Source organism: Salmo salar, chromosome 19 (genome assembly GCF_965601325.2).
Source record: "Salmo salar chromosome 19, fSalSal1, whole genome shotgun sequence".
NCBI lineage: Eukaryota > Metazoa > Chordata > Actinopteri > Salmoniformes > Salmonidae > Salmo > Salmo salar.
Window position 1 is genome coordinate 2,473,982 of NC_138309.1, and position 72,089 is coordinate 2,546,070.

The window sequence follows — 72,089 nt, forward strand, 5'->3', positions numbered from 1 at the left end:
AATACTGAAATGCACCTTCCTATTATTTAGTCAACATAATGGACGATTGGCACAAAGCTCCGTTTTATTTCTGGATACCACTTCTCGAGTCTAATGACTCTCCATTTTTTTTGTGGTGCACCTGTTAGATAACAGCACCACACTCATCACTCTGACAGTGATGTTTTGAGTTTGAGTTGCATAGACATCCTTCATCCTTCATTTACTGGAGTGCTCTCCAAAGTTAGATAACTCAAGAGGTTGCTGAGCAGCTGAACTAAGTTTGATTTGGTACAACATTATATTAAGAATGATATGGACAAAATTATTTGTAAGGAGTGTTGTTGATATGGAATCCTACACCCACTGCGCACAGATGTGAATTCAACATCTATTCCACATTGGTTCAATGTCATTTCATTGAAATGACGTGGAACAACGTTGACTCAACCATTGTGTGCCCAGTGGGAAGCTACCGAAACTCAACTTGAAATTCGAATTGGACAATGATGCTTTGGACTGGAAGTAACAAAAGTAGTCATAATTGAGAGAGGTAAAAAGTGTCTTGAACGTAAATAATCTAGGTTCAACTTCAAGCACAATACCAAGCAAAACATTTCTAAATGGGGGCGGCAGGTAACCTAATGGTTAGAGTGTTGGGTCGGTAATCAAAAGGTTGCAGGATCGAATCCCTGAGCTGACAAGGAAAGATTCTGTCTTTCTGCCCCTGAGCAAGGCAGTTAACCCACTGGTGCCGTGGATGTCAATTAAGGAAGCCCCCTGCACCTCACTGATTCAGAGGGTTAAATGTGGAATACACATTTAAGTTGTACAACTGACTAGGTCTCCCCACTTCCCTTAAAACCAAATAAATGTATTCTTTTAGTATGTACAGATTTGTTTTTGTCTTCGTTATACTAGATTGAGTAGTTTTATCAGTATCTAAGTAAAGCAAGAAAACTAAGGTGCATGACAGACACATTGGAATATTTGGCATGAATCGTAGAATTTGAAATGTAATTTATGCCTACACATAATGCGCTGCTCTACCAAATAGCACACCATTTATTATGCTGTGTCATGGAGTTAATGTCCCCTAAGATACTACTTTTCTCTATTTCCATTGACACCATAATCACTGCCCTTCAATGCAAGAAAACAACTATGAGATGGTCATTCAGCTGGCTACAATGACTGATATTTTCCTAGTGGTCCTGTTATCCCTTGGGTATACTTTGCTCTAAATAATCCTACATAATGTGTTGCTTTTTTGCTTTTTTAAGAAAAGAGAGATTTTTTGAGAGATGAATGAAACCTTTTCGTCCCAATCCTAGACGTTATGCTCATTGCCTTCTGGGAAGGCTCTGGTATCCCATGTGTGACACCTTTGTACCTACTTACAATGTTTCAGTGCTATCCATGATAAAGCATAATCAGCTTCTATGCTGCATCATCGGAATGCAAAGTTCCATTATGCCTTTTTATTTAATTTTTTTATTTTTCCGGAAGGATTTTATTCAGTTTTAATGTTACCCAATCTGACCCCATTAAAACAGAGAAGGCACTAGCAATACACATGTATCAAAGGTGCACAAAGTCAACAAAGTATATTAGGTAACAGCTAAACATACACAGAAATCAACACATCTATTTTTATATTAAGTTGTTTTTAATATGACAGTATTTCCTTGAGATACAGTGTAACAAAATCATCCATATTTATCAATTTTGTACCAGAAAAAAGTCAGAAGATTAGATTGTTTTTCATTTCAGCTTTTGATTAAACAGGTATTTCTCTTAAAGGGATGATTGGAAAACCTTTGACCTCTGTAGAAGTCTTTCTATGGCCCAGGTGAAGAAATGTGTCCTGGGCTTTTTATTTTAATGGATAATGCAAAGCCAATTAAATTATTCAATTAAAACCTAATTGTAAAAGAAAACTGGATGGAGTGCATTTTTTTTCAATGTACCTATCATTGTAAAACACTGAGAACATTAGTATAATACTGAACAAAAATATAAATGCAACATGAAACAATTTCAATGATTTCACAAGTAACGTCCTCTCACTGTCAACTGCGTTTATTTTCAGCAAACTTAACGTGTGTAAATATTTGTATGAACATAACAAGATTCAACAACTGAGACATAAACTGAACAAGTTCCACAGACATGTGACTAACAGAAATTGAATAATGTGTCCCTGAACAAAGGGGGGGTCAAAATCAAAAGTAACAGTCAGTATCTGGTGTGGCCACCAGCTGCATTAAGTACTGCAGTGCATTTCCTCCTCATGGACTGCACCAGCTTTGCCTGTTCTTGCTGTGAGATGTTACCCCACTCTTCCACCAAGGCACCTGCAAGTTCCTGGACATTTCTGGGAGGAATGACCCTAGCCCTCACCCTCTGATCCAACAGGTCCCAGACGTGCTCAATGGGATTGAGATTCGGGCTCTTTGCTATCCATGGCAGAACACTGACATTCCTGTCTTGCAGAAAATCATGCACAGAACGAGCAGTATGGCTGGTGGGTCATGTCAGGATGAGCCTGCAGGAAGGGTACCACATGAGGGAGGAGGATGTCTTCCCTGTAACGCACAGCATTGAGATTGCCTGCAATGACAACAAGCTCAGTCCGATGATGCTGTGACACAACGCCCCAGACCATGACGGACCCTCCACCTCCAAATTGATCCCGCACCAGAGTACAGGCCTCGGTGCAACGTTCATTCCTTCGACGATAAACGCGAATCCGACCGTCACCCCTGGTAAGACAAAACCGTGACTTGTCAGTGAAGAGCACTTTTTGCAGTCCTGTCTGGTCCAGCGACGGTGGGTTTGTGCCCATAGGCGAAGTTGTTGCCGGTGATGTCTGGTGAGGACCTGCCTTACAACAGGCCTACAAGCCCTCAGTCCAGCCTCTCTCAGCCTATTGCAGAGAATATGGAGGGATTGTGCGTTTCTGGTGTAACTCGGGCAGTTGTTGTTGCCATCCTGTACCTGTCCCGCAGGTGTGATGTTCGGATGTACTGATCCAGTGCAGGTGTTGTTACACGTGGTCTGCCACTGTGAGGATGATCAGCTGTCCGTCCTGTCTCCCTGTAGCGCTGTCTTAGGCGTCTCACAGTACGGACATTGCAATTTATTGCCCTGGCCACACCTGCAGTCCTCATGCCTCCTTGCAGCATGTCTAAGGCACGTTCACGCAGATGAGCAGGGACCCTGGGCATCTTCATTTTGGTGTTGTTCAGAGTCAGTAGAAAGGTCTCTTTAGTGTCCTAAATTTTCATAACTGTGACCTTAATTGCCTACTGTCTGTAAGCTGTTAGTGTCTTAACGACCGTTCCACAGGTGCATGTTCATTAATTGTGTAAGGTTCATTGAACAAGCATAGGAAACAGTGTTTACACCCTTTACAATGAAGATCTGTGAAGTTATTTGGATTTTTACGAATTATCTTTGAAAGACAAGGTCCTGAAAAAGGGATGTTTCTTTTTTTGCTGAGTTTATAAGAAAATCAATCAATTGAAGTAAATCCAGTAGGCCTTAATCTATCGATTTCGCATGACTGTGCAGAGATGCAGCCATGGATGGGCCTGGAAGGGCATAGGCCCACCCACTTTGATGCTGCCATCACCATGCTTCACCGTAGGAATGGTGCCTGGTTTCCTCCAGACGTGACGCTTGGCATTCAGGCCAAAGTGCTCAATCTTGGTTTCATCAGACCAGACAATCTTGTTTCTCATGGTCTGAGAGTCTTTATGTGCCTTTTGGCAAACTCCAAGTGGGCTGTCATGTTCCTTTTACTGAGGAGTGGCTACTGTCTGGCCGCTCTACCATAAAGGCCTTATTGGTGGAGTGCTGCAGAGATGGTTGTCCTTCTGGAAGTTTCTCCCATCTCCACAGAGGAATTCTAGATCTCTGTCATAGGCCCTTCTCCCCCGATTTCTCAGTTTGAGAAAGGCCAACTCTAGGAAGAATCTTGGTGGTTCCAAACTTCTTCCATTTAAGAATAATGGAGGCCACTGTGTTCTTGGGGACCTTCAATGCTACAGAAATTGTTTTGGTATCCTTCCCCAGATCTGTGACTCGTCACAATCCTGTCTCAGTGCTCTATGGACAATTGGCGCCGGAGGAGATGGCTGCCATTTTACGGCCTCCAAACCAATTGTGCTATTGTGTGTGTTTTTTCATGTTATTTGTAACTTATTTTTTGCATATTATTTCTGCCACCGTCTCTTATGACCAAAAAGACCTTCTGAATATCAGGACATCAATTACTCACCTCGTACTGGATGAAGACTTTTTCTTTAACGAGTCGGACGCAAAGAATTTACTTCAGACACCCGACAAGGCCCAAATCCCAGTCATTCAAATGAGAAAGAGACTGAGATATCGGGGATGTACATCGAGGTGCCTTGTAAGGATTCGATGGTAAGTGGGCAATCTGCCTCTACCATCAGCCCTATTAGCCAACGTACAATCATTGGATAACAAAATAGACGATCTACAATCACGAATATCCTACCAACGGGATATTAAAAACTGAGTTTCACCGAGTCGTGGCTGAACGACGACATGGATAACATACAGCTGGCGTTTTTACGCTTCATCGGTAAGATAGAACAGCTGCCTCCGGTAAGACAAGGGGTGGCGGTCTAGTATATTTGTAAACAAAAGCTGGTGCTGAATATTAAGGAAGTCTCAAGGTCTTGCTCGCCTGAGGTAGAGTATCTCATGATAAGCTGTAGACCACACTATTTACCAAGAGAGTTTTTATCTATAAATCACAAACCAATACTGGCACTAAGACAGGACTCAATGAGCTGTATAAGGCCATAAGCAAACAAGAAAAGGCTCACCCAGAGGCGGCACTACTAGTGGTCGGGGACTTTAATGCAGGGAAACTTAAATCCGTTTACCTCATTTCTACCAGCATGTTAAATGTGCAACCAGAGGGAAAGAAACTCTAGATCACCTTTACTCCACACACAGAGACACGTACAAAGCTCTCCCTCACCCTCCATTTGGCAAATCTGACCATAATTCTATCCTCCTGATTCCTGCTTACAAGCAAAAACTAAAGCAGGAAGTACCAGTGACTCGCTCAATAAACAAGTGGTCAGATGATGCAGATGCTAAGCTACAGGACTGTTTTGCTAGCACAGACTGGAATATGTTCCGGGATTCTTACGATGGCATTGAGGAGTACACCACATCAGTCACTGGCTACATCAACAAGTGCATCGATGACGTCGTCCCCACAGTGACCTTTCTTATATAACCCAACCAGAAGCCATGGATTACAGGCAACATCTGCACTAAGCTAAAGGGTAGAGCTGCCGCTTTCAAGGAGCAGGACTCTAACCCAGACGCATATAAGAAATCCTGCTATGCCCTCAGACAAACCATCAAACAGGCAAAGCGTTAATACAGGACTAAGATTGAATCGTACTACACCGGCTCTGATACTCGTTGGATGTGGCAGGGCATGCAAACAGTTGCAGACTACAAAGGGAAGCACAGCAGCAAGCTGCCCAGTGACACGAGCCTACCAGAGGAGCTAAATTACTTCTATGCTCGCTTTGAGGCAAGCAACACTGAAGAATGCATGAGAGCATCAGCTGTTCCGGACGGCTGTGTTTTCACACTCTCTTTAAACAGGTAAACATTCACAAGGCTGCAGGGCCAGACGGATTACCAGGACGTGTATTCTGAGCATGCGCTGACCATCTGTCAAGTGTCTTCACTGTATTACCAACATGTTTCAAGCAGACCACCATAGTCCCTGTGCCCAAGAACACTAAGGTAACCTGCCTAAATGACTACTGACCCATAGCACTCATGTCTGTAGCCATGAGGTGCTTTGAAAGGCTGGTCATGGCTCACATCAACACCACTATCCTAGAAACCATAGACCCACTCCAATTTGGATACCGCCCCAACAGATCCACAGATGATGCAATCTCTATTTTACTCCACACTGCCCTTTCCTACCTGGACAAAAGGAACACCTACATGAGAATGCTATTTATTGACTACAGCTCAGAGTTCAACAACATAGTGCCCACAAAGCTCATCACTAAGCTAAGGACCCTGGGACTAAACACCTCCCTCTGCAACCGGATCGTGGACTTCCTGATGGGCTACCCCAGGTGTTAAGGGTAGGTAATAACACATCTGCCACGCTGATCCTCAACACGGGGGCCGCTCATGGGTGCGTGTTCAGTCCCCTCCTGTACTCCCTGTGCACCCATGACTGCATGATCAGGCACGACATTAAGTTTGCCGACGACACAATAGTGGTAGGCCTGATCACCGACAACAATGAGACAGCCTGTAGGGAGGAGGTCAGAGACCTGGCCTTGTGGTGTCAGGATAACAACCTCTCCCTCAACGTGATCAAGACAAAGGAGATGATTGTGGACTACAGCACGCCCTCATTCTCATCAATGGGGCTGTAGTTGAGCAGGTTGAGAGCTTCAAGTTCCTTGGTGTCCACATCAACCAACAAACTATCATGGTCCAAAGACACCAAGACAGTCATGAAGAGGGCACAACAAAGCCTATTCCCCCTCTGGAGAATGACAAGATTTGGCATGGGTCCTCAGATCCTCAAGAAGTTCTACAGCTGCACCATCGAGAGCATCCTGACTGGTTGCATCACTGCCTGGTAAGGCAACTGCTCGGCCTCTGACAGCAAGGCACTACAGAGGGTAGTGCATACGTCAAGTACATCACTGAGGCCAAGCTTCCTGCCATCCAGGACCTCTATACCAGGCGGTGTAAGAGGAAGGCCCTAAAAATTGTCAAAGACTGCAGCCACCCTAGTCATAGACTGTTCTCTCTGCTACCACAGGGCAAGCGGTACCGGAGCGCCAACTCTAGGTCCAAAAGGCTTCTTAACAGCTTCTACCCCCAAGACAGAAGACTCCTGAACAGCTAATCAAAGGGTTACCCAGACCCCTCTTTTACTCTGCTGCTACTCTCTTTTTATTATCTATGCATAGTCACTTTAACTCCACCTACATGTACATATTACTTCAATTACCTCGACTAACCGGTGCACCCGCACATTGACTCTGTACCGGTACCCCCTGTATATACCCTCGCTACTGATATTTTACTGCTGCTCTTTAATTATAATTATACATTTTTTACTTATCTATTTTTTACTTAACACCTATTTTTCTTAAAACTGCATTGTTGGTTAAGGGCTAAGGGCTTGTAAGTAAGCATTTCACTGTAAGGTCTACACCTGTTGTATTCGACGCATGTGACAAATTCAATTTTATTTGATTAGATTAGAATTCCTTCGACCTCATGACTTGGTTTTTACTCTGACATGCACTATCAACTGTGGGACTGTCACAACATCCACAGAAGGGGGCGCCTCTTCTCGGTCGGGCGGCGCTCGGCGGTCGTTGTCGCCGGCCTACTAGCTGCCACCAATCTGTGTTTCAGTGTCTATTAGTTATGTCTGGTTTTTGTTTGCACCTGTTTTGTGTTTTGTCATTAGTGGGGGGGTTATTTAGTCTGTCTGTGGTTAGCTAGGATTTTGTGCGGGATTGTTCGTTGTTACGTGTGGTGTTACTTTTATTATCTAGGCATTAGGGTTGCCGGGCTGCGCCCCGTCTGCCTTTTGAACGGAGCTTCTTTTTGTCAATTTTTCTGACTGTTATGCTCCCAGTCGTATGTGAAACTTACCCGTGGATTTATTAAATTAAGATTATTCCAACGGACCTCAGTCTCCTGCGTTTGACTCACTCCTTAAACTGTTCATTCCGCTCGTGACAGGGACCTTATATAGACAGGTGTTTGCTTTTCCAAATCATGTCCAATCAATTGAATTTACCACAGGTGGACTCCAATCAAGTTGTAGAAACATCTCAAGGATGATCAATGGAAACAGGATGCACCTGAGCTCAATTTTGAGTCTCATAGCAAAGGATCTGAATACTTACGTAAATATGCTTTGAAATGTGCCCCCAAACTGGCAAGTTCAAACAAACATATACAGTCCCTTCGTGCTGGGAACCAAACAAAGCAAAATATTACAAGGAAAAAAGGTTGAACGTCATCTATTTGTTCTTAATATTTGGCAAAAGGTAAGTTAAAAAAATGAAACTACGGAAACAGTTCTTCAGATTCCAGCATGTTCCTAGCTGTACACCCTGTAGCTGAAAAGGCTTGAATTCAATAATGGTCTATTAGCAGCAGTCTGAGCCCCTCGGCTGAGTGTCACCACTGCTCCGGCCTGCTCCCTTAACACCCATGCCACGGTCCTGGCAAATCAGACCTGTTAACTACCATACGGAGGCTGCTCCCTGCCACGTGACACGCCGGCCCCAAAGAAATAGCCCGCAGCTGGAGAACCAAACACAACCCAAACACTGAGGCCCACTCACCAATTTGTGCCTTCCTGGCCCTACCCTTTATACATGTTTCCACTGCTTTTTGAGGCAACCAGAAAATGTATTGTCAAATAACTACATATTTTTACTTTTTCAATAGTTGTCATATCATCAGGTTTTGACCATTAATGCACTTTTTAGAGTGAGGAAGACACCCATGACACCCAAGGGAATGGCTGCCCCTTCTGTAGTCCAAGTTAGCATGTCCACACACGCCCCGGCCAGCTGTGGGCTTTGTTTCAAATGCTATGAAATAAGGAACAACCCAACAACACAAAAATTCCTTTGAAAAGCGGAGACTGACTGACTGAATGAATGACTATGGGTGCCAGAGTGTGTGGTACAGTACTGTATAGCCAGCCATGCTCTCTGTGTCACGTCCTGACCAGTAAAAGGGGTTATTTGTTATTGTAGTTCGGTCAGGGCGTGGCAGGGGGTGTTTTTCTGTGTGTTTTGGGCATTCTATGTCCTTTTTTCTATGTGTTTGTATTTCTTTGTTTTGGCCTGGTATGGCTCTCAATCAGGGACAGCTGTACATCGTTGTCGCTGATTGGGAGCCATACTTAGGTAGCCTGTTTTCCTTTGGGTTTTGTGGGTGGTTGTTTTCTGTCTTGTGTGTGTTCACCTGGCAGAACTGTTGGCTTTCGTTTTCTTGTTTGTTTTAAAGTGTTTCATTAAATATAATTATGACCACTTACCACGCTGCATCTTGGTCCCCTCTTCCAGACGATCGTTACACTCTGTGAGCCTGCGTATATTGCTAAGTTAATTAGCCGCACATCACACTCCCCAGTGGCTGTGGCTCTGGCACAGTGATGACAGTAAACCAATTGGCAGTCGTGTTGAAGGGACTGCCGTCAAGCTGTGTGGCTCTCCGGTCACTTTCACCTCTCAAAAGTTCTTACTATTAGTTATTGAGATTATATCACTCAGTGATAGACTTTTAGCTTGGAGGTCTTTAGCTATTGAATCAGCATACCTCCGCTTTGAAAGTAATACACTAATAAAAAATGATTCAACTGCAAATCCTCCACCTTGTGAGGAGTATTTGATGCCACAAGGCAAACTGGATTATTATAATTATGTAAATAATTTGTTGAGTCAAATTTTTATTACATTTAACCTTGATACAGGAAACATTACTAAGTGGTAAACATACAGCAGCCTTGAATCCAGGGGCTTTGCACCAAGGTAGCAAAACATTAGTAATTTCTTCCAACATGAGAAGCATTAGCCAACTTCATCACAATGAAATCCAGTATCAATGGCTTCTTGAGTAACCTTAGTTAGCTCTATTAGAGCCTAGAATAGTGCCCTGTGTGGTGAAGTCATGAGAAAAGACCAGCAGGTTTTTGGTCTGTCTGGTGAGTGGACTGGCCTCCATCATCACCTGCTCTAATAGCCCTTTTACTGGGAGAAAGCAAGGATGGGATTCTCATCTCTCTATCCCTCCCTCCACCCTCCTGTCTCTCCATCCATGCCAGCAAGAGTACTGTCTCTTTATAACCATCCTCTGCAGGGTCTGAAACAACCGGATGCATCCGTTTTTCAGGGGAAATGGAACGAGAGCCTGTGGCACGACTTCCGCTTTTGGATGTTAACAAGGTGACACTATATCTTAACTCCTCCTCCACATTTACTGGATTAGTTCAACAGTGCAGAAGAGAACCTCCCCGGACAATTTTCTTATTTCGTCAAGACCAGAAAGGAAGAAAAAGCTGCTCTGGCGTTTCTTTTACAGCTGATACCTTAGGTTACTCTATCACTGTGTTCCCAGTGGACACAGGCCCTGCTCCGGCGCAGACAGAGTCTCCTGTGTCAGGCAGAATGGGAGCCATTGTGGAGGGGGGCTCTGGGGAACAGAACGTCCACACAAAGACAGGCTGGGTTGGAGGCATGGGGTGTTAGGGGGAGACAGCATCTCGCCCAACCTGACATTGTCTATGGCTATGCCACTTTAAGCCAGGCACAACAATAACCGAAGAGTCCTGCATTTGACCAGGGAGTTCTGCATTTAATGCAATGCACTACACTACCTCTCAACTCCAATGGTTTGTATGGTAACTACGGGCCCTTAGGGATGGGCCACTGACAGAACTAATATGGCGTCTGAGATGGGCACACAGAGGACAGAGGACATTGCTGCTGACAGAGACAAGTGAAACTGGAGACACAGTGACAGGTCCCCACTACTACAGACAAGGACCTTACTGAGAACCCCAAAAATGAATGTCCCTATTACATAAGAATTCCATTCTTTCTCACATCATTCATTCACTCTTTGGTAATCTACTGTGGTAAATTAAATAGTTACATTATGTAAGATATCAGATAATAACACGTATGGTTTTACATATACCTAAGTATCAAAAGTAAATGTAAATGCTAAAATATACTTAAGTATTGAAAGTAAAGTAAAAGTAGAAATCATTTCAAATTCCATATACTAAACAAACCAGATGGCACCATTTATTTATTTATTATTATTTAGGGATAACCAGGGGAACACTCCAACATACAGACATCATTTACAAACAAAGCATTTGTGTTTAGTGAGTCTGCCAGATCAGAGGCAATAGGGGTGACCAGGGATGTTCTCTTGATAAGTGTGTGAATTGGACCATTTTCTTGTCGCTAGCCATTCAAAATGTAACGAGTACTTTGAGTGTCTGGGAAAATCTATGAAGTAAAAAGTACATTGTTTTGTTCATGAATGTAGTGAAGTAAAAGTAAAAGTTGTTAAAAATATAAATAGTAAAGTACAGATATCCCAAAAAACGACTTAAGTAGTACTTTAAAGTATTTTTACTTAAGTTCTTTACACCACTGGCATTATGTGGGTTGAATGCTGTAACAACACAGAATAAAAAAATGTATTCAAGTCCCATGATGGTATTGACTGCCCATTACTGCTTATCACTTATTAACCATCATTTATTCACATTACTTTACGTTAATAAAATATTTCAGTTGTTGTGTATATTACATTTGTTTTATTTGATGACTTTATTATTTCATTCCAAGTCATCTCATCTCTATAGAGCTGCTGCCTATGCTTTCTGACAAAAATCACTAATCACTAGTTCTTCAAAGTAAATAAGGTATACTTTTATGATTGTTGAATACCAACTATCAATCACTTAGATCATGTATTTTCAGGTAGAGATACCTTGTGAACAGTGGAGGCTGGTGGGAGGAGCTATAGGAGGATGGGCTTATTGTAATGGCTGGAATGGAATCAATGGAACGGAATCGAACGTGGTTTCCATATGTTTGACGTGTTTGATACCGTTCCATTTATTCCATTCCAGCCATTACAATGAGCCCATCCTCTTATAGCTCCTCCAATCAGCCTCCACTGCTCACGAAGCAACAGCTGCTCTCTACATCCCCCTCACAATACTGCATTCTTCTGTCTCTTCCGTAGCAGGCGTAAAAGAAACACAGACCGGACAAGTAGATGCTTAATGGATTATGGTCATTGTAGTTAATTACCACGTTTTAAGCATTACACTATGTACAATATTGGTCCTGTTGGAAACTACAACTCCATACTACATCGCACAGTTCAGGCTGTATCTGATTTATCTATTGAGAAACGGTGCAATGTGCACATTGAGCTCAGAAAAAAACAGTACAACATGGAATTCAAATAATTGAATCGGTCTGTCTATTAGTTGTTTAAAAAAACAGAAATATCCAACATTTCGGTTAATGGCTCAGAACTAGTAGGCCTATTGTGGCCTTTTTAGTGTGATATGTTACCATTAAATTAGTAATTGTGTATCCATATCATCTTTTTTTGTTAATCTATACCTAACCCACTGTATTCTCTGTGAGGATTTGTCATAGACATAGACAGATGACACATCTATGTATCTTTCCTATTATGGCGTCTGTGAGAACACGTGCAGCCCCATTGAGGTCATTTCCATTTTGAAGTAGTCCATTTTCTTCCTCTACTACTGCTATGAGTTGGCGAATTACTGCCACATGCAGTAATGGTTGGAATGTTTGTTCACAAGTATAATTCATTGGCTGACCTCTCCTGGTGAACTGGATGGAATTATGTGATCCTTTCTTTAACCCATAGGAAGTCCCACCCAGTTGACCACTTCAACATGTGAAATTCCTCAATGGCGCTGCCCATGCTAAAATGGGCTTTTGGCACTAGAATTGTCTAAGTCTGTGATTTGTTACTCAAAGCTCTCAGCCAAACCAAAAAATGTAATTGTTCTGTGGCAAGGAGCTCATCAAACATACAGTACCAGTCAAAAGTTTGAATACACCTACTCATTCAAGGGTTTTTCTTTATTTTTATTATTTTCTAAATTGTAGAAAAATAGTGAAGACATCTGTCACAAGTATCTTCGTCTTCTGACGATAATGCGAACGCATCGGAAAAGGTAGACCAATACGCAGCAGGTGTGCAGTTGTTCATTTTGAACATTTAATGAAATCAACACGAATACAAAAACAACAAACGCGTACCGATAAACTGACAGTTTGCAAAGCATAGGCTCAACACAGCACACCCACAATCACCCACACAAACACACCCTAATATATGGGACTCTCAATCAAAGGCAGATAGACAACACCTGCCTTCAACTGAGAGTCCCAACCCCAATTAACCAAACATAGAAACACACATACCAGACTAACCATAGAATACAAACACATAGACCATCAACCAAAAACCCGGAAATACTAAATCAAACACCCTTTACACAAACACACCACCCCGAACCACATAAAACAAATACCCTCTGCCACGTCCTGACCAAACTACAAAACAATTAACCTTATACTGGCCAGGACGTGACAACATCAAAACTATGAAATAACACATATGGAATCATGTAGTAACCAAAAAAGTGTTAAACAAATCAAAATATATTTTAGATTCTTCAAAGTAGCCACCCTTTGTCTTGATGACAGATTTCCACACTTGGCATTCTTTCATCCAGCTTCACCTGGAATGCTTTTCCAACAGTCTTGAAGGAGTTCCCACATATGCTGAGCACTTGTTGGCTGCTTTTCCTTCACTCTGCGGTCCAACTCATCCCAAACCATCTCAGTTGTGTTGAGGTCGGGTGACTGTGGAGGCCAGGTCATCTGATTCAGCACTCCATCACTCTCCTTCTTGGTCAAATAGCCCTTACGCAGCCTGGAGGTGTGTTGGGTCAATGTCCTGTTGAAAAACAAATGATAGTCCCGCTAATTGCAAACCAGATGGGATGGCGTATCGCTGCAGAATGCTGTGGTAGCCATGCTGGTTAAGTGTGCCTTGAATTCTAAATAAATCACTGACAGTGTCACCAGCAAAGCACCCCCACACCATCACACCTCCTCCTCCATGCTTCATGGTGGGAACTACACATGCGGAGATGATCTGTTCACCTACTCTGCGTCTCACAAAGACACAGCGGTTGGAACCAAAAATCTAAATTTGGACTCATTAGACCAAAGGAGAGATTTCCACAGGTCTAATGTCCATTGTTCATGTTTCTTGGCCCAAGCAGGTCTCTTCTTCTTATTGGTGTCCTTTATTAGTTGTTTCTTTGCACCAATTCGACCATGAAGGCCTGATTCACGAAATGTGTCTGTTACTTGAACTCATCTATTTGGGCTGGAATTTCTGAGGCTGGTAACTCAAATGAACTTATCCTCTGCAGCAGAGGTAACTGGGTCTTCCTTTCATGTGGCGGTCCTTATGAGAGCCAGTGTCATCATTGCGCTTGATGGTTTTTGCAACTGCACTTGAAGAAATGTTCAATGTTCTTGAAATGTTCCACATTGACTGACCTTCATGTCTTAAAGTAATGATGGACTGTCGTTTCTCTTTGCTTATTTGAGCTGTTCTTACCATAATATGGACTTGGTCTTGGCTATCTCCTGTATACCACCCCTATCTTGTCACAACACAATAGATTGGCTCAAACGCATTAGGAAAGGAAAGAAATTCCACAAATTAACTTTTAATAAGGCATTGAAATGCATTCCAGGTGACTACCTCATCATACTGGTTGAGAGAATGCCAAGAGTGTGCAATGCTGTCATCAAGGCAAAGGGTGGCTACTTTGAAGAGTCTAAAATCTAAAATCTATTTTGATTTGTTTAACAATTTTTTAATTTTTTATTTCACCTTTATTTAACCAGGTTGGCCAGTTGAGAACAAGTTCTCACAACTGCGACCTGGCCAAGATTAAGCAAAGCAGTGCGACAAAAACAACAACACAAAGTTACACATGGGATAAACAAACGTACAGTCAATAACACAATAGAAAATGTGTATACAGTGTGTGCAAATGAAGTAAGGAGGTAAGGCAATAAATAGGCCATAGCGAAGTAATTACAATTTAGCAAATAACACTTAAGTGACAGATGTGCAGATGAGGATGTGCAACTAGAAATACTGGTGTGCAAAAGAGCATGATTCCATATGTGTTATTTCATAGTTTTGATGTCTTCACTATTATTCTACATTGTAGAAAATAGTAAAATTAAGAAAAATCCTTGAATACTCGGTGTCCAAAATTTTGACTGGTACTGTAAGTGGGAATCTGGTGACATCTAGTGGCAAAAATTGGTGATGACAGGTTTGAACGAAAGAAACCAATCGGCTTGCTGTTTACTCAGAACGGTTTCTCTCGACCAATCAATGCTAACGATGTTGTTTTCATAGAAAAAAAAAAGAGAAAAAGATGGCGTTCATTGTCTTGTAAATCTGACTGAGTACCACGTTAGGCTAACGTTACATTCTCGACGTTTCACGTGAGTATTAATTTAACTGGTAGTTTATCGATCTAACGCTACGTATATCATAGTATTCATCTTGAATACGCCAGGGCTCTCGTTTAACTTCACCCTGCCTGCACAGACAGACAGACAGACAGACAGACAGACAGCTAGCTGTAGCTAGCTAGCCACTTTGCTGAGGAAGACAGATTGCTAGCTTGTCATGTTTTTGGTAGATAATTATATTTCTCAAATGTACATTGTAATACGTCAACAACTGTCTTGCAAACATAGTCTACACGGGGGAAATCAATAAACGAGCTAGAAAGTCTCATCCGGTACGGTAGAGTAGTTATGCCTGGTTCATGGGGATAGCGACGCGTTACGTGCGCCTGAGCATTCTTTAACATCTCCTTCGCAGATTTCTAAAGTACTTTTGTTACTTCTCACCAAAGCAACGATGTTGGTTGAGCGCGGACAAATTCTGTGTGGGCAGGGTGTAATTTCTCAAATACGAATAAACAACTAAGCACTTTGTTTACAACCAGACTGTTTCTGGTTCATGCATGCGTGTCGGATCTGAACCAGAGGTACATGCATAACGTCTAAGTCGTGAGCCAGCAGTGTCGACTAGGCACAACTTTGTTGCTAGTTTCACCAACAAAAACGTACATCATGGAGCTTATACATCGTATGACATTGACATATGCAAAAAAACGAACTTTTGAATTCCATGTAAGGCATGTGGTTGATAGATAATGTGTGTGGCTCTTGTCAGTATGAAGGTGGTCAATTTGAAACAAGCCATCCTCCAGGCTTGGAAGGAGCGCTGGAGCGACTATCAATGGGCCATCAACATAAAAAAGAACTTCCCAAAGGGAGCCACATGGGACTACCTCAACTTGGCAGGTCAGCTGATTTATGTTGATCATCCATGTAAATGCTTGGGAAGTGGAAGTAAACAATGAATGTGTATGATTTCATTATTGTTGTATTTCCCAATGTTCCAGAGGCTCTCATGGAGCAGGCAATGATTGGCCCTTCTCCCAACCCACTCATCTTGTCCTACCTCAAGTATGCCATCAGTTCCCAGGTAAGGTTTACATTTTGGAACCCATATTTTACCATATACATGACCTCAAAATACACACATTCCAGGCGATATGTGAAAATTATAACTTTTTGATAAAAGCATGAAACTTTGTTCACCTGTACAGTTTGAGGCCCTTAACATTTTCAGATATGGAGCCATCGCAAAAACGACTCATAGCGGCCATTTTCCGTTCCACCATAACCAAATAATGTATTTTGCGTCATATCTCCTGAACCAAACATGGAAACATAGAACGTGTAATGTCTAACCCTATGTTTTGTTGGTCAAGGATTACAATGGTGCCATGTACTACAACATAAACAGTTCAGATTATTATATAATGGTGGACTGCCATGGAAAGAAATGTACCCAATAGAATATTATTTCTGTGGCATACCGCTGTCAACTTTCCCCTGCCTGTGAATGTGGATACTGTGTGTAGGGTTCACACAAGGTGCTTAAAGTACTTGAGTTTGGCCCTCTGAAATTCAAGTACTGGAATACCTTAAATCAGACATTTTCTGAAGTTGGTACTTAAAAATTACTTGAATTAAAATGAGAGGAGAACAGAAAATGAGGAAATACGTTGATATGAAAAACATTAGAAATGCCTTGGTCTAGAGAATTTATTTCCAGGCAGACTACCGAATTTTATTTGTTCGTGTTTCGCTCTCTGGTTGCCAGGCGAGTTCGCTCATTCCACCCACACTGCCACTCAGACAGGCAGGTACAGAACTGACTGATTAGGCGCCGCCAAACGTTACATTGATAGCTAAAATGCCAGGCAAATATAGATTCAATCTTGCCTGGCGGGATATTGATGTTTATGAATGGGTTTTGCCAGACCCAACCAGGGATATAGTGGTGGGTAAATGCCGTTTACGCACCTTTTTTATTTTGTTCATTGTCGTTTACGCACTTATTGCATTCCCAGTGTTGCTCAAGGCTTCTTGATCGAAGTTCTAATCACACCTAACTCTGTGAATGATTCATGTATGCTCGTTATATTTGTCAGCTCCCCTGGTTTTGCCTTGTTAGCAGCGCATTCATTCACCACTTTGTCCAATGGGAAACTCTGCCATGTCAACAGAAATCCCCCAAACAAAAACCCTTTGACTCACGGAGAATGAGTAAATAGTCGGGGATATTTCAATCAGATGTCTAGCCAGCTAGATTGAACCTAGGAACCTAGGAAGAAACCTAGAGGTGAACCAGTCTCTGAGGTGTGGCCAGTCCTCTTCTGGCTGTGCCGGGTGGCGATTATAAGAGTACATTGCCAGATTGTTCTTCAAGATGTTCAAATGTTCATAGATGACTGACATGGTCAAATAATAATCACAGTGGTTGTAGAGGGCAACAGGTCAGTACCTCAGGTTTAAATGTCAATTGGCTTTTCATAGCCGAGCATTGAGTTAGAGACAGCAGATGCGGTAGAGCGAGGGAGTCGAAAACAGCAGGTCCGGGACGAGGTAGCACGTCTGGTGAACAGGTCAGGGTTCCCTAGCCGCAGGCAGAACAGTTGAAACTGGAGCAGCAGCACGACCAGGTGGACTGGGGACAGCAAGGTGTCATCAGGCCAGGTAGTCCTGAGCCATGATCCTAGGGCTCATGTCCTCCGAGAGGGAGAGAGACAAAATTAGAGGGAGAAAGGAGAATTACTCCAGATATAACAGACTAACCCTTGCCCCCTGGCACATAGACTATTGCAGCATAGATACTGGAGACTGAGACATGCAGTGGGTCAGGGGACACTGTGGCACTGTCCGACAATACCCCCAGACAGGGCCAACCAGGCAGGATACAACCACACCCACTTTGCCAAAGCACAGCCCCCACACCACTAGCGGGATATCAACGGACCACCAACTGACTACCCTGAGACAAGGCTGAGTATAGCCCACAAAGATCTCCTCCACCGCACAAGCCCGAGGGGGAGCAAATCCGGACAGGAAGATCACGTCTGTGACTCAACTCACTCAAGTGATACCCCCTCCTAGGGATGACATGGAAGAACACTACTAGTAAGCCAGTGACTCAGCCCCCGTAATAGGGTCAGAGGCAGAGAATCCCAGTGGAGAGGGGAGCCGGCCAGGCAGAAACAGCAAGGGCAGTTCGTCACTCCAGTGTCTTGCCGTTCACCTTCGCAACCCTGGGCCAGACTACACTCAATCATAGGATCTACTGAAGAGATGAGTCTTCAGTAAGGACTTAAATGTCGAGACCGAGTCTGCGTCTCTCACATGGATAGGCACATCATTCCATAAAAATTGAGCTCTATAGGAGAAAGCCCTGCCTCCAGCTGTTTGCTTAGAAATTCTAGAAACAATAAGGAGGCCTGCGTCTTGTGACCATAGCATACGTCTAGGTATGTACGGCAGGACCAAATCGGAGAGATGGGTCGGAGCAAGCCCATGTAACGATTTGTAGGTTAGCTGTAAAACCTTGAAATCAGTTGTAGCCTTAACAGAAACCAATGTAGAGGCTAGCACTGGAGTAATGTGATCAAATGTTTTGGTCCTAGTCAGGATTCTAGCAGCCGTGTTTAGCACTACCTGAAGTTTAGTGCTTTGTCCGGGTAGCCGGAGAGTAGAGCATTGCAGTAGCCTAATCTAGAAGTGACAAAAGCATGGATTAGCTTTTCTGCATCATTTTTGGACAAAAGGTTTCAGATTTTTGCAATTTTACAAAGATGGAAAAATGCTGTCCTTGAAATATTCTTGATATGATCATCAAAAGAGAGATCAGGGTCCAGAGTAAAGGCGAGATCCTTCAGGTTTATTTGAGACAACTGTACAACCATCAAGATGAATTGTCAGATCCAACAGCAGATCTTTGTTTCTTGGGACCTAGAACTAGCATCTCTGTTTTGTCCGAGTTTAAAAGTAAAACATTTGCTGCCATCCACTTCCTTTATGTCTGAGACACAGGCTTTCCGGGTAGGCATTTTGGGGCTTCACCATGTTTCATCGAAATGTACATCTGGGTGTAGTCCGCATAGCAGTGAATGTTGACATTGTGTTTCCGAATGACATCACCAAGAGTTAGAATATATAGTGAAAACAATAGTGGTCCAAATACAGAACCTTGAGGAATGCCGAAACTTACAATTGAGTTGTCGGAAGACAAACCATCTACAGAGACAAACCGATATCCTTCCGACAGATGAGATCTGAACTAGGCAAGAACTTGTCCGTGTAGACCAATTTGGGTTTCCAATATCTCCAAAAGAATGTGGTGATCAATAATGACAGGAAGGGAGGTCTTTATTCCAGTGATATTGTTAAGGCGAACACCGCCATGTTTTGTTTTGCTCAACCTAGATCGAGGCGCAAACATTGTCTCAATGGGGATAGCTGAGCTGGCTACACTGACTGTGTGCTAGTGGCAGACAGCCTGCCAGCTTAGTGAAGTCTCTCATTGTGGTGCTAGAGGAGTTAGACAGGGCTCTATGTTCATAGATGAGAGCACCCCTCCAGCTAGGATGGAGTCTGTCACTCCTCAGCAGGCCAGGTGTGGTCCTGTTTGTCAGTGAATCCCAGAAATAGGGCCAATTATCTACACATTTTTATCTTTTGGGAGGGGCAGAAAACATTACAGCCTCAAGTCTTGGGTATGATGCTACAAGCTTGGCACACCTGTATTTGGGGAGGTTCTCCCATTCTTCTCAGCAAATTGTCTCAAGTTCTGTCAGGTTGGATGGGGACCGTCGCTGCACAGCTATTTTCAGGTCTCTCCGGAGATGTTCGATCAGGTTCAAGTCTGGGCTTTGGCTTGGCCACTCAAGGACATTCAGAGCCTTGTTCTAAAGCAACTCCTGCATTGTCATGGTTGTGTGCTTAGGGTTGTTGTCCTTCTGGAAGGTTCTCCCATCTCCACAGAGGAGCTCTGTCAGAGTGACCATCAGGTTATTGGTCACCTCCCCGAGCAAGGTCCTTCTCCCCTGATTGCTCAGTTTGGCTGGGAGGCCAGCTCTAGGAAGTCTTGGTGGTTCCAAACTTCTTCTATTTAAAATGGAGGCCACTGTGTTCTTGGGGTCCTTCAATGCTGCAGAAATGTTTTGGTACCCTTCCCCAGATCTTTGCCCCAACACAATCCTTTCTCGGAGCTCTGCGGACAATTCCTTCGACCTCATGGCTTGGTTTTTCCAATCAAGTTGTAGAAACATCTCAAGGATGATCATTGGAAACAGGATGCATCTGAGCTCAATTTCGAGTCTCAACACAAATGGTCTGAATACTTATGTAAATAAGGTATCAGTTTTTATTTTTAATACATTTGCAAACATTTCTAAACCTGTTTTCACGTTGTCACTATGGGGTATAGTGTGTAGATTTATGGGGGGGGGGGGGGGGGGACGATTTAATCCATTTTAGAATAAGGCTGTAATGTAACAAAATGTGAAAAAAGTTGATCTGAATACTTTCTGAATGCACTGTAGTTGTGTTCTGTGGGTGTCACTGAGTAGGCTGATACACCATTTCATGGGGGCACAATCTATAGGTTAGGCCAGGGTTTCCCAAACCCGGTCCTAGGGGCCCCCCCTGGGTGCAAATCTTTTGACCTAGCACTACACAGCTGAATGAAATAATCAATGCTTGATGATGAGTTGGTTATTTGAATCAGCTGTGTGTAGTACTTGGGCAAAAAACAAAACCTACACCCAGGGTGTGCCCCAGGACCAAGTTTGGGAAACCCTGGGTTAGACTGTACAGTGCAATATGATTGTCCAATGCACACAATATACTGACTTTGAAGGTGATTTTCCACAGTCAATGTCCTGCAATAAGAGCTAAGATGCTAATATTTGTTTATACTCTTGAGAATTGTTTTCTGTGGCTGTCACTGAGTACGCTGATACTCCATTTCATAGCTAAGGCTTTATAGTGCCCTCAATGCAATTATGCAGTCTAATACTTCCACAGTTGGATTTCAACAGTTTTTTTTTTTTTTGTCCAACTAATGAATCATTGTATTTCATTTTAAATGATGTAACAACATTCCAATCTAGTCCAAATATGGCATGACTTCCCTGTGTGTATTTGTTTGCTTTGCTTTCAATGAGGGAGTTTTTTAAGGCAAACTGCAAATTCTACTTTTGTGGTTAATTGTTATTGTGGCTAGTGTTCAGCAGGAGGAAGGACACAACTTTAGCAAACGTTTAGATAGATAGATAGAAATGTATTATGTAGAACAAACATGCCTCTGATTCTAAGGAATCATGTCAGTTCTATTAATGGCATTTCTATCTGCACTGTACCAAAACGTTTTTGTACTTAACATGCCCACTGAGCTATATACGAACCCCGCTCTGCCCATCGCTTGTCTGTCTGGAAAGCTTCCTCAAATGAACACGTGTGGTGGGCAGGGTCGGACCAGGCTGACCCCACCCACAGCTCATACCGCCCGTTCCGTGGTGAGGGGTTTCTCTAGCGGTTAGAGCGTTTGGCCAGTAACTGAAAGGTTGCTAGTTCGAATCCCCGAGTCGACAAGGTGCAAAATCGGTCATTGTGCCCTTGAGCAAGGCAATTAACCTTAATTGCTCCAGAGTCACTGTTGATAATTGCAGACCCTGGCCGTTATCCCACTCTCCGAGGGTGTCTCATGGAGAGTGAGAGATGCAAAAAACGCATTGTGAGATAGGACAAATATTAGCATCTACCCAAATTAATATTATAAAATCTGTGTCCAGATATTTTCAAAGGCCTTCCTGTGTTCCTTGAATTTACACAGTATCCACTTTCACAACCAGCGGCGGCAAGACAGCTGAAATAATACTATTTTGCGTACGTTGTCAGAAAGTGATTTTATTGGAATTCTTCCCGTTGCTTACCATGGCACTTTACCATTTTATATAATAATCAGAATTGTTTCTGGTGTACATGGCACTGTTGGAATCATTGACCAACAAAACATAGTTGCAGACCTCACCCTTTCTGTGTTATCATGTTTGGTTCAGGAGATATGACACAAAATAAATGTTTTCATTATGGCGGAATGGAAAATGGCCGGCAGGAGGTGTTTCTGCGATGGCTCCTTATCTGAAAATGTTCAGGGCCCCAAACAGTACAAGTGTACTAAGTTTCATGCTTTTATGAAAAAGTGAATATCTCAAATTGGTTTCATATTGCTTGGACTAATGTAAGATCTGTCTTTGGTTGTTGTGATATTGAAGGGTTAATCTGCATATTCTTCCCATGGTAGGAAAGACAGTGTTGGAGATTTGCTGGTGAGAAGTGACAAAAGGTGCTTGATTTATGCACAATTATTATTAATAGAAACCATTGTATTTCCTCAGATGGTCTCTTATTCAAGTGTACTCTTAGCCATCAGTAAGGTGAGTTGGGTTCCTCTTTCTGTCACTCTGGCCAATAACTGTCTGACTGCTACCAGACATGCATGCTTTCATCGGATGACAACTTGTCTGACATGCACCTTTTTGTTCCGAAGTTTGATGACTTCTCCAGAGAGCTCTGCGTCAAGTCCCTGTTGGAGATAATGGACATGTTCTGCCACCGTCTCAGGTACTACACACTTGCTTTATCCCGTCCCGCTCCCATCCCGTTATATTCTTCCTTCCTTTAAATTTGACAATGGTGTTAGCCCTAGAAAATGTTTCATCCTGGCTCTGCCGAGAAAGAGGTGCGAGTTTCTTTTTTGTTATTAAATATGGTTGAAGCACTAATAGTTATGAGTCTGCTGGTTGAATGATTATCTCAGTGAGTGCATTTCTGCCGTCAAGTCATCTTTCACATTGAAAAATGATACCCCAGAATTATCCCAAACATCAATTTTACCCCTACCCACCCTCCATCCCAGCTGCCACGGGAAGGCGGAGGAGTGCATCGGGCTGTGCCGGGCCCTGCTGGGTGTGGTAGTGTGGCTCCTGACTGGCTGCGCCTGGTACTGCGAGAGGCTCAGGGAGCTGGGGCCGTCGGCCAGCACAGAAGCCAACCTGAGGGCCTGCCTGGAGAGGCTAAGGGATTTGGTGAACAGCCAGAAGAACAGGGCCCTAGTCCATATCGCTCGCCTGGAGGACCAAGGTCAGTCAGGGGATACAGAATCTTCTAAGAGGTTTTCCTATAACTAAACTCAGCAAAAAAAGAAATGTCCCTTATTCAGCACCCTTTCTTTCAAAGATAATTCATAAAAATCCAAATAACTTCACAGATCTTCATTGTAAAGGGTTTAACACTGTTTCCCATGCTTGTTCAATGAACCATGAACAATTAATGAACATGCACCTGTGGAACGGTCGTTAGACACTAACAGCTTACAGACAGTAGGCAATTAAGGTCACATTTATGAAAACGTAGGACACTAAAGAGGCCTTTCTACTGACTCTGAAAAATACCAAAAGAAAGATGCCCAGGGTCCCTGCTCATCTGCATGAATGTGCCTTAGGCATGCTGCAGGGATGCATGAGGACTGCAGATGTGGCCAGGGCAATAAATTGCAATGTCCGTACTGTGAGACGCCTGAGACAGGACGGACAGCTGATCGTCCTCGCAGTGGCAGACCACGTGTAACAACATCTGCACAGGATCGGTACATCCGAACATCACACCTGCGGGACAGGTACAGGATGGCAACAACAACTGCCCGAGTTACACCAGGAACGCACAATCCCTCCATCAGTGCTCAGACTGTCCGCAGTAGGCTGAGAGAGTCTGGACTGAGGGCTTTTAGGCCTGTTGTAAGGCAGGTCCTCACCAGACATCACCGGCAACAACGTCCCCTATGGACACAAACCCACCGTCGTTGGACCAGACAGGACTGGCAAAAAGTGCTCTTCACTGACGAGTCGCGGTTTTGTCGCACCAGGGGTGATGGTCGGATTCGCATTTATCGTTGAAGGAATGAGCGTTACACCGAGGCCTGTACTCTGGAGCGGGATCGATTTGGAGGTGGAGGGTCCATCATGGTCTGGAGCGGTGTGTCACAGCATCATCGGACTGAGCTTGTTGTCATTGCAGGCAATCTCAACGCTGTGCGTTACAGGGAAGACATCCTCCTCCCTCATGTGGTACCCTTCCTGCAGGCTCATCCTGACATGACCCTCCAGCATTACAATGCCACCAGCCATACTGCTCGTTCTGTGCGTGATTTCCTGCAAGACAGGAATGTCAGTGTTCTGGTGCAGTCTATGAGGAGGAGATGCACTGCAGTACTTAAAACAGCTGGTGGCCACACCAGATACTGACTTACTTTTGATTTTGACCCCCTTTGTTCAGGGACACACTATTCCATTTCTGTTAGTCACATGTCTGTGGAACTTGTTCAGTTTGTCTCTGTTGTTGAATCTTGTTAGGTTCATACAAATATTTACACATGTTAAGTTTGCTGAAAATAACGCAGTTGACAGTGAGAGGACTTTTCTTTTTTGCTGAGTTTACATGTAGTTAGCTGCATATTATTTTGATAAAACTGAAATAACAATATATTGTTATAGCATTTGATTTTAATGAATTTCATTGGTATGTTTGACTCCACATCAAATATGTTTCCAAAGCTTCCTGGACCAATGTGGAGCAAGCTTTGCTCAAAGTGACAGAGGGGCTCAACAGTCTGACCAATCAGACACTGAGAGGCAAGCTGGAGGAGTGCATTTCATTGGTGAAGAGGTGAGAATGTAGCACTTATTGGGTACAAGCCAATGGCCTTTGTAAACAATAATTGAAGCCATGATGGCTGTTTTTATAATCATCTGACCAATCTTCCCCCTCAGTATTCCTACGATTCTGTCTGAACAGTCAGACCCCCCGCACCACTCGTTGTTCCCCTCGGTCCACGCCTTCATCATGCTGGAAGGAACCATGAACCTGACAGGGGAGACTCAGCCACTGGTGGAGCAGCTGATGATGATCAAGAGGATGCAGGTGAGCCTTAATTGGTCTAGAGTTAACGTATGCAAAGCATATGCAACTTTCACTTTGAGTTTCACTTTTAGTTGAGGGAAATTGTAAATCCGTTTACTTCCTGAATTGACTGAATTGAAATGGAATATTGACCCCCAAGCCTGGTGCATTCCCCTGTGCAGCGTATCCCTGCGCCAGTCTTTGTGTTGGAGATCTGGAAGGCGTGTTTCACTGGCCTCATCGAGTCACCAGAGGGCACCGAGGAGCTCAAGTGGACTGCCTTCACCTTCCTTAAGGTACTTCTCACAATGAATGCCAGATAGTTACAGTATATAAATGTTTTATGGTCCTTGGAGCAAGCATTTGAATGCTTTCTTTTCATTGGAGCCCATGAGATGTCACCATCTTACTGACGATCCTCTCATCTCTAGATCCCCCAGGTTCTCCTCAGGCTAAAGAAGTATCCCCAGGGTGAGAAGGTACAGGTATAGTACTGAGTTATTCTCTTTACATCCATAACAATCAAGGGTTATAAGATCTGTTTCAAGTTTATTTACCAGTAATATACATTGGAAATATGAAAGGGATAATCAACGAGGGGCTATGCATTCTGTGGAAAATAATAGACGACAACTAACCATGCACGGAGTTGCATTGTTTTCCTGAGAACGCATAGAGCCCCGAGTTGATTATCTCTTTTATACCAAGGCTATAATTGAAATGTGTTCCAAAGCTCACTGAAGTAGCTAGCAAGTTGACGGGATAGCTACAGTAGTTGCCTTGGTAACCAAACAGACTTGGTAGCTTGGTTAACCAAGCCATCAGTCCTAGCTTGCTATTATGAAAATCGAATTAAGCAATGCCAGTAATGTTTTTAATTAGACTTTTTTGCTTTCAAAAGCAGCTCAAACATAGAACATGTAAGAATGAACTTCATAGCCATTGAATTATGCCGTCTATTGTAGGGAAATAATGCACGCTCTAGAACAGGGGAGGTACTGCAGGGAGTCTGCAGCCAGATAAATAAATGAAAACACAAATGTTATTGAATACAGGGCTGACAACTTTTGAAGATACCTTGGAGGGAGATCTCTCCTGAATGTGGGAGTATGGGCGTCCCGTCCAAGGAAAAATACAGTTTTAAAGCTAATTTCCTACAATTCATATTTTCACATGGCCCATCACCAGGGTGGATTGAAATACACTGCTCAAAAAATAAAGGGAACACTTAAACAACACAATGTAACTCCAAGTCAATCACACTTCTGTGAAATCAAACTGTCCACTTAGGAAGCAACACTGATTGACAATACATTTCACATGCTGTTGTGCAAATGGAATAGACAACAGGTGGCAATTATAGGCAATTAGCAAGACACCCCCAATAAAGGAGTGGTTCTGCAGGTGGTGACCACAGACCACTTCTCAGTTCCTATGCTTTCTGGCTGATGTTTTGGTCACTTTCGAATCCCTGTGGTGCTTTCACTCTAGTGGTAGCATGAGACGGAGTCTACAACCCACACAAGTGGCTCAGGTAGTGCAGCTCATCCAGGATGGCACATCAATGCGAGCTGTGACAAGAAGGTTTGCTGTGTCTGTCAGCGTAGTGTCCAGAGCATGGAGGCGCTACCAGGAGACAGGCCAGTACATCAGGAGACGTGGAGGAGGCCATAGGAGGGCAACAACCCAGCAGCAGGACCGCTACCTCCGCCTTTGTGCAAGGAGGAGCACTGCCAGAGCCCTGCAAAAGGACCTCCAGCAGGCCACAAATGTGCATGTGTCTGCTCAAACGGTCAGAAACAGACTCCATGAGGGTGGTATGAGGGCCCGACGTCCACAGGTGAGGGTTGTGCTTACAGCCCAACACCGTGCAGGACGTTTGGCATTTGCCAGAGAACACCAAGATTGGCAAATTCGCCACTGGCGCCCTGTGCTCTTCACAGATGCAAGCAGGTTCACACTGAGCATGTGACAGAGTCTGGAGATGCCGTGGAGAAGGTTCTGCTGCCTGCAACAACCTCCAGCATGACCGGTTTGGCGGTGGGTCAGTCATGGTGTGGGGTGGCATTTCTTTGGGGGGCCGCACAGCCCTCCATGTGCTCGCCAGAGGTAGCCTGACTGCCATTAGGTACCGAGATGAGATCCTCAGACCCCTTGTGAGACCATATGCTGGTGCGGTTGGCCCTGGGTTCCTCCTAATGCAAGACAATGCTAGACCTCATGTGGCTGGAGTGTGTCAGCAGTTCCTGCAAGAGGAAGGCATTGATGCTATGGACTGGCCCGCCCGTTCCCCAGACCTGAATCCAATTGAGCACATCTGGGACATCATGTCTCGCTCCATCCACCAACGCCACGTTGCACCACAGACTGTCCAGGAGTTGGCGGATGCTTTAGTCCAGGTCTGGGAGGAGATCCCTCAGGAGACCATCCGCCACCTCATCAGGAGCATGCCCAGGCGTTGTAGGGAGGTCATACAGGCACGTGGAGGCCACACACACTACTGAGCCTAATTTTGACTTGTTTTAAGGACATTACATCAAAGTTGGATCAGCCTGTAGTGTGGTTTTCCACTTTAATTTTGAGTGTGACTCCAAATCCAGACCTCCATGGGTTGATAAATTGGATTTCCATTGATTATTTTTGTGTGATTTTGTTGTCAGCACATTCAACTATGTAAAGAAAAAAGTATTTAATAAGATTATTTCATTCATTCAGATCTAGGATGTGTTATTTTAGTGTTCCCTTTATTTTTTTGAGCAGTGTATATTTCAATGTATTGTTGTCCCCACTAGAATCAGTTACACATTTGGGTTCACAATCTGTTAGAGCAAAATAATGTTCATCATACAGTTATACAAGTCAGGTCACTACCAGAATTCCTGCTCAATGCTGCCTTTTCCTTGTTACAGCCTAATGGACCTAGTGCTGAATTGCAAATGAGCACAAGGGGTGAATAATGTAGCCAAAACAGCACTACAAGTTGCCTTGCTGATCTTAAGATAATTTAGTTCATAAACTTGTGATTTCAAAACAATTTGGAGGTTCAGTTGAAAAGTTAACGCGCTGAATATACACTGTATATTAATCAGAAAATAAAAGCAGTAGGCCTACTTTTTCCCAATGTGTTAGAAATAAGAGATGTGGCGTGTGAAGAGGGTCCAATGCGTGGAAGTTGGCATCACTGTTGACCTTTGGCAAAAGGATCTGTGGGATAATACAACACTGTCATTATTAATCTACAATTTATGTTCTTAGTCCTGGTAAACATGGGCCTGGGAAGCTCAGTGATATTGGTATTCACAGTATTTCACTAATTATCCATTTGTGAATTCAATACTTGTATTCCCCCCTTTTTTTTGGTTTTTGTACATAAATGCACTGTAATTTAAGCTTTAAAACTGCAACGTTTTCTCTCTGCCTAATGGCAAAATGTGAAGAATTGCAGCATATTAGCTTGAAAACTGCAACATTTTCTCTTCGTTGCCAAGAGATGGGCCTTTAAAATGTTACTTCCCAGGGCTGAAACTTGGTTTTTCCGGCAATGCACTGCCAAAGTCATAGTAAAACTCATGTTTTTATCTCACTCAAGTTTTGTTCTGATTATGAAGGGGTTGCTGATGAATTAGCTAGAATGCCCTTTAAGCCAATCAGAAACGAGTATTCAACAATACCATGGTATAATGTTCAATATTAATCACCACTGAATGATATGAATGTAGGATAGTGAAGAGTGCTGGTCTAGTCTCTGTTTTGACATGCATTATGGTCAATCTGCAGCAGGACTTTATGGATGATGTGAACATTGCCTTTGAGTACCTGCTGAAGCTCACACCACTGCTGGACAAGGCGGACCAGAGATGCAAGTGAGTTATAATGGAAAACTGAACAGAGGAAGCATTATGGTATAAGCATGTTTATAACACTCTGACAGGTTATACAGTGTCTGACAAGCTTTTTACTTCATGTCTGTTTTTTACAGCTGCGACTGTCTAAGTATGCTACTGCAGGAGTGCAATAAGTTGTCTCTCCTGTCGGACTCCAACACGACAAACCTCACTTCTAAACGGTACGGGTAGCCATCCTGCCCCTTCATATGTGTAACATCACTGAAAGAGAATGATACAATATTAATACATCAAGTTTGCCACTAATATCTTTCATTCTGTCTCCTCTCACTCTTTCCTATCACTACATTACTCTTTCTCTCTTTGCTTGTCTGTCAGTGTCTTGCTCTCCTTCTTTCACTCTCCTCTGTCTCTCCCTTTCTTTCTCCCTTTCTTTCTCTATCTCTTGTGTGCAACTTTTTCTTGAGGGCTGAGAACAGGGAGTATGCGCCACGGCTAAAGACTGCAGAAAACGCCAACATCCAGCCCAACCCAGGCCTCATCCTGCGAGCCGAGCCCACTGTCACCAACATCCTCAAGGTCCTCGTTCTCCCCATGCTAACCCTACCTAGCTTTACAGTCAGGGGGGAGGTTCTATTTCAACTTGTCTAATAGAAACGCTTGTTATCGTTTTCCATTTAAAAATGTTTAGCTACAGTGTGCCCTAATGAACACCAGGCTGACTTTTATCCTTTACTATATCCCTGAATAAGTACTGATGTAAAGACAGTTAGTTCACCTCATCATAAAGCTATCCCAGAGCTCCAACTTTTGCTAAGAAACTTCCAAGTCACCCATATCACACTCTCATTACTGTGTTCTGTCTTCTCCTATTGTGTTAGACGGTGGACGCAGACCACTCCAAGTCTCCAGAGGGCCTTCTGGGGGTGCTGGGACACATGCTCTCTGGGAAGAGCCTGGACCTCCTCCTGGCTGCAGCCGCAGCCACGGGAAAACTCAAGTCCTTCGCCCGGAAGTTCATCAAGTGAGACACACATCAAGCCACTTTAGCTACAGTGTGCCCAACAGTCCATCAGGACTGTTCAATACAATTTATTGACAGACTCAAACCATATTACTGTGGAGTCTTTTTTTTTTTTTTAAAGGGCAAATGGACAAAATATACATGATGTAAGAGGGGGACAGTGTTTAAAGGAGATTATTTATTGATGCTCTGTCTTTGCTTCTCAGGCTGAATGAGTTTCCGAAGCACATCAGTGGAGAAGGATGTGAGTACATGAGTGTTGCTGAGTATGGGACTTTTTGAATAACATTTAACTTTACGAGTGTGGGAGTTTTTGAAATGGATTTGATTTTGACATTGAGTCTCTTTTTTTTCTACCTCGTTGCAGCCAAGTCGGCCTCAGTGCGAGCCCTGCTGTTTGACATATCCTTCCTCATGCTGTGTCACGTGGTGCAGACCTACGGATCAGAGGTTGGTCTCACACCTAGTACTAAAGCTATCTACGTAAGTGATCTAGGTCCTTATTCAGAAAGTGTTTCAGAGCAGGAGAGCTGAACTAGGGTCAGGCCCCCGTTCACTTCTCCTGTAGATTCTGCATCATTGTCCTGCTCTTTCAGCACAGCTCCACTAGGTGGCCAAAACACGCAATAGCATTCTGCTTGTGCTATCTGAATGGCACAGCTGTGATGTCTTTGCCACATTTCTATGATGTGTAATATGAGTCATGTTATGTAAGTTTCATGGTCAGAACCTGTCCCTCATATAGATTTATATTATATGATAGTTAAATAAAACAAAAATGTACTTAAAAAATATCCCCCGCTCCATATTATATCATATGACTCTGTTGTGACCCCTCCAGGTGATCCTGTCGGATCCCAGCCCCTCGGGGGAGACCCCGTTCTTCGAGACGTGGCTGCAGACCTGCATGCCAGAAGAGGGCAAGACCCTGAACCCAGACCACCCCTGCTTCAGGCCCGAGTCTGGCAAGGTGGAGAGCCTAGTGGCCCTCCTCAACAACTCCTCTGAGATGAAGCTAGTGTGAGTGATGGGGTGCTTACTATCTTTTCACTCTAGGGTCAGAGTCAGACTGGAATTCAGTGTTTCTCTGCTGCTGGGTTAAAAAAATAAGAGGAAGAAGTCCAGGCTATGGTTGAAATGTTGTCCGCCATGTTCAAATTTCTCTTTTTGAGGAGCACAATTTAAACCAGTGGGGGAAAAAACATTACTTAAACTGGAGTCCTTTGTGCACAATCTCTTATCCTTCCTTAAATCTATTTATTGCCATTGTTTTCTTGAAGCTGTACCAATTTATCTACCACTGTGTGTCAGTCAGATGAAGTGGCACGAGATTTGCCTCAGCACGCCGGCGGCCATCTTGGAGGTGTTGAATGCCTGGGAGAATGGCGTGCTGTCTGTGGAGGCTGTACAGGTGAGTCCTGTATTATGTGTCGTCGATTTTGTCCTACTTTGAGCTAAATACTACGTAGACAGTGAACCGTTGAATCACAGAAGTGAACTTGCTCTTGACATAGTGGAAAATGATTGGTCATAGAGTGTAGGTCTAAATGGCTCTGCTGACTAAATGGTTAGAGCTTGCTTTTATTTCATTTTTGGTCTCTTCCTCATTTAAACCATTCATAAAGTTAATTAATTTGTTGTACAAGTGGCCCGGAAGCATGCGCAGAGTTCACACACACACTCACTCATCTTCCCCTCTCATTTTTCTTTCTCCTCTTGCTCTCTGTCACCCCCCCCCCCCCCCCCCCCCCCTTGAGTGTAGAAGATAACAGATAACATCAAGGGCAAGGTATGCAGCATGGCTATCTGTGCTGTGGCATGGCTGGTAGCCCATGTGAGGATGCTGGGGCTGGATGAGAGGGAGAAGCCCCAGACCATGATCCGCCAGCTCATGACCCCGCTGTATGGGGAGAACACTCTGCAGTTCTACAATGAACGGTACACACACACTAGACTTCGGTGTCAACTACAGTGCCTTCGGAAAGTATTCAAACCCATTGACTTTCTCCACATTTTGTTACGTTACAGCCTTATTCTAAAATGGATTAAATAAATAAACATCCTCAGCAATCTACACACTACCCCATAATGACAAAGCAAACTTTGCACAAAAAAAAGCATATTTACGTAAGTATTCATACTCCTTGCTATGAGAGTCGAAATTGAGCTCAGGTGCATCCTGTTTCCATTGATCATCCTTTCTACAACTTGATTGGAGTCCACCTGTGGTAAATTCAATTGATTGGACATGATTTGGAAAGGCACACACCTGTCTATATAAGGTCCTGCAGTTGACAGTGCATGTCAGAGCAAAAACCAAGCCACGAGGTCGAAGGAATTGTCCGTAGAGCTCCGAGACAGGATTGTGTCGAGGCACAGATCTGGGGAAGGGTACCAGAACATTTCTGTAGCATTGAAGGTCCCCGAGAACACAGTGGCCTCCACCACCAAGACTCTTTCTAGAGCTGGCCTCCCAGCCAAACTGAGCAATCGGGGTAGAAGGGCTTTTGTCAGGGAGGTGACCAAGAACCCGATGGTCACTCTGATAGAGTTCCTCTGTGGAGATGGGAGAACCTTCCAGAAGGACAACCATCTCTGCAGCACTCCACCAATCAGGCCTTTATGGTAGAGTAGCCAGACAGAAGCCAATCCTCATAAAAAGGTGCATGACAGTATTATAGAATATATAAAAATCACTACAGATCACTTATCTAATCACCTGTCTTTTTACAATCAGTATTTATAGAATATATAAAATCACTACAGATCACTTATCTAATCACCTGTCTTTTTACAGTTTAACTATTTATTTATTTTTCTCTCTGGTCTGATGAAACCAAGATTGAACTCTTTGGCCTGAATGACAAGCGTCACGTCTGGAGGAAACCTAGCATCATCCCTACGGTGAATCGTGGTGGCAGCAGCATCATGCTGCGGGTATGTTTTTCAGCGGCAGGGACTGGGAGACTAGTCAGGATCGAGGGAAAGATGAACGGAGCAAAGTACAGAGATCCTTGATGAAAACCTGCTCCAGAGCACTCAGGCTGGGGTAAAGGTTCATCTTCCAACGGGACAACGACCCTAAGCACACAGCCAAGACAATGCAGGAGTGGCTTTGGGACAAGTTTCTGAATGTCCTTGAGTGGCCCAGCCAGAGCCCGAACTTGAACCCGATCTAACATCTCTGGAGAGACCTGAAAATAGCTGTGCAGCAACGCTCCCCATCCAACCTGCCAAAGCTTGAGAGGATCTGCAGAGAAGAATGGGAGAAACTCTCCAAATACAGGTGTGCCAAGCTTGTAGCGTCATAGCCAAGAAGACTCGAGGCTGTAATCACTGCCAAAGGCGCTTCAACAAAGTACTAAGGGTTTGAGTACTTCTTTCTTTTTAATAAATTAGCAAACATTTCTAAAAAAGTTGTTTTTCTTTGTCACTATGGTGAATTGTGTGTAGATTGATGAGGGGGGGAAAAACACTTTAATCCATTTCAGAATAAGGCTGTAATGTAACAAAATGTGGAAAAGTCAAGGGGTCTGAATACTTTCTGACGGCACTGTACATGTATTTGATTATTTGTTATTTAAATACTTATTTTCTGTGTTAGTATTTTCTTACGTGGCCCGAATCAACTACTTCTATTGGAAGTATTTTCAAATACTTATTTCAAATAATATTTTCAAAACCTCGGTTAAATGTATGGGAGTGTATTTGAGTATTTTCAAATGCATGCCAATACTGTCCAAGTGTATTTCCAAATGCATTCCAATATTCAACTACTTGTCTTTTCAAATATAACATCACAATACTTACTTTTGAAAAGTATGTGAAAGTAATTGATATATTTGAAATGGTATTTGAACCAAGGTCTGACACGCACACAGCCCGCTCTACACATGCACTCACTCTGGACAATGTTTTTCAACAACCAAAGCATTAGCCTGATTATTTAGCCACTGAGCAGATGTCTAATCAACCAGACAAATTCTAGTTAACACTGACGTTTTAAAAGGGGGTCAGCCGATGATGACGACAACAGATTGAATGATTTGTATCACCTTCCTTAGTGTTCAACCCATTTCACATTGTAATCAGGCAACTCCCATAATTCACCACCAGTGTATAGCAACCAGACTGAAAATCCCGTAAGCACAAGCTCATTAACCCTTCATCTCTCCCCCAGGGTGGTGATCATGAGTTCCATCCTGGAGAACATGTGTGCTGACGTGTTCCAGCAGACAGGCCTGGCCCTGCGGCCGCCCATGGAGGGCCAGGAGCCCATCCCCTATCGCAACCTGCTCTCGGCCAAGGAGCCCATCCATGAGGCCCTCCGCAAGCAATTCCGCTCGGTGCTGTGGAAGGGCTGGGTGGACAGTGGTGCACTACACCTCTTTGAGAGCCTGCTGCACACAGGAGGGGTGTTCTGGTTCACCAACAACCTGGTCAAGGTTAGTGAATGTTATGAGATGGGGAGGGGGTAAAGGGGCGGTTGACCTATATAACAGTGGAGTTACTGTACTTTGGTCTGTTGGAAACCTTGCAAGGTGACAATGGGCTACGCTTTCTTTTGATGTTTTCACGCCTACAAGATTTATCAAAGATATGGTACTAGTTATAGCACAATATGAATTAGACATCTAATGTTAACGGTAGCTAACGTTACATCAGATGAGCTAACGTTGAGTAAGCGGCTCATCTTTCTGGCTCTCGTTCTTCAGCTGGAAGAAATAGTGCTGGTCCGTGCTCATCTGGGGCATGTTGCCACTCATCAGGTTGATGATAGACAGGCAGCTCTCCCAGAAGATGTCCCTGGAGCTCTCCACCAGGAAGGGTCTGAGTGGGGAGGTCTTGTTTCCCATGTAGGAGCAGGTCAGGTAGAGGCTGGTGATCACCACGTTTCCCATGTAGGAGCAGGTCAGGTAGAGGCTGGTGATCACCACGTTTCCCATGTAGGAGCAGGTCAGGTAGAGGCTGGTGATCACCACGTTTCCCATGTAGGAGCAGGTCAGGTAGAGGCTGGTGATCACCACGTTTCCCATGTAGGAGCAGGTCAGGTAGAGGCTGGTGATCACCACGTTTCCCATGTAGGAGCAGGTCAGGTAGAGGCTGGTGATCACCACGTTTCCCATGTAGGAGCAGGTCAGGTAGAGGCTGGTGATCACCACGTTTCCCATGTAGGAGCAGGTCAGGTAGAGGCTGGTGATCACCACGTTTCCCATGTAGGAGCAGGTCAGGTAGAGGCTGGTGATCACCACGTTTCCCATGTAGGAGCAGGTCAGGTAGAGGCTGGTGATCACCACGTTTCCCATGTAGGAGCAGGTCAGGTAGAGGCTGGTGATCACCACGGCCTGCAGCTGGTGCTCGGTGGCTGCCTCGGAGAAGACCGCCTTGCGGCACAGCATGTAGACAAACACCACATTGGCTGGGGTGAGGATGCTCTGATTCCCCCAATTGTGGTGGAGCAGGAAGTGGTCCACGCTCTGCAGCCACAGCCCTAGGGCGTTAGGGACAGGACGCGCAGCAGCTCGCCGGTGAAGGCCTGGACCATCACCCTCTTGGGCGTGTCAGGGGGACCTTCTTGTCCGGCTAGGAGGCGTTGTCAGAGCTCTTGACGAGGTCTGGGGTGCTCTGGTCCTGGGTGTGGGTGTACAGGTTGGTGCGGGACTGAGACTTCCCCAGGTTCTCATTGTTGAGGTGGGTCACATTGTTCTGGTTGTTCCCGTTAGGCTGCGCCTTCTTGGAGCCGCCCTTTCGCTTTATGTTGATGAGCGGGAGCGACGCTTCAGGTTCTTCTCTCTGGCGTTCTTGCTGTTCTGAACTGTTGTGCCGTTGCCCAACATTGCGGGCCCATCTCCAGCCGCCTTCTGATAGCTGGGCGAGAGAGAATACACATTTCCCATGGTGACTGGGTAGTGATCAGGAGACCTTTCGAGTAGATTCTCTCTTGGAACTTAAATCTCATCATAAGCGTCAATAATGCCTGTGGAAAACTAAATGGTACATTTTTGCAAAATGAAATGTATAGCCAGACTACATTTTCCCACATTCAACAGCATTGTGCATTGACAATAGGTTTGTGTTTATTGATTTGATTTTAAGATGTCTTGGTTGTGATTTTGATTTTACTTACTGATTTCAAGTCCATGTAAAAAAATCCAAAGATGTTGATTTTTAAAAGACAGACGGGTTGTTTTTCTTTCTCTGTAAGCATTGAGTTTAAGGCTGTTATTGTCGTGTACATCAACTGCTGCCCAGGGTTCTGGAATCGAGCGTCCCGTCGTAATAAAGGAGCATGGGATAGCGTTGCTGTGAAAGATGAAGCCGATGTTCGCCATGATAAAAATCTTTTAACGTCATGTCGCACTGTCTGAAAGTAATACTTTTTGTACGCCATGTCTTCTTGCCTCATTTTGCTATGTTCCTGTCTCGGTTAACTAAATAAATTACTTTTGGGTGGCTGCCAGTGCTAGCAAGCCTATAGCGTTGAATTTCAGTCGACAGCGTATGAATAAAATGTTGTCCCCAGTTTATAAACCCAGTGGCGCAACTTCGCGAGACTTCTGGGAACGCATGCGAAGCAGACTCGTCCGACCAGACCTGGGTTTGGGAAGTGAAACCTTTTCCTTAGATGTTAATTTTCTCAGTCTAAATGCAAAACCTAGATTCGAGCCAATGTCTTAATTAGCTGAAATTGTCGTTTTCATTTTCATCAAAAATCGCTTTATATCGAAGGGTGCCTTGATTTAATGCCTTGCACATGCGCGGTTTTGCGCGACAGACCGTTAGACCTGATGACGTTTTTCTGCGCATGAGCTTAGCTAGCTAACGTCGCCATGACATCGCCTACATGCGTGATCGGGGATTTATATTGGTGTAGCAGTTTCTTCGTATCTTCATACTGTACTATAATTGGTTTGCTGAATTTGGATCTGTGTCAGATAATAATCGCTCTATTTGAAGTGGGGAAAATGGCAAACAGTTGTATGTCAGGCCGGAGAGGGATAAATGCGCGCTACCAAAGTACATTTGCATTTTCATGTGAAACGCAACATGAGAGAAAGGAAATAACCATCACTTTGTGCGCACTAAAACCACCAAAAAGATGCAGCCTTATTGTAAACAAAGCTGCAGTTGCTCAATCTCAAATACCTACATTTCAATGTGTTTTCATTTAAAAACAATTTGTAATGTGATGGTATATCCTTGCATGTAACAAAAGTCACATGGATATGTTTTTAAATTAAGACCAAACTTTTACATAAACAAACTGCACTTTTCCCCCCCAAAATCTGACTACTCTATAGTGATTTTTCAATATTCAAGTTGTGTGTATGTGAGCATTTACTCTAACTGTGTAGGGCAGGGGTACTCAACTACTATTTGAGAAGGTCCGGTCACAGGCCTTTCCTAGGTGGGAAAGGTCCGGATGGATAATGTAATTTATCGGCGTAATAACAAACCCACACCTCGCAACCCATGTGACCCCAAACTGTTCACCCCCTTGTTGGCGGAGAGAATTTTGCAGTTTTAAAGCTAATTTCCCACAATTCTACACATTTCGCATGGGGCAGAGATTTGTTTTTCTGTTTTTTTAAAGCTAATTTCCTGCAATTATATACATTCTTCCATGTCTTATGTGTGTTTATATGATACCAGGGGTCGAAGCCTGACCGAGTCCAGATCCAGTCCGCCAGTTGAGTATGGAGGGTATAGGGTGTTTATCAATCCATTCCTAATTTCTATGTGTGACTCAGGAGCTGCTGAAGGAGACTCGCCAGGAGTGGGCCAACCGGGTAGTGGAACTGCTCTACAGCATCTTCTGCCTGGACACCCAGCAGATCACTCTCACCCTGCTGGGCCACATCCTGCCCAACCTGCTCACAGACTCAGCCCACTGGCACAGCCTGGCAGATCCACCTGGCAAGGCCTTGGCCAAGTAAGACAGTCCTCCTAGTGTAGTCTCTCTGGTTCTCAGTGACTATGTGATGTCTGTGCCATGTGCTAGCTAGCTAGGGACTGTATATTGCTAGCTACCTGGCTTAATAGGTGACTGTAGGGGCCAGTTTCCAGAACACTGATTTAAGCCTAGTCCTGGACAAAAAAATCCCTTTCAATTGAGATTCCCCATTGAGCATGCTTTTTAGGCCTCATGAGCTGTCCTAACCACTTAAGTGTTACCACCAGGTAACTTGTTAATGATAAAGGGCAGTGATTAAGTGGTTCCTGCACCACATGCAATTTGCTTTGGAGTTGTTGAATGACTGTTTTGATATTTCTATATGATCAATCCATAAATTGGGTCTCCCGAGTGGCGCAACGGTCTAAGGCACTGCATCTCAGTGCAAGAGGCGTCACTACAGTCCCTGATTCGAATCCAGGCAGTATCACATCTGGCCGTGATTGGGAGTCCCATAGGGCGGCGCATAATTGGCCCAGCATCGTCCAGGTTTGGCCTGGGTAGGCCGTCATTGTAAATAAGAATTTGATCTTAACTGACTTGCCTAGATACAAGTGAAATAAAAATAAATCTAGACCTACATTCAGTGCTTTTGACAATACTTTCACGAGGTGCCTATATAGACTTATAACCACTAGACTAATAAATAACCTACATCTTGGTATTTCAAAAAGATGCCTAAATTGGCCATGCCATTAAATTAAGCAATTAAAGGCATCTAGGGCCTATGTTAACGTTGATTGTGTTCGATGAAAATGATAGACCTTTCAAACGTTTTATGCAACATTCGTGACTTGATGCCTACTGTGCCAAAGCGATTTAGTTGTTAAACGGGAATGACGAGTGTGTTGATATAACAGTGATATTATTAAAATTCTGCTTTTAACAACCATCAGAATTGGTTAGAAAAAGGTTATGCATGCTAGTATATTAGGCAACGGGGAAAATTCTATCAAACGTTTCACCATTGCAACATTTAATGTACAGTCACATTCACCGTGGTTGTCTGAAGCATGCTATAAGAGTTCACAGCTGGCGACGCCTCATCGCGATTGGTTATTCCCCATGTGCAACAATGTCAATGAGCGTCATCACCATCTTTCCTTTGTGGTACCTGTTGTGATTACCAGCTGAGAAACTTTTATTCATTGATTTTACTCCTGGCTCAGGTTGTCTGAGCAGTGGCTTAAAAAGGTCCAATGCATCTGTTTTTATCTCAATATCAAATCATTTCTGGGTAAAAGTTAACGTAGCAGATAATGGACCCTAACAGATATTTATGTTGTTGGTGCTGTATATTAACTAATATACAGTACATGGGTTCTAACTTGAAGTATTTGTTTGTTTATAATTGTACAATTTATGCTCCCGTATGGAAAAAAAACACTGACTGCCAGAAAGCCCTGAACGCATGATCGTAATATCTGACTCACACAGTCGAGGAACATATTGCCTGTATAGCCTACTGTAGATGGTAAACTGTAAGTGTCCCTTAACTTTATAGTATGGAAAACGTCTGTGAGGATTTTTCTACAATATTCACAACATATTGACATAATCTTTGTAGAATATAAATCAAATCAATTACATGTGGAAATAAGTATTTGAGTGAACATTAGCAAGCCAGCAGCAGATAAAACAGTCAATTCTCTCTCCCCGGTTTTAGCTTGCGGCTATCACCAACTAGCTAGCTAGATTTAGCATATTTAATAGCCCATACCAGTAACAAACTTAGCTATGTTATCGACATATGGCAGTACACAAACAAAATCAAGCTCACTTCGCCAGCTAGAAAGAAATAGCCATAAATTAATTCAGAAACGGCGGAAGAGGATAGCTAACTATAGCAAGCTAACGTTAGTAGCATCTTTAACAAGAAGCAACTATGACAACATTGATCCCAAAATAAACTTTCCTATTGAGCAAAATATACTATGTACCCCTCCAAAGAAAGCATGGCTATGGAGCTTGTGGTTCTTAATTTCTTTACTTTCAAATGAGAGACAAACTTATCACACAAGTCAGAGTTGTACTTAAACTAAATCTTTAGTCACTTATTAATAAGGCAGCAGGTCAATACAACACACACCACAAAGTGAATCGATTTAGTGCTCTACGATAATGATGGCTGGTCGACAAATCACGCTCAGGTGATTTGTTGAGAGCCCCGAGACAAAAGTACAAAGGTATTTTATTGCCAAGATACACCCCTTTCAACCTACATGACGAACAACAGATGTATAGAATGGGTCACGAGGTTAAGATTTGTATGACAGATACTTATAATTCAGTTATCTTTCATTGTACAGACCATGGTCTGGCCCTGGGGTCATCTCTCCCTGGTACCATATAGAACAGAAACATTAACTCATGCTCTGGAATGTGATATCTCTAGGTTTTATCACCCAAAAGACTTTGTAAGTCTCCTGTCAGTGTTATCTCCCAGAGGCCCATCCTCAATAGAACACACACACAATAGTTATAAGAATCCTCTATTCTGTTGCATAAAACAACCATTTGATGCAATTAAAGTATTATAACATAATCTTGCAATTTTTCACCATAAGCTTCTCTGAAATGCCACCAGATCAGTTATCGGATCAATGGCCGAAGTGTGGCATTTAAGTTTAGCCCACACTCGGTGGGCTGTATATAAAACTTCTCCTGAGCCACAGAATGGCTGAATTACAGCAAAACTTGCTTTATACCGTAATAGTAGCAAAACCAAAGCAATTCAGGCATTCTTGAAAGTCAGGAAATCCTTGTCCTGCAGAGGAACCTTTATTTTTATTTTTTATTTTTATAGTTTAATATTTTTTATTTTGCAGGCATCTAGAAATAATTGTGGAGTGGAGCTTTCTAGTTACATGGTGATATCACATGCCCCACGTTCCTTCAAAATGATTAGGCAATAATGATTTATTCGGAAAAACAGTTTCCATCATCACTTGTCGCCAATAAAGTATGACAGCAGAAAAATCCACCCTACAAATTTTGCCGATCTTTAGAACATTTCTCCTATATCTGCCGATTCCATTACACGTCGGAGTGATTTTTTGTTGTTGTTGTTGCGGCATTGCTTTGGTTGAATAAACCTGGGTCAATAGAAACCTGTCTAGTGACCTCTATCGCGGCCAAAACTACTCTCTCCCATTGTACAAGCCTATCTATAGTATGACAGCATCAAGTTAGCCACCAACAGTTAGCAGTCATGTTTACATTTGGTGAGTTTTTTATAATCAGTGTTATTTAGATGGAAGACATGAGCTTAATGCGCTACAGCTAGCTAAAGTTAGCATCGAGATAGCAAGCTAACCCTTTCATTTACCCGGTTCACTTTCATGCTCACTGAAGCCCATGATGATGCTCGGTCTCTGCTGGTGCTTCTGGCTGTTTGAGATGCTTGACGAGTAGACGCCCAATTTGCCTGCCTCATTCTCACATGTATCCTGCTTTTTAATACGTTTTTCATTCATTGTGCAGGGTGTTGGATAGTTTCCGAAGTTGGAAAATCTCAAACCAAACTTTTAGAACATCATTATGATATATAACAATTGATTGTAATTTCAGTGTTTTCTTACTATTATATGCGTTTCTGGCATTGAGAAATGGGTGCTACACTCCCTTTTAAGTACCTTACTATGATTGTTTTAAATTAAAATGGTCAAAGTAACAAAGCAAGAATTTAGAGGGGTCTGTATGGGAGTGGTCTGAGTGAGGAAGGGAACTGAACTAGCTGTTATTGGCAGAGGTTTGGAACTCTCTTTCTTATTGGCTTATTAACTAATTTACAGCCTGGTGATGTCACCAAATCAGGTAAAAATGTAATCCCACCAAAACTGGCGCAAATTACAGGTGGTCTTTTCAAACCGCTTTTACACTAAATGGGCATTATCCAGATTTTTCACAATTATCTTGATTTTCACAGTATTATTCCAACCTCCACAGTATGGAATACTGTATAAAAAACACAGGAAAATCACATTTTTGACTCAATTAAAACCTACTCTGAGCTGGGAGTTGTTATGGTCTTAAAACAGGTTTTAACAGTATTCCTAGGACCTTTTTCTGAAATGCTTTGGGTACGGCCCCAGGACTAAGCTTAATCGTTGCCTGTGAAGCAGGCCCTAGTTATGCATCTTCCCTGTACAGTATATATGTAATGAATTACTGGATAAATTGGTTCTTTTCCTGAATCTTATTTTAACAAATATATTCCTCATCTTTGCATCTTTACTGTTGGTTTTGGCAGTGTTCCATTGTTGCTGTCCAGTTGACAGTCTTGTCCTCTTGTTCTCCAGGCTGTCTGTATGGTGTGCTCTCAGTTCCTTCTCCACTCACCACAAAGGCCAGGCCTCAGCTCGACAACGCAAGAGGCAACGGGAGGATATCGAGGTAACAACACAGTCAAATCACAAATTATTTAAAGTGCATTTAATGAAGTTACAACATACTTCATGCGCACACAAACTATATTGTCATGTTTCCTGAGTGCTATGGGTAATGCAGTCTAACATGCCTCTTGTTAACCCCAGGACTACAGTAGCTTGTTCCCTCTGGACGACACGCAGCCCTCCAAGCTCATGCGTCTGCTCAGCTCCAACGAGGACGAGCCGGTGGTCCTTTCTAGTCCAGGTCAGTTTGCTGTTTTCTAGTGTCAAAGAAAGTACATCAGCGGCAGGTTCAGTCTACAAATGTTGTTGAATGTTGTAAATAAAAATGTTATGAATAGAGCTGATGTGGTTCCTTATTCTTGTCAGAGGCATGTTTGTTCCCAGCATCAAATATTTCTGTCTGAAATGTTCCGCAACGTTGTGCCTGCTGAATGCAGCCCTGCATATAACGATAATAGTTGATAGTATTATTGTTATATTCTGCTCACTGCAGGAGAGCGCAAGTTTCAAAAGTCTCTTTTTTTTCTTACGTGTCTTTTTACTGTGATGTTGTGAATATACGATCTTTTCATGTGACATCCCAATTGCCTCGGGATGAATGCCTCCACCCAGATTCTATGAAGGTTAAGACAGAGTAAGGTTTTGAACCCCTGTAAACAGCAAGTAGACACAAGTTCTCTCAACTAAATTACAGGCAAACGCAAATGAGCTTGCGCCTGAGCCTTCCAAACAGTGTAAGACTTTTGTGAAATACTGTCTTCCGATCCTGACTTTGTCAGCAAGTTGACGCTTGCATGGCTCATGGTTCATCAAGGCTTTTGATACATTGAAACTATTCATGTCACTGGGGTGATAGGGGCATTTGTAAAAACACCACTAGTGTAATTCAACCAGTTAGTGTCAGGTAGAAACCCAATGTGCAAAAATGGGGTGTAGAGGGACATTTTGGGCAAACACACTTTAAGTGAAGTGGGATGTAATGTGTAGAGTAGTGGATGGAAAACAGTTATTTAGACATTTGTCTTCCTCTGCCATTTCCCTGAAATAGGAAGGAGTGTCCTTAAAGACTCATTTCACCAGTCCTTTTTACCCTTCGTCTCCTACACCAGGGCGGCAGGTAGCCTAGTGGTTAGAGCATTGGGCAATAACCAAAAGGTTGCTGGATCGAATCCCCAAGCTGACAAGGTAAAAATCAGTCGTTCTGCCCCTGAGCAAGGCAGTTAACCCACTGTTCCCCGGGCGCCAAACACGAGGATGACGATTAATAAAGCCCCCGCACCTCTCTGATTCAGAGGGTTAAATGCTGAAGACACATTTCAGTTGAAGGCATTCAGTTGTACAACTGACTAGGTATCCTCTTTTCTGACACCGGTTCTTTTACACCCTCCTTTTCTGACACCGGTCCTTTTACACCCTTTTCTGACACCCGTCCTTTCCTTTGAAATCCATTAAGGGAAGTGGACCAGTGCCAACTTAGAGCAGGAGGTTATGGATTTGAGACGTAAGGAGAACTTCCTTATTCAAAGACTATCTGAGCCGTGATGTGTATTGAGACAACTTCCATATGGGGTCTTTAACCTTGGTTGCCTATAACCCCCTACTCTCTTGACTTTGCTATTGAAGACCTTTTCTCCTTTCCAATTGATTGTCACTATAATGAGCTTTGATCTTTACCTTGTCTCCTGTGGTTGTGTTAGGTGACCGGTCCATGTCCACCTCCCTGTCGGCCTCCCAGCTCCACACGGTCAACATGAGGGACCCTCTCAACCGCGTCCTAGGTTAGAACCACGCACCTGTCTTAAACCTTTAGCACCTCACAGGCATCATGGTTTACCAGTATGGCTTACCAGGACCTAAGCAATTGACAGTTTTCCCCGCTTTTGATATTTTCCGAATTTTAAATGTGCCTTTATGTTGTATTGCTTCTCATAATGATCATTTTACGATTTAATTCTAACTTCTGTTTAATTAAAAGAAATGCTTAATAAATCTGTCCCCCCTTGTCTTTAGTTGACCTCTCTTACATCTGCCATGCTCTTTTCCTCTGAAGCCAACCTCTTCCTGCTGATCTCATCCATCCTGGGCTCCAAGACGGCAGGGCCACACACCCAGTTCGTGCAGAGCTTCATGGAGGAGTGTGTGGAGTGTCTGGAGCAGGGCAGCCGCGGAAGCATTCTGCAGTTCATGCCTTTCACCATGGTGAGTAGTGAGAGGGAAACTAGGGTTATCCATGTGATAGCAGTTGGTGATGAACAACTTTGATAGTGATTGTGACCTCCAGCATGAGATATTTACGTAATACAAATTTCAAATCAAATTTATTTTTATATAGCCCTTCGTACATCAGCTGATATTCTCAAAGTGCTGTACAGAAACCCAGCCTAAAACCCCAAACAGCAAGCAAAGCATGTGAAAGAAGCACGGTGGCTAGGAAAAACTCCCTAGGAAAAACTCCCTAGAAAGGCCAAAAACCTAGGAAGAAACCTAGAGAGGAACCAGGCTATGAGGGGTGGCCAGTCCTCTTCTGGCTGTGCAGGGTGGATATTATAACAGAACATGGTCAAAATGTTAAAATGTTCATAAATGACCAGCATGGTCAAATAATAATAATCATAGTAGTTGTCGAGGGTGCAACAAGCACGTCCGGTGAACAGGTCAGGGTTCCATAGCCGCAGGCAGAACAGTTGAAACTGGAGCAGCAGCACGGCCAGGTGGACTGGGGACAGCAAGGAGTCATCATACCAGGTAGTCCTGAGGCATGGTCCTAGGGCTCAGGTCCTCCGAGAGAAAGACAGAAAGAGAGAATTAGAGAGAGCATATTTAAATTCACACAGGACACCGGATAAGACAAGAGAAATACTCCAGATGTAACAGACTGACCCTAGCCCCCCGACACATAAACTACTGCAGCATAAATACTGGAGGCTGAGACAGGAGGGATCAGAAGACACTGTGGCCCCATCCGATGATACCCCCGGACAGGGCCAAACAGGCAGGATATAACCCCACCCACTTTGCCAAAGCACAGCCCCCACACCACTAGAGGGATGTCTCCAACCACCAACTTACCGTCCTAAGACAAGGCCGAGTATAGCCCACAACGATCTCCGCCATGGCACAACCCAAGGGGGGGGGCGCCAACCCAGACAGGAAGACCACGTCAGTGACTCAACCCACTCAAGTGACGCACCCCTCCCATGGACGGCATGGAAGAACACCAGTAGGCCAGTGACTCAGCCCCTGTAAAAGGGTTAGAGGCAGAGAATCCCAGTGGAAAGAGGGGAACCGGCAAGGCAGAGACAGCAAGGGCGGTTCGTTGCTCCAGCCTTTCCGTTCACCTTCACACTCCTGGGCCAGACTATACTTAATCATAGGACCTACTGAAGAGATAAGTCTTCAGTAAAGACTTAAAGGTTGAGACTGAGTCTGCGTCTCTCACATTGGTAGGCAGACCATTCCATAAAAATGGAGCTCTATAGGAGAAAGCCCTACCTCCAGCCGTTTGCTTAGAAATTCTAGGGACAATTAGGAGGCCTGCGTCTTGTGACCGTAGCGTACGTGTAGGTATGTACGGCAGGACCAAATCGGAAAGATAGGTAGGAACAAGCCCATGTAATGCTTTGTAGGTTAGCAGTAAAACCTTGAAATCAGCCCTTGCCTTAACAGGAAGCCAGTGTAGGGAGGCTAGCACTGGAGTAATATGATCAAATTTTTTGGTTCTAGTCAGGATTCTAGCAGCCGTATTTAGCACTAACTGAAGTTTATTTAGTGCTTTATCCGGGTAGCCGGAAAGTAGAGCATTGCAGTAGTCCAGCCTAGAAGTAACAAAAGCATGGATTAATATTTCTGCGTCATTTTTGGACAGAAAATTTCTGATTTTTGCAATGTTACGTAGATGGAAAAATGCTGTCCTTGAAACAGTCTTGATATGTTCTTCAAAAGAGAGATCAGGGTCCAGAGTAACGCCGAGGTCCTTCACAGTTTTATTTGAGACGACTGTACAACCATCCAGATTAATTTTCAGATTCAACAGAAGATCTCTTTGTTTCTTGGGACCTAGAACAAGCATCTCTGTTTTGTCCGAGTTTAAAAGTAGAAAGTTTGCAGCCATCCACTTCTTTATGTCTGAAACACAGGCTTCTAGCGAGGGCAATTTTGGGGCTTCACCATGTTTCATTGAAATGTACAGCTGTGTGTCGTCCGCATAGCAGTGAAATTTAACATTATGTTTTCGAATGACATCCCCAAGAGGTAAAATATATAGTGAAAACAATAGTGGTCCTAAAACGGAACCTTGAGGAACACCGAAATTTACAATTGATTTGTCAGAGGACAAACCATTCACAGAGACAAACTGATATCTTTCCGACAGATAAGATCTAAACCAGGCCAGAACTTGTCCATGTAGACCAATTTGGGTTTCCAATCTCTCCAAAAGAATGTGGTGATCGATGGTATCAAAAGCGGCACTAAGATCTAGGAGCACGAGGACAGATGCAGAGCCTCGGTCTGACGTCATTAAAAGGTAATTTACCACCTTTACAAGTGCAGTCTCAGTGCTATGATGGGGTCTAAAACCAGACTGAAGCGTTTCGTATACATTGTTTGTCTTCAGGAAGGCAGTGAGTTGCTGTGCAACAGCTTTTTCTAAAATTTTTGAGAGGAATGGAAGATTCGATATAGGCCGATAGTTTTTTTTTTTAAATTTCTGGATCAAGATTCGGCTTTTTCAAGAGAGGCTTTATTACTGCCACTTTTAGTGAGCTTGGTACACATCCGGTGGATAGAGAGCCGTTTATTATGTTCAACATAGGAGGGCCAAGCACAGGAAGCAGCTCTTTCAGTAGTTTAGTTGGAATAGGGTCCAGTATGCAGCTTGAGGGTTTGGAGGCCATGATTATTTTCATCATTGCGTCAAGAGATATAGTACTAAAACACTTTAGTATCTCCCTTGATCCTAGGTCCTGGCAGAGTTGTGCAGACTCAGGACAATGGAGCTTTGGAGGAATACCCAGATTTAAAGAGGAGTCTGTAATTTGCTTTCTAATGATCATGATCTTTTCCTCAAAGAAGTTCATAAATGTATTACTGCTGAAGTGAAAGCCATCCTCCATTTGCGAAGGCTGCTTTTTAGTTAGCTTTGCGACAGTATCAAAAAGAAATTTCGGATTGTTCTTATTTTCCTCAATTAAGTTGGAAAAATAGGATGATCGAGCAGCAGTAAGGGCTCTTCGATACTGCACGGTACTGTCTTTCCAAGCTAGTCGGAAGACTTCCAGTTTGGTGTGGCGCCATTTCCGTTCCAATTTTCTGGAAGCTTGCTTCAGAGCTCGTGTATTTTCTCTATACCGTGGAGCTAGTTTCTTATGACAGATGTTTTTAGTTTTTAGGGGTGCAACTGCATCTAGGGTATTGCGCAAGGTTAAATTGAGTTCCTCGGTTAGGTGGTTAACTGATTTTTGTCCTCTGACGTCCTTGGGTAGGCAGAGGCAGTCTGGAAGGGCATCAAGGAATCTTTGGGTTGTCTGAGAATTTATAGCACGACTTTTAATGCTCCTTGGTTGGGGTCTGAGCAGATTATTTGTTGCAGTTGCAAACGTAATAAAATGGTGGTCCGATAGTCCAGGATTATGAGGAAAAACATTTAGATCCACAACATTTATTCCATGGGACAAAACTAGGTCCAGAGTATGACTGTGGCAGTGAGTAGGTCCAGAGACATGTTGGACAAAACCCACTGAGTCGATGATGGCTCCGAAAGCCTTTTGGAGTGGGTCTGTGGACTTTTCCATGTGAATGTTAAAGTCACCAAAAATTAGAATATTATCTGCTATGACTACAAGATCCGATAGGAATTCAGGGAACTCAGTGAGGAACACTGCATATGGCCCAGGAGGCCTATAAACAGTAGCTATAAAAAGTGAGTGAGTAGGCTGCATAGATTTCATGACTAGAAGCTCAAAAGACGAAAGCGTCATTGTTGTTTTTTTTTTTTGTAAATTGAAATTTGCTATCGTAAATGTTAGCAACACCTCCGCCTTTGCCGGATGCACGGGGGGTATGGTCACTAATGTAACCAGGGGGTGAGGCCTCATTTAACACAGTAAATTCATCAGGCTTAAGCCATGTTTCAGTCAGGCCAATCACATCAAGATTATTATCAGTGATTAGTTCATTGACTATAACTGCCTTGGAAGTGAGGGATCTAACATTAAGTAACCCAATTTTGAGATGTGAGGTATCACAATCTCTTTCAATAATGGCAGGAATGGAGGAGGTCTTTATACTAGTGAGATTGCTAAAGCGAACACCGCCATTTTTAATTTTGCCCAACCTAGATCGAGGCACAGACACGGTCTCAATGGGGAAAGCTGAGCTGACTACGCTGACTGTGCTAGTGGCAGACTCCACTAAGCTGGCAGGCTGGCTAACAGCCTGCTGCCTGGCCTGCACCCTATTTCATTGTGGAGCTAGAGGAGTTAGAGCCCTGTCTATGTTCGTAGATAAGATGAGAGCACCCCTCCAGCTAGGATGGAGTCCGTCACTCCTCAACAGGCCAGGCTTGGTCCTGTTTGTGGGTGAGTCCCAGAAAGAGGGCCAATTATCTACAAATTCTATCTTTTGGGAGGGGCAGAACACAGTTTTCAACCAGCGATTGAGTTGTGAGACTGCTGTAGAGCTCATCACTCCCCCTAACTGGGAGGGGGCCAATACAAGTTAGATTACTGCCATGATGGTTTTTAGTGGTGTTGAAGAATGTGGAGAATGCCACAGCTGTTCACGTGTGTGTGTGTGTGTCTCCGTCCCCAGGTCTCAGAGCTGGTGAAACTTCCTGCGCTGGCCAAGCCCAAGGTGGTCTTGGGAATCACAGACTTGACTCTGCCCCTGGGGAGGAGGGTGGCAGCCAAGGCCATCTCAGCCTTATAGACCCCTAATGGTGTCCACTGCACGGGAAGCCACCGCCACCTTCTCCATGGATTCTATTCCACCAGTCACTCAGGTCCAAACCCAACTTCCACTTACATTTTTGCTCCTCTAAACTTGGCCCCTGCTATCTTAGTTTCATCACCCTGGCATAGAAATGCCAGTTTCAGCATACTCCTGAGTTGGTGACCAAATAGTTCTGTTATTAAACCATGGTTGCATCCATCATTCATTCAAAGGTAGTTTGTCTTTCATTTTGATCTCTATGGTTGCTATATATCAGTGTTTTACTCCCCTGGCATCCTATCGATACAATGTACATAATGTCTTTTTATAATAAAGAATCATGTAAAATGTAAGTACTTTTGTATGTTAATTTATGCTGATATTTTTCAGATTTCTATTATTTTCACTTAACTTATATTCAACTTTGTGTTTAAGTGACCTTCAGCACTCGTACAAGAGTAATAGTTTACCAGTATCATTGTTTAGTGACGTCCTGCCTTGACTGGCTTTGAATTTTGTCATAAAAAATATGGCTGGTGAATGTCACGATCACATAACATTATGTAATTCTCGAAATTAACACTGTTTTGAGACATAGGGCCATATTCATTAGGGCACATCGTAGCAAAACATTTTACAACAAAGTCAAAACAAGTGTTTCTTATTACTCAATACCCCCTGTCCTACTTTACCATGGCAAATACAAAAAAAGTGAGTTGCAACCGAGGACAGATGGTTTTTATGCGTCAGCACTCGGCTGTCCCGTTCTGAGCTTGTGTGGCCTACCACTTCGCGGCTGAGCCGTTGTTGCTCCTAGACGTGTCCTCTTCACAATAACAGCACTTAGAGCTGGCCCGGTAAACTATCAGGGCAGAAATTTGACAAACTGATTTGTTGGATAAGTGGCATCCTATGACGGTGCCACGTTGAAAGTCACAGCTCTTCGGTACGGGCCATTCAACTGCCAATTTTTGTCTATGGAGATTGCATGGCTGTATGCTCAATTTTATGTACCTGTCAACAACGGTGTGGCTGAAATAGCCAAATCCAGTAATCTGTGTGTGTGTATATGCATATACATATACGGTGTGTGTGTGTGTGTGTATATATTTGTGTGTATATTTATATGTACATATTTATGTGTGTATATGTATGTATGTGTGTGTATATATATATATATATATATCTCTATCACACACACACACACACACGTATATGCATATACACACACACGTATATGCATATACACACACACACAGATTACTGGATTTGGCTATTTCAGCCACACCGTTGTGGCTGGTTGGTTGGTATATATATATACCAACCAACCATCCCGGGACAAGGCTGAGTATAGCCCACAAAGATCTCCGCCACGGCACAGCCCAAGGGGGGGCGCCAACCCAGACAGGAAGACCACGTCAGTGACTCAACCCACTCAAGTGACGCACCCCTCCCAGGGACGGCATGGAAGAACACCAGTGACTCAGCCCCCGTAATAGGGGTAGAGGCAGAGAATCCCAGTGGAAAGAGGGGAAACCGGCCAGGCAGAGACGGCAAGGGTGGTTCGTTGCTCCAGCCTTTCCGTTCACCTTCACACCCCTGGGCCAGACTACACTTAATCATAGGACCTACTGAAGAGATGTTTTCAGTAAAGACTTAAAGGTTGAGACTGAGTCTGCGTCTCTCACATGGGTAGGCAGACTATTCCATAAAAATGGAGCTCTATAGGAGAAAGCCCTGCCTCCAGCTGTTTGCTTAGAAATTCTAGGAACAATTAGGAGGCCCGTGTCTTGTGACCGTAGCGTACGTGTAGGTATGTACGGCAGGACCAAATCAGAAAGATGGGTAGGAGCAAGCTAATGTACTGCTTTGTAGGTTAGCAGTAAAACCTTGAAATCAGCCCTTGCCTTAACAGGAAGCCAGTGTAGGGAGGCTAGCACTGGAGTAATATGATCAAATTTTTTGGTTCTAGTCAGGATTCTAGCAGCCGTATTTAGCACTAACTGAGGTTTATTTAGTGCTTTATCCGGGTAGCCGGAAAGTAGAACATTGCAGTAGTCCAACCTAGAAGTAACACAGGCATGGATACATTTTTCTGCGTCATTTTTGGATAGAAAGTTTCTGATTTTTGCAATGTTACGTAGATGGAAAAAAGCTGTCCTTGAAACAGTCTTGATATGTTCTTCAAAAGAGAGATCAGGGTCCAGAGTAACGCCGAGGTCCTTCACAGTTTTATTTGAGACGACTGTACAACCATCCAGATTGTCAGATTCAACAGAAGATCTCTTTGTTTCTTGGGACCTAGAACAAGCATCTCTGTTTTGTCTGAGTTTAAGAGTAGAAAGTTTGCAGCCATCCACTTCCTTATGTCTGAGACACAGGCTTCTAGCGAGGGCAATTTTGGGGCTTCAACATGTTTCATTGAAATGTACAGCTGTGTGTCATCCGCATAGCAGTGAAATTTAACATTATGTTTTCGAATGACATCCCCAAGAGGTAAAATATATAGTGAAAACAATAGTGGTCCTAAAACGGAACCTTGAGGAACACCGAAATTTACAGTTGATTTGTCAGAGGACAAACCATTCACAGAGACGAAACTGATATCTTTCCGACAGATAAGACCTAAACCAGGCCAGAACTTGTCCATGTAGACAAATTTGGGTTTCCAATCTCTCCAAAAGAATGTGGTGATCGATGGTATCAAAAGCAGCACTAAGATCTAGGAGCACGAGGACAGACGCAGAACCACGGTCTGAAGTCATTAAAAGGTCATTTACCACCTTCACAAGTGCAGTCTCAGTGCTATGATGGGGTCTAAAACCAGACTGAAGCGTTTCGTGTACATTGTTTGTCTTCAGGAAGGCAGTGAGTTGCTGCGTAACAGCTTTTTCAAAAAATTGAGAGGAATGGAAGATTCGATATAGGCCGATATTTTTTAAAAATAATTTCTGGGTCAAGATTTGGCTTTTTCAAGAGAGGCTTTATTACTGCCACTTTTAGTGAGTTTGGTACACATCCGGTGGATAGAGAGCCGTTTATTATGCTCAACATAAGAGGGCCAAGCACAGAAAGCGTCTCTTTCAGTAGTTTAGTTGGAATAGGGTCCAGTATGCAGCTTGAAGGTTTAATGGCCATGATTATTTTCATCATTGTGTCAAGAGATATAGTACTAAAACACTTTAGTGTCTCCCTTGATCCTAGGTCCTGGCAGGGTTGTGCAGACTCAGGACAACGGAGCTTTGGAGGAATACGCAGATTTAAAGAGGAGTCCGTAATTTGCTTTCTAATGATCATGATCTTTTCCTCAAAGAAGTTCATGAATTCATCACTGCTGAAGTGAGAGCCATCCTCTCCTGGGGAATGCTGCTTTTTAGTTAACTTTGCGACAGTATCAAAAATAAATTTCGGATTGTTCTTATTTTCCTCAATTAAGTTGGAAAAATAGGATGATCGAGCAGCAGTGAGGGCTCTTTGATACTGCACGGTACTGTCTTTCCAAGCTAGTCGGAAGACTTCCAGTTTGGTGTGGCGCCATTTCCGTTCCAATTTTCTGGAAGCTTGCTTCAGAGCTCGTGTATTTTCTGTATACCAGGGAGCTAGTTTCTTATGACAAATGTTTTTAGTTGTTAGGGGTGCAACTGCATCTAGGGTATTGCGCAAGGTTAAATTGAGTTCCTCGGTTAGGTGGTTAACTGATTTTTGTCCTCTGACGTCCTTGGGTAGGCAGAGGGAGTCTGGAAGGGCATCAAGGAATCTTTGGGTTGTCTGAGAATTTAGAGCACGACTTTTAATGCTTCTTGGTTGGGGTCTGAGCAGATTATTTGTTGCGAATGTAATAAAATGGTGGTCTGATAGTCCAGGATTATGAGGAAAAACATTAAGATCAACAACATTTATTCCATGTGACAAAACTAGGTCCAGAGTATGACTGTGGCAGTGAGTAGGTCCAGAGACATGTTGGACAAAACCCACTGAGTCGATGATGGCACTGAAAGCCTTTTGGAGTGGGTCTGTGGACTTTTCCATGTGAATATTAAAGTCACCAAAAATTTGAATATTATCTGCGACGACTACAAGGTCCGATAGGAATTCAGGGAACTCAGTGAGGAACGCTGCATATGGCCCAGGAGGCCTGTAAACAGTAGCTATAAAAAGTGATTGAGTAGGCTGCATAGATTTCATGACTAGAAGCTCAAAAGACGAAAACGTCGTTGTTGTTTTTTTTGGGGTAAATTTAAATTTGCTATCATAAATGTTAGCAACACCTCCGCCTTTTGCGGGATGCGCTGGGGATATGGTCACTAGTGTAACCAGGGGGTGAGGCCTCATTTAACACAGTAAATTCATCAGGCTTAAGCCATGTTTCAGTCAGGCCAATCACATCAAGATTATGATCAGTGATTAGTTCATTGACTATAACTGCCTTTGAAGTGAGGGATCTAACATTAAGTAGTCCTAGATGAGGTATCACAATCTCTTTCAATAATGGCAGGAATGGAGGAGGTCTTTATATTAGTGAGATTGCTAAAGCGAACACCGCCATCTTTAATTTTGCCCAACCTAGATCGAGGCACAGACACGGTCTCAATGGGGTTAGCTGAGCTGACTACACTGACTGTGCTAGTGGCAGACTCCACTAAGCTGGCAGGCTGGCTAACAGCCTGCTGCCTGGCCTGCACCCTATTTCATTGTGGAGCTAGAGGAGTTAGAGCCCTGTCTATGTTCGTAGATGAGATGAGAGCACCCCTCCAGCTAGGATGGAGTCTGTCACTCCTCAACAGGCCAGGCTTGGTCCTGTTTGTGGGTGAGTCCCAGAAAGAGGGCCAATTATCTACAAATTCTATCTTTTGGGAGGGGCAGAACACAGTTTTCAACCAGCGATTGAGTTGTGAGACTCTGCTGTAGAGCTCATCACTCCCCCTAACTGGGAGGGGGCCAGAGACAATTAATCGATGCCGACACATCTTTCTAGCTGATTTACACGCTGAATCTATGTTGCGCTTGGTGACCTCTGACTGTTTCATCCTAAAATCGTTGGTGCCGACGTGGATAACAATATCTCTATACTCTCTACACTCACCAGTTTTAGCTTTAGCCAGCACCGTCTTTAGATTAGCCTTAACGTCGGTAGCCCTGCCCCCTGGTAAACAGTGTATGATCGCTGGATGATTAGTTTTTAGTCTAATACTGCGGGTAATGGAGTCGCCAATGACTAGGGTTTTCAATTTGTCAGAGCTAATGGTGAGAGGCTTCGGCGTCTCAGACCCCATAACGGGAGGAGCAGAGACCAGAGAAGTTTCGGCCTCAGACTCCGACTCGCTTAATGGGGAGAACCGGTTGAAAGTTTCTGTCGGCTGAATAAGCGACACCGGTTGAGCATTTCTACAGCGTTTCCCTCCAGAAGCCATGAGAAAGTTGTCCGGCTGCGGGGACCGTGCGAGGGGGTTTATACTAACGTTACTATCTGTACTTACTGGTGGCACAGACGCTGTTTCATCCTTTCCTACACTGAAATTGCCCTTGCCTAACGATTGCGTCTGAAGCTGGGCTTGCAGCACAGCTATCCTCGCCGTAAGGCGATCGTTCTCCTGTATATTATAAGTACAACGACTGCAATTAGAAGGCATTATGTTAATGTTACTTAGCTTCGGCTGTTTGAAGTCCTGATGAACCATGTCCAGAAAAAACCTCCGGGGTGAAAAAGTTGAATGAAAAAAGTTGAGTAAGGGAAAAACAAAAAATATACGGTAATGAAAAAGTAAAAACCGTGAAGTAGTCAGGTAGCAAAGTAAGATTGGCAACAAAACGCACAGCAGCACGTAAACAAGTCTGCAAGTTGTGACCGGAAATATATACACTGCTCAAAAAAATAAAGGGAACACTTAAACAACACAATGTAACTCCAAGTCAATCACACTTCTGTGAAATCAAACTGTCCACTTAGGAAGCAACACTGATTGACAATACATTTCACATGCTGTTGTGCAAATGGAATAGACAACAGGTGGAAATTATAGGCAATTAGCAAGACACCCCCAATAAAGGAGTGGTTCTGCAGGTGGGGACCACAGACCACTTCTCAGTTCCTATGCTTCCTGGCTGATGTTTTGGTCACTTTTGAATGCTGGCGGTGCTTTCACTCTAGTGGTAGCATGAGACGGAGTCTACAACCCACACAAGTGGCTCAGGTAGTGCAGCTCATCCAGGATGGCACATCAATGCGAGCTGTGGCAAGAAGGTTTGCTGTGTCTGTCAGCGTAGTGTCCAGAGCATGGAGGCGCTACCAGGAGACAGGCCAGTACATCAGGAGACGTGGAGAAGGCCGTAGGAGGGCAACAACCCAGCAGCAGTACCGCTACCTCCGCCTTTGTGCAAGGAGGAGCAGGAGGAGCACTGCCAGAGCCCTGCAAAATGACCTCCAGCAGGCCACAAATGTGCATGTGTCTGCTCAAACGGTCAGAAACAGACTCCATGAGGGTGGTATGAGGGCCCGACGTCCACAGGTGGGGGTTGTGCTTACAGCCCAACACCGTGCAGGACGTTTGGCATTTGCCAGAGAACACCAAGATTGGCAAATTCGCCACTGGCGCCCTGTGCTCTTCACAGATGAAAGCAGGTTCACACTGAGCACATGTGACAGACGTGACAGAGTCTGGAGACGCCGTGGAGAACGTTCTGCTGCCTGCAACATCCTCCAGCATGACCGGTTTGGCGGTGGGTCAGTCATGGTGTGGGGTGGCATTTCTTTGGGGGGCCGCACAGCCCTCCATGTGCTCGCCAGAGGTAGCCTGACTGCCATTAGGTACCGAGATGAGATCCTCAGACCCCTTGTGAGACCATATGCTGGTGCGGTTGGCCCTGGGGTCCTCCTAATGCAAGACAATGCTAGACCTCATGTGGCTGGAGTGTGTCAGCAGTTCCTGCAAGAGGAAGGCATTGATGCTATGGACTGGCCCGCCCGTTCCCCAGACCTGAATCCAATTGAGCACATCTGGGACATCATGTCTCGCTCCATCCACCAACGCCACGTTGCACCACAGACTGTCCAGGAGTTGGCGGATGCTTTAGTCCAGGTCTGGGAGGAGATCCCTCAGGAGACCATCCGCCACCTCATCAGGAGCATGCCCAGGCGTTGTAGGGAGGTCATACAGGCACGTGGAGGCCACACACACTACTGAGCCTAATTTTCACTTGTTTTAAGGACATTACATCAAAGTTGGATCAGCCTGTAGTGTGGTTTTCCACTTTAATTTTGAGTGTGACTCCAAATCCAGACCTCCATGGGTTGATAAATTGGATTTCCATTGATTATTTTTGTGTGATTTTGTTGTCAGCACATTCAACTATGTAAAGAAAAAAGTATTTAATAAGATTATTTATTTCATTCAGTTCTATGATGTGTTGTTTAAGTGGTCCCTTTATTTTTATGAGCAGTATACATGTATGTATGTATGTATGTGTATGTATTTATATGTATATGTGTATATATATCTATATGTGTGTGTGTATATATACACATATATATGTATATGTATATATGTATGTATGTATATATGTATGTATATATATATGTGTGTATGTATATGTATATGTGTGTGTGTATATGTATATGTATATATATATGTGTATATACATATACATATATATATATACCTATATATATATATATATATACCTATACACACATATACACACACACATATACATATACATACACACACATATATATACATACATATATATGTGTATATATACACACACACATATACATATATATACACACATATACATATAAATACATACATACATACATATGTGTATATATATGTGTATATATATATATATATATAATTCCAGAAAATGATGTCATGACTTTAGAAGCTTCTGATCGGCAAATTGACATCATTTGAGTCAATAGGAGGTGTACCTGTGGATGTATTTCAAGGCCTACCTTCAAACTCAGTGCCTCTTTGCTTGACATCATGGGAAAATCAAAAGTATCAGTCAAGACCTCAGGAAATAAATTGTAGACCTCCACAAGTCTTATTCATCCTTGGGAGCAATTTCCTAGAGGTACCACGTTCATCTGTACAAACAATAGTATGCAAGTATGAACACCACGGGACCACGCAGCAGTCATACCGCTCAGGAAGGAGACGCGTTCTGTCTCCTAGAGATGAATGTACTTTGGTGCGAAAAGTGCAAATCAATCCCAGAACAACAGCAAAGGACCTTATGAAGATGCTGGAGGAAACAGGTACAAAATTATCTATATCCACAGGTAAACAAGTCCTATATCGACATAACCTGAAAGGCTGCTCAGCAAGGAAGAAGCAACTGCTTCAAATCCGCCATAAAGAAAGCCAGACTAGGGTTTGCAACTGCACATGGGGACAAAGATCGTACTTTTTGGAGAAATGTCCTCTGGTCTGATGAAACAAAAATAGAACTGTTTGGCCATAATGACCATTGTTATGTTTGGAGGAAAAAGGGGGAGGCTTGCAAGCCAAAGAACACCACCCCAAACATGAAGCACAGGGGTGGCAGCATCATGTTGTGGGGTGCTTTGCTGCAGGAGGGACTGGTGCACTTCACAAAATAGATGGCATCATGAGGGAGGAAAATTATGAGGAGATATTCAAGCAACATCTCAAGACATCAGTCAGGAAGTTAAAGCTTGGTCGCAAATGGGTCTTCCAAATGGACAATGGCCCCAAGCATACTTCCAAAGTTGTGGCAAAATGGCTTAACAGCAACAATATCAAGGTATTTGAGTGGCCATCACAAAGCCCTGACCTCAATCCCATGGAAAATTTGTGGGCAGAACTGAAAAAGTGTGTACGAGCAAGTAGGCCTACAAACCTGACTCAGTTACACCAGCTCTGTCAGGAGGAATGGGCCAAAATGCACGCAACTTATTGTGGGAAGCTTGTGGAAGGCTACATGAAACGTTTGACCCAAGTTAAACAATTTAAAGGTAATGCTACCAAATACTAATTGAGTGTATGTAAACTTCTGACCCACTAGGAATATGATGAAAGAAAGAAAAGCTGAAATAAATAATTCTGTCTACTATTATTCTGACATTTCACATTCTTAAAATAAAGTGGTGATCCTAACTGACCTAAAACAGGGAATAGGATTAAATGTCGGGAATTGTGAAAAACTGAGTTTAAATGTATTTGCCTAAGGTGTATGTAAACCTCCGATTTCAACTGTATGTGACATAATTTGGTGTAATATCCTTTGACTCTGATGTTGGTTAGATAAGATCCAGCAAACCAAAATTGGTTGTTGTTCCCATCCTCTTCATATGCTGTGTAGTTGTAACACTATATTTTACGATTTTCCTTCTTCATCACAGTCTTATGAAATGTGATTTTAGTTGGATAGAGCTTCCTTTAAATAACTTTTTTCCTGTGTATTCATATGCTTCTTAAATACAGGCACAGAACCTTTAAAGTAAATAAGAAAACAATTGTACCTTTCATCACTTTCAATCAAAATACATACAACTGCACGCAAAACCCATTCTGATAAATGATGACACAATAAATATACAAAAAACTATTCAGGTTCAATTCAATAATCTTTTATTGATTTAAAGATCCAATGCATCTGTTTCTATCTCAATATCAAGGGCTTTATTTAATCCGTATTGCAGGAATTCAGCGTTACAGCGTGATTGAAATTTAAAGGCAAAGTTCCCGTGTTTGCGTAGACTTCAGTCATGGTAAATGCTACATGTGTCGGCTCAACCGGAAATTACCTTTAAATGTCTATTGCGCAGTCTGTAACTCTTCAGCGTTACAGATTGAATAGAGCCACAAATGATTTCTGGGTGACAATTAAGTACCTTACTGTGATTGACCAATTTTTATTGAAAACAACAAACAAAGCGCAATAGCAAAGAGCAAAATCATAAAATACAGTGTTACAAGTACACAGCATATGAAGAGGATGGGAACATTTTAATAACTCCGAAATTGCTTTCTGTCTCCTGATTGAGCATATTAGAAAAACATGAGGTCACAGCTATTCCCTGGTGGTGCAGAGGGTTAATGATCTGTTTGCATTTCCAAAGACTGCAGGTTCATTCTCACATATTCTTTAACCATATGGGATTATTTTGAGAGAAAAAAAAACTTGAGAAATTGAGGCTGATGCAGTACACTACTAAAAGACAGGATGTCTTTATTTTGTTCAGATGTACAGTATAAATCAAGTCAAATTCAGAATTTAGACTTACTGTAAAAAAATGTAACGTGTAAAAATGTACTTTTAATAAAACACTCCCAAAGTAATTCCTACTTTGAAGCACTTGACATGGTCCAGAAGTATGCAGCATATAAAGAGGATGGTTGAACTGATGATGAATAACCCAGTTACCAGTATATCCCTGGGTACTTATGTCTAAGTAGGCTAAAAAGGAAGCGTGTAATTCCTGATTGATCATACTGCCATGGCTATATACTGACAAAATAAGCACCCTAGTGGCACAGAGCATAGGCTGAAAAGGACGCATGGAAATCATGAAGTCGTTCCTAATGTTGGTATACTCAGTGTATAATGTCATGTGTCTATACAGCACATTCGGAAAGTATTCAGAACCCTTGAATTTTTCCAGATTTTTTTACGTTACAGCCTTATTCTAAAATGGATTAAATAATTTTTTCCCCTCATCAATCTAAACACAATACCCCAAAAATAGGTTTTTAGTGTTTTTTTGCAAATGTATTAAAAATAAAAAACAGAAATACCTTATTTACATAAGTATTCAGACCCTTTGTTATGAGACTCGAAATTCAGATCAGGTGTATCTTGTTTCCATTGATCATCCTTGAGATGTTTCTATGACTTGATTGGAGTCCACCTGCGGTAAATTCAATTGATTGGAAATTATTTGGAAAGGCACACACCTGACTATATAAGGTCCCACAGCTGACAATGCATGTCATGGCAAAAACCAAGCCATGAGGTCAAAGGAATTGTCTGTAGAGCTATGAGACAGGATAGGTCAAGGCTCAGATCTGGGGAAGGGTATCAAAAAATATCTGCAGCATTGAAGGTTCCCCAAAAAAACAGTGGCCTCCATCATTCTTAAAGCGAAGAAGTTTGTAACCACCAAGATTCCCGGGCAAACTGAGCAATCTGGGGAGAAGGGCCTTGGTCAGGGAGGTGACCAAGTACCCGATGGTCACTCAAATTTCTAAAAATCACTTTTTGCTTTGTCATTATGGGTTTGCTAGGAAAATTGTACTGGTACATTGTGTTATTACATCAGTGGGGGCAGCTGAGGTGAGGACAGCTCATAATAATGTCTGGAAAGGAGTGAATGGAATGGCATCAAACACATGGGAACCACGTGTTTCGTGTATTTGATACCATTCCACTTCAGCCATTACCACGAGCCTGTCCTCCCCAATTAAGGTGCCACCAACCTCCTATGTATTACATTAACTGGAAACCTAATGAGATCTTTTGGGGAATGTTCTGTGGTTGTTGTTACTGATGTTGTGCACAACATTTTTCTGAATGATAGGAGAATATTCCAAGGATATTTCATTTAAAACCAAAAATGTACACATTTTTTGGGGGGGGGGATGTTATCATCCTAATGTTAGCTAAAACCCTAACTAAAACTTAATGGGAATCTTAGCTAATGTTCTGGGAATATTCCCGGTTTGCTGGGGAGGCATGGAGGAGTTGAGCAAGAAGAATTGGTTACTGTGGAGTGTATTGAGCAAAACAATGACATCAACTTCTTGAAATGGTTAGACAACAGAGCAGGCACTACCCATCCGCTATTCTGATAAAATGTCATCCTTTTAGTAGACCTTGAATCGGTCTGTTCTAAAGCAGATGGTTTATCCCCAGTCTTCCTTCCTCTTTCCCTCAAAAACATTAAACTGACCCATATTTTTCATGCATTTATACTGTATGTGCAACTTTATCTGAGTAGACTGGGCATAACCTGGCAAAAGTCTTGTTGAAACTGATCAAAATTAATTGCTATCTATCTAGCTGCAAAATTGACCCTGCTGTGACCAACATGACTGGTATAGTTGTAAGTGTCGGTGTTTGGCTTAGATAATCACACAGTTGGGGTTTGGAAATGTTGATCAAAACTGGGGAAGCCTTTTTACTCTGCCCTCATTTTACACATACTCGGGGACAGGGGGAGCTGTTGTCTACCAATAGAACAGAGAGAGAGTAAGGAAATGGGAAGAGAAAAGAGTGTCATGGTTCAACCTGTCACCAGAGGAGGGCAGAGACCGTCCTAGAGACATTAACAACACTCAGGTGTGTCCAATTTACTTATTATGATTTCCCTGTTAAAAGAGGTGTGTTTTCTGTTGTCCTTTGCAGAAGCTGGAATTGTTTTCCTGAGTGAGTTGTCAATACTTTTTTTATTTTTAATTATTATTATTATTTTTTAAATATTATTAAGTGTACTGTGATTCTGCGACTACCGTTTCTCAGTAAAGTATTATGTTTATCCTTAACCACTGATTACTCGTCTGTCTCTTCTCTGCACCTGGGTCCAACCTTACCACGTCACAGCAAGCTTCTGCCTAAACATGGACGCAGCAGCGATAGCCTAGATCAAGAATGTTGTAACCCACCAAGGAGCACTGCTGAAGCGGCAGCAAGAACAATTCTCCAAAATATCAGAGACCCTCCGGGCACTTACCGACTCCCTCCAACCACAGTCCAACCTCGCCCAGTGCTATAGCCGTTGCCGTAGTTCCTCCAGAGAACCTGCACCAGGAACCCAAGATCCCTGCCCCCGAGCGGTATGACGGCCACCCAGGAGGATGCAAGGGGTTCCTCACTAGTGTTTGAGCTACAGTCCGATGATTGCCTACATCATCTCTCTACTCTTGGGCAAGGCCCTGGCATGGGCAACGGCGGTGTGGGAACAGCAGCCACCATGTAGCTCCATATTAGCCTTTATTGCCGAGCTGCGACGAGTCTTCGACCAGCCAGTTGATGGACGAGAAGCGGCCAGCCGACTGTTCAACATCCGCCAAGGGGCCAGACCAGAGGTTAACTTCACCATTGAGTTCTGCACCATCACCGCCGAAAATGGGTGGAATACGTAGGCGCTGGTCACCACTTTCCACCAGGGTTTGCCTCTTGGGAACAGGGAGAGGACCTCGAGTCCCTGATAACGCTTGCAATCAGGATCGACATCCGCCTCCGAGAACGCGTGAGACAGTGCCTTTTTGACACCACTCCAGGAACCCCCCGACCCTAGCATTGAGAAGCCCATGCAGCTGGGACACACACGTCTGAGCCCACAGGTATGTGACAGGCGCATAAACGAAGGCTGATGCCTCTACTGCGGAGGTCTTGGCCATCTCTGTGCTACATGCCCAGAGCTGATGGGAAACGCCAGGGCTCGCCAGGACAAGGGGAGACCCTGACGAGCTGTGCAGTTACCCCCCGGCTACTCTGTCACCGTTTGTCACTACCCGCAATCATCCACTGGTATAACCGTCAGCACCAGATTTAAGCCTTCGTCGACTCCGGGGCGGCAGATAATTTCATTGATCAGGACTTCGCCAGAGAATTACAAATCCCCTGCAGATTTGAGCCCTCGACGGATGGCCCATTGGCTCCGGTCAGGTGGAATATCAGATCAAGCCAATTCTACTGCAGCTCGGTGTGAACCACTCAGACTCTTAGTTTTCTTTTGATCAATTCTCCCAAGAACCCCTCATTCTAGGGTACCCCTGACTAGCGCTACATAACCCACTATTCTCCTGGTCCACAGGACACCTACTAGACTGGGGCAAGGACTGCCAGACTAAATGTCTAAGATCCCCACCAAGAGTCTTGCCGTGTCCTCCTGCATCAATTGAAGACCAAGACTTCTCCGCTATCCCTCCCAAATACTTTGACCTCAGGGAGGCCTTCAGTAAGTGGCAAGCCACCGCCCTTCCCCACCATCGTCCATACGATGGTGGGGAATGCCATACAGTGAGGGAAAAAAGTATTTGATCCCCTGCTGATTTTGTACGTTTGCCCACTGACAAAGAAATGATCAGTCTATAATTTTAAAAGTAGGTTTATTTGAACATTGAGAGACAGAATAACAACAAACAAATCCAGAAAAACGCATGTCAACAATTGTATAAATTGATTTGCATTTTAATGAGGGAAATAAGTATTTGACCCCCTCTCAATCAGAAAGATTTCTGGCTCCCAGGTGTCTTTTATAAAGGTAACGAGCTGAGATTAGGAGCACACTCTTAAAGGGAGTGCTCCTAATCTCAGCTTGTTACCTGTATAAAATACACCTGTCCACAGAAGCAATCAATCAATCAGATTTCAAACTCTCCACCATGGCCCAGACCAAAGAGTTCTCCAAGGATGTCAGGGACAAGATTGTAGACGTACACAAGGCTGGAATGGGCTACAAGACCATCGCCAAGCAACTTGGTGAGAAGGTGACAACAGTGGAAGAAACACAAAAGAACTGTCAAACTCCCTCTGCCTGGGGCTCCATGCAAGATCTCACCTCGTGGAGTTGCAATGATCATGAGAACGGTGAGGAATCAGCCCAGAACTACACGGGAGGATCTTGTCAATGATCTCAAGGCAGCTGGGACCATAGTCACCAAGATAACAATTGGTAACACACTACGCCATGAAGGACTGAAATCCTGCAGCGCCCGCAAGGTCCCCCTGCTCAAGAAAGCTCATATACATGCCCGTCTGAAGTTTGCCAATGAACATCTGAATGATTCAGAGGACAACTGGATGAAAGTGTTGTGGTCATATGAGACCAAAATGAAGCTCCTTGGCATCAACTCAACTCGCCATGTTTGGAGGAGGAGGAATGCTGCCTATGACCCCAAGAATACCATCCCCACCGTCAAACATGGAGGTGGAAACATTATGCTTTGGGGGTGTTTTTCTGCTAAGGGGACAGGACAACTTCACCGCATCAAAGGGACGATGGACGGGGCCATGTACCGTCAAATCTTGGGTGAGAACCTCCTTCCCTCAGCCAGGGCATTGAAAATGGGCCGTGGATGGATATTCCAGCATGACAATGACCCAAAACACACGGCCAAGGCAACAAAGGAGTGGCTCAAGAAGAAGCACATTAAGGTCCTGGAGTGGCCTAGCCAGTCTCCAGACCTTAATCACATAGAAAACCTGTGGAGGGAGCTGAAGTTTCAAGTTGCCAAACGTCAGCCTCGAAACCTTAATGACTTGGAGAAGATCTGCAAAGAGGAGTGGGACAAAATCCCTCCTGAGATGTGTGCAAACCTGGTGGCCAACTACAAGAAATGTCTGACCTCTGTGATTGCCAACAAGGGTTTTGCCACCAAGTACTAAGTCATGTTTTGCAGAGGGGTCAAATACCGTAATTTCCGGACTATTAAGCGCACCTGAATATAAGCCGCACCCACTGAATTTAATATATATCTTTTTTGAACATAAATAAGCCGCACGTGTCTATAAGCCGCAGGTGCCTACCGGTACATTGAAACAAATGAACTTTACACAGGCTTTAACGAAACACGGCTTGTAACAAAAATAAATAGGCTTTAACGAAACACGGCTTGTAACAAAAAATAAAAAATTAGCAGTATGCTTTAGTTGTCTTTTTGCACTGAGTCAATTCCTTACGCTGCTGTTTCCAACGTCTTGTCATCAACTCATTAAGACCAAGCTCCCGTGCAGCAGCTTTATTTCCTTTTCCAACAGCCAGATCAATCGCCTTCAACTTGAAAGCTGCATCATATGCATTTCTCCGTGTCTTTGCCATGATGAGGGTGACAAAATGACTACCGTAATCAGAATGATGGGAAGTTTGAGAGCGCTCGATTTAACCTGTTGGGTCTAGGGGGCAGCATTTGCACGTCTGGATAAAAAAAATGTACCCGATTTAATCTGGTTACTAATCCTACCCAGTAACTAGAATATGCATATACTTATTATATATGGATAGAAAACACTCTAAAGTTTCCAAAACTGTTTGAATGGTGTCTGTGAGTATAACAGAACTCATTTGGCAGGCAAAACCCTGAGACATTTTCTGACAGGAAGTGGATACCTGATGTGTTGTATTGACTTTAAACCTATCCCATTGAAAAACACAGGGGTTTAGGAATATTTTGGCACTTCCTATTGCTTCCACTAGATGTCACCAGCCTTTACAAAGTGTTTTGAGTCTTCTGGAGGGAGATCTGACCGAACAAGAGCCATGGAACGGTGATGTCCCATTAGACACCTGGCGCGCTACTTCATGTTGGGTACCCTCGTTCCAATACGTTATAAAAGAGTATGCATTCGTCCACCTTGAATATTATTCATGTTCTGGTTAAAAAAGGCCCTAATGATTTATGCTATACAACGTTTGACATGTTTGAACGAACGGAAATATATTTTTTCCCCTCGTTCATGACGAGAAGTCCGGCTGGCTTACATCATGTGCTAACGAGACGGAGATTTTTGGACATAAATGATGAGCTTTTTTGAACAAAACTACATTCGTTATGGACCTGTGATACCTGGAAGTGACATCTGATGAAGAGAATCAAAGGTAATGGATTATTTACATAGTATTTTCGATTTTAGATCTCCCCAACATGACGTCTAGTCTGTATCGCAACGCGTATTTTTCTGGGCGCAGTGCTCAGATTATTGCAAAGTGTGATTTCCCAGTAAGGTTATTTTTAAATCTGGCAAGTTGATTGCGTTCAAGAGATGTAAATCTATAATTCTTTAAATGACAATATAATATTTTAACAATGTTTTCTAATTTTAATTATTTAATTTCTGACGCTGACTTGACTGCCGGTTATTGGAGGGAAACGATTTCCTCAACATCAATGCCATAGTAAAACGCTGTTTTTGGATATAAAAATGAACTTGATAGAACTAAAAATGCATGCATTGTCTAACATAATGTCCTAGGAGTGTCATCTGATGGAGATTGTAAAAGGTTAGTGCATCATTTTAGCTGGTTTTATGGTTTTGGTGACCCTGTCTTTGACTTGACAAAACATTACACACAACTCTTGTAAATGTACTGTCCTAACATACTCTAAATTTATGCTTTCGCCGTAAAACCTTTTTGAAATCGTAAAACGTGGTTAGATTAAGGAGATGTTTATCTTTCAAATGGTGTAAAATAGTTGTATTTTTGAAAAATTTGAATTTTGACATTTATTTGGATTCAAATTTGCCGCTCTTGAAATGCACCTGCTGTTGATGGAGTGCACCACGGGTGGCACGCTAGCGTCCCACCTAGCCCCAAGAGGTTAATCTAAACAGTAAACAAAAAAGTTGTTTGACCTTAACCCGTTCGGCAATTTCATTGGTCTAATGAAAGCTTCATGTCGCCAAAAAACCGAGCATGTAACAAAATGTGTTTTTTTGAAAAAAAGAAATTGAAAGCGGGAAAAATCCATATACTAGCCGCATCATTGTTTAAGCCGCAGCGTTCAAAGCGTGGGAAAAAAGTTGCGGCTTATAGTCCGGAATTTACGGTACTTATTTCCCTCATTAAAATGCAAATCATTTTATAAAATTTTTGACATGCGTTTTTATGGATTTTTTTGTTGTTATTCTGTCTCTCACTGTTCAAATAAACCTACCATTAAAATTATAGACTGATCATTTCTTTGTCAGTGGGCAAACGTACAAAATCAGCAGGTATCAAATACTTTTTTCCCTCACTGTAGAATTCCTACCCGGCTCCACACCTCCCCGAGACCGTCTGTACTCCCTCTTGACCCCTGAAGCAGCAGTCATGGACAATTGCACCCGGGAGTCGCTGAAGGCAGCTTTCATTCGCCCCTCTACATTACCCATCTGGTGCTGGCTTCTTCGTGGGTAAGAAGGATGGAGGCCTGCATCCTTGCATAGATTACAGAGGGCTGAACTGGATTACGATCAAGAATCGTTACCCCCTACCCCTGATGTCCGCCGCCTTGGAGTTGGCTCAAGGTGCGAAATTCTTCAACAAACTGGACCTCCGCAATGCTTACAATCTGGTGAGAATCAGGGAGGGAGATGAGTGGAAAACTGCCTTTAACACCCCTAGTGGTCACTATGAGTATTTACTCATGCCCTTTGGATTATCCAACTCACCGGCAGTCTTTCAAGTATTGCTCAATAACACTCTTAGGGATGTGTTGTCTGTTCGTCTTTGTTTACCTCGATGACATCATGGACTTCTCCAAAATCCTTCCGCAACACATACTGCATGTCCGCCAAGTCCTGAGACGCCTCCTGCAGAGCCAACTATATGTCAAGATAGAGAAATGTGAGTTCCACGTATCCCAAGTTTCCTTCCTGGGTCACATTATCTCTACCGCAGGCATCCAAATGGACCCCGTAAAGGTTGAGGAGATCGCCGACTGGCCCTGTCCCACCTCACTCGGAGCAGACGCTTCTACTCACCTCGGCCTGCTAACTTTAAACGCTGTGTCTCCCGTATGCTAGCGTAGCAACGACTACCCGCGGCTTTCCTGTTCCATCTATTGCTGTTCACTGGACCCTATGATCACTTGGCTACATAGCTGTGTTCAATTATCACGGTACTACACTTTGTTTACTTTTGTTTCTCTTTTGTTTCTCAGTGCCTTCCCTGTAGCTCAGTTGGTAGAGCATGGTGTTTGCAACGCCAGGGTTGTGGGTTTGATTCCCACGGGGGGCCAGCACAGAAAAAAAATGTATGAAATGAAATGTATGCATTCACTACTGTAAGTCGCTCTGGATAAGAGCGTCTGCTAAATGACTAAAATGTAAAAAAATGTCTGTCAGCCCTACCCCCGAACTCAGGCCCTGTGTGTAGTTAACCGACCCTCTCTGCCAATTCATCGCCATTTTACCTGTTGTTGTCTTAGCTGATTAGCTGTTGTCTTATTAACCGTTGTTGTCTTAGCTAGCTCTCCCAATCAACACCTGTGATTGCTTTATGCCTCGCTTTGTCTCCCTCAAATGTCAATATGCCTTGTATAGTTATCATTGTTTTAGTTTACAGTGGAGCCCCTAGTCCCACTCTACATTTCTCAGATTCCTCCTTTGTCCCACCCCCCACACATGCGGTGACCTCACCCAGTATAACCAGCACGTCCAGAGATGCAACCTCTCTTATCATCACTCAGTGCCTGGGCTTACCTCCACTGTACCCGCACCCCACCATACCCCTGTCTGCACATTATGCCCTGAATCTATTCCACCACACCCAGAAATCTGCTCCTTTTATTCTCTGTCCCCAACGCACTAGACGAGCAGTTTTGATATCCTTTAGCCATACCCTCATCCTACTCCTCCTCTGTTCCTCGGGTGATGTGGAGGTTAACCCAGGCCCGGTGTGTCCCCAGGCACTCTCATTCGTTGACTTCTGTAATCGAAAAAGCCTTGGTTTCATGCATGTTAACATCAGAAGCCTCCTCCCTAAGTTTGTTTTACTCACTGCTTTAGCACACTCCGCCAACCCTGATGTCCTTGCCATGTCTGAATCCAGTCTTAGGAAGGCCACCAAAAATTCTGAGATTTCCATACCCAACTACAACATTTTCCGTCAAGATAGAAGTGCCAAAGGGGGAGGAGTTAGCTTGCAAAGTTCTGTCATAATTTCCAGGTCTATGCCCAAACAGTTCGAGCTTCTAATTTTAAAAATGTATCTCTCCAGAAATAAGTATCTCACTGTTGCCGCCTGTTATAGACCCCCCTCAACTCCCAGCTGTGCCCTGGACACCATGTGTGAATTGATTGCCCCCCATCTATCTTCAGAGTTCGTTCTGTTAGGTGACCTAAACTGGGATATGCTTAACACCCCAGCAGTTCTACAATCTAAGCTAGAGCCCCTCAATCTCACACAAATTATCAAGGAAACCACCAGGTACAACCTGTCACGTCCTGACCAGTAAAAGTTATTTGTTATTGTAGTTTGGTCAGGGCGTGGCAGGGGGTGTTTGTTTTGTGTGTTTCGGGGTTTTGATGTATGTTCTATATTTTCTATTTCTATGATTATTCTAGGTTTCTCTTTCTATGTTGTGGTTTTTCAATGACCTCCAATTAGAGGCAGCTGGTGGTTGTTGTCTCTAATTGGAGGCCATATTTTGTGTGTTCGTTTTCACTTGTGTTTGTGGGTGGTTGTTTCCGGTTTAGTCTGTGCACCTTACTGGACTGTTATCGTCGTTATTTTGTTCAAGTGGGTTTACCTTCAATAAATACGAAGATGAGCAATATACCCGCTGCACATTGGTCCGATGATTTCGCCTCTTCAGACGACGAAGATTATGACACAACACTAAATCCGTAAACATGGGCACCCTCATAGATATTATCCTGACCAACTTGCCCTCCAAATACACCTCTGCGTTTTCATTCAGGTTCTCAGCGATCACTGCCTCATTGCCTGCATCCGTAATGGGTCTGCGGTCAAACGACCACCCCTCATCACTGTCAAACGTCAGTCGAGGATGCCTGGTTGTTCTTTAAAAGTAATTTCCTCACCATCTTAAATAAGCATGCCCCTTTCAAAAAATGTAGAACTAAGAATAGATATAGCCCTTGGTTCACTCCAGACCTGACTGCCCTTGACCAGCACAAAAACATCCTGTGGCGGACTGCAATAGCATCGAATAGTCCCCATGATATGGAACTGTTCAGGGAAGTCAGGAACCAATACAAGCAGTCAGTCAGGAAAGCAAAGGCTAGCTTTTTCAAACAGAAATTTGCATCCTGTAGCTCTAACTCCAAAAAGTTTTGGGACACTGTAAAGTCCATGGAGAACAAGAGCACCTTCTCCCAGCTGCCCACTGCACTGAGACTAGGTAACACGGTCACCACCGATAAATCCATGATAATCGAACATTTCAAAAAGCATTTCTCTACGGCTGGCCATGCTTTCCTCCTGGCTACCCCGGCCAACAGCTCCGCACCCCCCGCAGCTACTTGCCTAAGCCTCCCCAGCTTCTCCTTCACCCAAATCCAGATAGCAGATGTTCTGAAAGAGCTGAAAAACCTGGACCCGTACAAATCAGCTGGGCTAGACAATCTGGACCCTCTCTTTCTAAAATTATCCGCCACCATTGTTGCAACCCCTATTACCAGTCTGTTCAACCTCTCTTTCAGTATCATCCGAGATCCCTAAAGATTGGAAAGCTGCCGCAGTCATCCCCCTCTTCAAAGGGGGTGACACTCTAGACCCAAACTGTTATAGACCTATATCCATCCTGCCCTGCCTTTCTAAAGTCTTCGAAAGCCAAGTTAATAAACAGATCACTGACCATTTCGAATCCCACCGTACCTTCTCCGCTGTGCAATCCGGTTTCCGAGCTGGTCATGGGTGCACCTCAGCCACGCTCAAGGTACTAAACGATATCATAACCGCCATCGATGAAAGACAGTACTGCGCAGCCGTCTTCATCGACCTGGCCAAGGATTTCGACTGTCAATCATTGCATTCTTATCAGCAGACTTAATAGCCTTGATTTCTCAAGTGACTGCCCCGCCTGGTTCACCAACTACTTTGCAGACAGAGTTCAGTGTGTCAAATCGGAGGGCCTGTTGTCCGGACCTCTGGCAGTCTCTATGGGGGTACCACAGGGTTCAATTCTCGGGCCGACTCTTTTCTCTGTATATATCAACGATACCGCTCTTGCTGTGGGTGATTCCCTGATCCACCTCTATGCAGATGACACCATTCTGTAAACATCTGGCCCTTCTTTGGACACTGTGTTAACTAACCTCCAAACGAGCTTCAATGCCATACAACGCTCCTTCCATGGCCTCCAACTGCTCTTAAACGCTAGTAAAACCAAATGCATGCTTTTCAACCGTTCGCTGCCCGCACCCGCCTGCCTGTCCAGCATCACTACTCTGGACGGTTCTGACCTAGAATACGTGGACAACTACAAATACCTAGGTGTCTGGCTAGACTGTAAACTCTCCTTTCAGACTCATATCAAACATCTCCAATCCAAAATCAAATCTAGAATCGGCTTTCTATTTCGCAACAAAGCCTCCTTCACTCAAGCCGCCAAATGTACCCTAGTAAAACTGACTATCCTACTGATCTTCGGCGATGTCATTTACAAAATAGCTTCCAATACTCTACTAAGCAAACTGGATGCAGTCTATCACAGTGACATCCGTTTTGTTACCAAAGCCCCTTATACCATCCACCACTGCGATCTGTATGCTCTAGTCAGCTGGCCCTCGCTACATATTCGTCGCCAGACCCACTGGCTCCAGGTCATCTATAAGACTATGCTAGGTAAAGCTCCGCCTTATCCCAGCGCACTGGTCACGATAACACCCACCCGCAGCACACGCTCCAGCAGGTATATCTCACTGGTCATCCCCAAAGCCAACACCTCCTTTGGCCGCCTTTCCTTCCAGTTCTCTGCTGCAAGTGACTGGAATGAATTGCAAAAATCGCTGAAGTTGGAGACTTACATTTCCCTCACTAACTTTAAACATCAGCTATCTGAGCAGCTAACCGATCGCTGCAGCTGTACATAGTCCATCTGTAAATAGCCCACCCAATCTACCCACCTCATCCCCATATTGTTTTTATTTACTTTTATGCTCTTTTGCACACCAGTATCACTATTTGCACATCATCATCTGCTCATCTATCACTCCAGTGGTAATCTGCTAAATTGCAATTACTTTGCAACTATGGCATATTTGTTGCCTTACCTCCTCATGCCACTTGCACACACTGTATATAGACTTAATTTCTTTTCTATTGTGTTATTGACTGTACGCTTGTTTATTCCATGTATAACTCGGTGTTATTTGTGTCGCTGTGCTTTATCTTGGCCAGGTCACAGATGTAAATGAGAACTTGTTCTCAACTAGCTTACCTAG

At 43.6% G+C, this 72,089-nt stretch overlaps 1 protein-coding gene and 1 pseudogene across 4 annotated transcripts; one reads left to right on the forward strand and one right to left on the reverse strand.

Moving 5' to 3' along the window:
• The first annotated feature begins 15,058 nt into the window (after positions 1–15,058).
• On the forward strand, positions 15,059–49,582 carry LOC106578284 (mediator of RNA polymerase II transcription subunit 24). Of its 4 annotated transcripts, none has more exons than XM_014156957.3 (26): positions 15,059–15,170; positions 15,913–16,043; positions 16,145–16,227; positions 22,523–22,561; positions 22,675–22,748; positions 23,044–23,267; positions 24,737–24,848; positions 24,953–25,103; positions 25,265–25,378; positions 25,514–25,567; positions 28,860–28,945; positions 29,062–29,148; positions 29,407–29,506; positions 29,809–29,951; positions 30,158–30,195; positions 30,319–30,401; positions 30,793–30,971; positions 31,263–31,362; positions 31,714–31,889; positions 34,132–34,396; positions 37,703–37,884; positions 42,207–42,300; positions 42,441–42,540; positions 43,997–44,077; positions 44,350–44,498; positions 49,110–49,582. In XM_014156957.3, exons 2-26 carry the CDS (start codon positions 15,914–15,916, stop codon positions 49,224–49,226), a joined length of 2,961 nt encoding a protein of 986 aa, XP_014012432.1. In that variant the 5' UTR covers positions 15,059–15,170; position 15,913; the 3' UTR covers positions 49,227–49,582. The 4 variants fall into 4 exon arrangements, with proteins under 4 accessions (XP_014012432.1, XP_014012433.1, XP_014012434.1 ...); XM_014156958.3 differs by having other exon boundaries at positions 28,863–28,945; XM_014156959.3 differs by having other exon boundaries at positions 25,514–25,561.
• LOC145862285 (uncharacterized) lies at positions 34,622–35,848 on the reverse strand (annotated as a pseudogene).
• Positions 49,583–72,089: the final 22,507 nt, after the last annotated feature.

Excerpts from the sequence above, each read along its gene's own strand:
- LOC106578284 (XM_014156957.3), top strand. The coding sequence starts at position 15,914 with ATGAAGGTGGTCAATTTGAAACAAGCCATCCTCCAGGCTTGGAAGGAG. Across the intron at positions 31,363-31,713 it reads TGTCTGTGGAGGCTGTACAG|AAGATAACAGATAACATCAA; the intron begins GTGAGTCCTGTA and ends CCTTGAGTGTAG. Across the intron at positions 42,301-42,440 it reads GGCAACGGGAGGATATCGAG|GACTACAGTAGCTTGTTCCC; the intron begins GTAACAACACAG and ends TGTTAACCCCAG.